Raw genomic sequence first — 72,089 nt, forward strand, 5'->3', positions numbered from 1 at the left:
ATTCTCTAGCTACCTATGGAGTCAATCAAATAGCTATGGTCTGTGAGCTTTGTGCAGGTTCTCATGCTACGGATCAGTGTTCTCTTGTTAACAAATCTTTTCAGTATGTGAACAATTATCAGCGACAACAGTAGCCTATGCCAGCTACTTATCATCCTAACAACAGAAGTCATCCAAATTTCAGCTGGAGTAATAATCAGAATGCTATTCAGCTACCATATCAGCAAGGTGTGAGTAAATAGTTCAATCCACCTGGATTCCAGCAACCACAGCAGTATTCTCAAAGGCAATCATATCCTCAACAGGGAGGTGCAGCTGCACCCACTAGTGCTGATTTTGAGGAACTTAAGCTGTTGTGCAAGAGTCAGGCGGTGTCGATCAAGACCTTGGAAAATCAAATCGGTCAAATAGCCAATGCAGTGCTCAATCGTCAACCTGGCACACTTCCCAGTGACACGGAAGTGCCAGGAAGGAAGGAAGCTAAAGAGCAAGTCAAGGCTATTACCTTAAGGTTTGGGAAAGTTGCTGATGCTGAAAAAGCAAAAGAAGAAGAAGCTGAAGTTGGAGATGAAGAAGCTAAGCAAAAGGAGAAAGCGGCGGAACCAAGGAAGACTACTGTTGAACACAATCTGCCTGAGGGTAATACAGGGGAGAAATAGCTATATCCTCCACCACCTTTCCCTAAGAGATTGCAACAACAAAAGCTGGATAAGCAGTTTGGTAAGTTTCTGGAGGTGTTCAAGAAAGTTCACATCAATATACCTTTAGCTGAGGCTCTAGAGCAAATGCCTAGTTATGCGAAGTTTATGAAGAGTATTCTTTCAAGGAAGGTGAAACTGGATGACCTTGAGACCGTTGCTCTAACGGAAGAATACAGTGTTGTGTTGCAACAAAAGTTACCTCTAAAGCTTAAAGATCCAGGTAGCTTCACCATTCCTTGTACCATTGGTAAGTTGTCTTTTGACAAGTGCCTTTGCGATTTGGAAGCAAGCATCAATCTGATGCCGTTGTCAATCTTTAAAAAGTTGGATTTGCCTGATCCAAAGCCCACCTACATGTCTCTACAATTGGTTGATCGTTCTATTACTTACCCAAGAAGCATAGTGGAGGATGTGCTAGTCAAGGTGGATAAGCTCTTCTTTCCTGCAAACTTTGTTATTCTGGATTTCGAGGAAGATAAGAAGATTCCCATAATCTTGGGAAGACCTTTCTTGGCTACTGGTCGTACCTTGATAGATGTGCAGAAAGGTGAACTTATAATGCGGGTGCAGGATTAGGATGTGACCTTCAATGTATTCAAAGCAATGAAATTCCTTACAGAAGATGAGGAGTGCTTAAAAGTGGATTTGATTGATTCTGCGGTTACTTCAGAACTCGATCATGCATTAGAAAAGGCCTTAGTGGGGGATTTTGACAGTGATGATGAGGATGGTAATGAGCAATTATAATATCTTAATGCTTCTCCTTGGAGGCGAAAGCTAGACATGCCGTTTGAATCTCTTGGTACATATGACCTCAAAAATGCTGAAGGAAAGCTTAAACCTTCAATTGAGGAAGCACCCACCTTGGAGCTTAAGCCATTGCCTGAACACTTGAGGTATGCTTTTTTAGGTGATGCATCTACTTTACCTGTTATTATTGCATCTGACCTTTCACATAGTGAGGAGGACAAACTCTTAAGGATTTTGAGAGAATTCAAATCGGCTATTGGATGGACCATAGCAGACATCAAGGGGATCAACCCTTCATATTGCATGCATAAGATTCTGCTAGAGGAGGGTAGTAAGCTAACTGTTGAGAAACAGCGCAGACTTAATCCTTTTATGAAAGAGGTAGTGAAGAAAGAAATTCTGAAGTGGCTGGATGCAGGAATCATTTATCCTATTTCTGACAGTTCTTGGGTGAGCCCCGTGCAATGTGTACCTAAGAAAGGAGGTATCACTGTGGTAGCAAATGACAAGAATGAGCTCAACCCCACTCGAACTGTCACACCCCCAACTTAAATAGCAAAATAATTATAGCTATTACATCATTTTAATGAGTATTACACAACCAAAATCCAAGATCTTACAGTTTAGGGTTTGGAACAGCCCAACACTACCAACTATTACATCTGATTACAAATACCGAGTCCTCACACAACTATTATTACTTATTCTACCTGAGCTCGAACATAAGCATCAGCATCACAGGTCTTACGGGCAGTCTGCTTGAATCTAACCATAGCTGCTAGCTGTAATATAAGGGTAAAGCAAGAAGTGAGCCAAAAGCTCAACAAGTGCTAATAGTACAACGCAAAACATAAATCGAGATATACCTTTAGGAATGACAATGGAAAGACATAATCAATGATAACGAGAGATAATACTTATGTGAGTTGGCATCATTTTGCTTGCATCAAAACAAATTTTTAAAAATCATTCTTAATCAAAATCATTTTATGACGCTACGGATTACAGCCGGTGATCAGCCGCGAAGTAATCCCGAACCTCGCTGGGTTCTAAAACATTATTGGGAATCCCTAGGCAACTTTTAAGCCTAATATAAGTGTGGAAAGGACTCGCGTCTCAGTCCAGATCCACCATTCAAGAAAACATTTGTCCCCCTTTGGGACTGAAAAATCCACCTTTTATTCATTTTGAAAACTGATGCCGATTTATGACAAAATCTCTTTTGACTGAAATCATTTTTTTATCAGGGGATTATAGGTCAACTTGAAACACTGGAAATATGACACTAAATCTCAGGGCCATGATCCACTAGACTTTACTATATTAGGGTAATCGAGAGATTTCCATAAACAAGAATTTTGACAAGGAAATTAAGCAAGGCTATTGGATAATATGAAAGAGTAATGCCAAACTAGGCTTAAAGCAATGGTTGTAGACAAGGTATAGGTATTAGAACATCAAGAAGATAAGCATCACTGGTTCCAATAGGATAGAGGTGTTAAAATATAAAGAAAGTGATCATCAGCTCAAGATATAACAGGGTATCAAGCTTTTAGGGTAAGGATAGGGTTATCAAACAATCATGAATGAATTTAAGAAATGATTGGCTTTTAGGTATCAAGATAAAGTTTCTATCGAGGTTATTTCAAGAGTTGAATCAAAGCATCAGGGTGCAATATCAAGATTTCTCAGGGATCAATAGCATGATAATCAAAAGGATCAATAAGGTATTATAACAAATCTCTATTTTATCATGGCATTAAACTATCATGAAAGACTTTTGAACTACTTGCAATACGTACTCGAGGGTTCATGGCATCTCTATGTAACTCAAAGATAAACAAAAGATACTCTTGATTTAAATATATCAAAATGACTCAGGATAATTGCATCGATATATATATGAACTGTTTACAGTAAATACGAAGGTCAAGTTGAATCACTTGCCTTGAGATAGACTGGTCTGGTCTGACTGGTAGGAGCAACAACTGGAGCTTCACTCGACTTTTATGGCAAGTTTTCCCTCGTCTCGAGATCCTACATAAATAATAATAATCCTCATTATAATATATTCTTTCCATCTTAACCTATTTACAACCCGAAATTAAACATGGATGGCACTTAGGCCTATACACACTTAATTCATATCCAACATTTATATTTTTAAATATACACAAGTAGCCACATAATCCCATATCGTATATTAATACCAAATAACATCACATACACCATAACGCCACACTAGGCTTGGATGATCTCGACTCACCACTTAAGTTACTTGGTCGCTAACTAAACGAAGTCTTCGAATTTGGGCTTCCTAACTCAATGCGCCTTTCCTAAATTATCCAAAACCTATTGACCCTCACTTGTGCCTTTTGCTCTACTGACCTTATACTATCTTACAACTATGGTGGTTGACCTAATACTCACTTCTAAGTGTCCTAAAACTATGTGATAAGTGAAAGTGCTCACTGGTGCAAATTTCAGAATGGTAACTAAGGTTTCTTGAGTGCATTAGACACTCTTAAACTACAAGTTTTTCTTCAAAATTTTTACACAAGACTCTCCTGACCTAAGGGCATCTCACAAGCTTGATGTGGCTCAAAGGCCTGGCTTGGGCCTTCTTGGGCCTAAGCTAAAAGTCCAAGGTACCCCTGTTTTTCTGGGCAGAAAATGCCCTGACTTGAATTAACTTGTGACACATGGTTCTAGCTCATATCCTATGAACTATGGTTGGAAAAACTTCTCTGACATACCCTCTAACTAAGGCCCAATTGGGCCTAATGAGGGCCTACCCATGACATGGCCAAATCTCCCTATTTCTAAGTTGCAACAAAACTGTCCCCTGCTGGACAGATTTTGTTATTCTACTTGTGCACCTAACCAAATGACATGCAAACCTCCAACCAACTCCTAAAACCTATTATATACTCCCCATACTAACTTCTGGTGGCTTGGGCCTCAAAGTGCACATCAATGACATGGTCAAAACTCACTCTAAACCTCAGGGTACTAAACTGATTTTTCTGCAGAAACTATAACTCTCATTTTCCAAGATTTTAACTTGACAAACCCAACTAACAACAACTAAATACTTAAACCAAGACCTATACTTGGTATTCTACTGAACTAACTCCCTTTTTCTTAAAATACCCTTGGTGAGATCATCCTTACCTAAGGTGCAACTATGGCAAAACAAAAGAGACTACTCTTAACAAATCGCAAATCTTCATGCCTTTGAAACAACAAGATATATATTTTTATAAAAGATAACCACAAATTATTACCATGCAACAAGAAGCATAAATCAATATTATCATATTATTCCTACTGAAATTAAGGCTCACTAACAAAATCTTTCCAAATAATCAAAATTTCACAACAAACTAAGAGAATTCCACATGCATGCATGCCTTCGGGTTTTTCAAACCAAAACAACATGATTTCCAAATAAATTTTTATCATAATTCAACATGCAAGCCTAACATGGATTACAACTAAATGATCAACTAGCATGCAAAAGGATTTTATCAAGACTTTACTACAAAATTCATGTTATCATCACAAAATACACAAAAATGTTAACAAGGCAACAAAACACCATCCATTCGGCTCCTATCAAGTCATGGCCGAATGGATTAGGGTAAAAACAGCATTCGCATAAGTGTAACACTCTTATGTCTAGCCATTCTTGACCCTATGATACTATAACTCATGGTGAAAGCCTTAGATTCACAAGAATCAAGGAGGTTCACTTTGAGTTTAACAAAAACATCACCATGCAAGGTCAAAACATAGGTTTTTCACTCTATACTTTTGAAATATATAAGAATAACATATAGGGAGTAAAATTACTTGAATATAAGATGATTGTTTGGGTGAAAGAATGAAGAAATGAAGGGGATGGAGGGCCTCGGCTATGGGATGGCCGAGAGGGAGGGTTGAGCCGAGAGGGAGGGAGGAGAAAAGGGGAGGGTGGAGTGAAAAATGGAGTGATCATCACTTTAGTTTTGTTTTTATGTCTTTGACTAGACTAAATGTGAGTGGATTTAGGAAATGACAAGAGTAACCCTCTAGCTAAAGTTAGGCAAGTTTGCATGCAAGGTCAAGGAGGTAATTTGGCTAGCAAAATGTGAGTTAGTGGGGTGGAGAATGTCTTCTTTGCCCTTTGGTTAAATAGAAGAGAGTTTGCATGCAAGGTTATTCATGTAATTTGATAATTATTAAGCAACTAATTTCCAAAGATTTATTTTTATATAATAAAGTACAAGTTCAAAAATTATAAAATTTATACCATAAAATAACTTGGATTTTTAGAGACTTTATAAAAATCATTTTCAAAATTTGTGTACAAAATGTCTTTTAAAAGAAAAATTTTTTTCCAAAGCTTAGAATATTCCTTATAAATCAAAAATAAAGAAATTAAATAAATTCTTGCTTTGAAAAATCATATACTACCCAAAGCAAATTTATAATGCATAAATTTTCACTCACACAAACGTACAAGCATTGAATATATTTTTATTTAACTTAATATTATTCACAAATAATATTACATAAAATGCCGGTCGTAACATCCTCTCCCCCTTAAGGGATTCTGTCCCCAGAATCTAAGAGAACAGATGAGGATACCGGGAACGCATATCAGACTCTAACTCCCAAGTCGACTCTTCGACCTTAGGGTTCCTCCAAAGTACTTTCACTAACTTTACTGATTTATTTCTAAGACTCTTTACTTGCCAGTCGAGTACTTTAACCGGTTGCTCCACAAATGACAGGTCTGCCTGAATTTCTACAGGTTCATATTCTATCACATGGCTAGCGTCAGGATTGTACTTCTTAAGCAACGACACATGGAACACATTATGCACATGCTGATACTGAGGTGGTAAGGCCAACTCGTAGGCCACCTTTCCTACTTGACTCAAAATCTCAAAAGGACCTACGTATCTAGGTGCTAACTTTCCTTTCTTGCCAAATCTTATCAACCCTTTCCTAGGTGACACTTTTAGCAACACAGCTTCGCCAATTTGGAATTGAACATCCTTACGCGCTGGATCCGCATACTTCCTCTGTCTATCTTGAGCAGCAAGCAACCTTTTCTGAATTAACTTGACTGAGTCATGCAACTGTTGTACCAATTCTGAGCCGAGAATTCTTCCTTCTCCTACTTCATCCCAACTTGTTGGTGATCTACATTTTCGCCCGTACAAAGCTTCATATGGTGGCATGCCGATACTGGAATGATAGCTGTTGTTATATGAAAATTTAATTAATGGCAGGTGGTCGTCCCAACTTCCAGCAAAATCGATTGCACAACTGCGCAACATGTCTTCAATTGTTTGAATTGTTCTTTCACTCTGGCCATCAGTCTGCGGGTGATACGCCGTGCTCATATTCAACTTCGTGCCAAGACATTCCTGGAATTGCTTCCAGAATCTTGAGTTAAATCGGGGATCTCTGTCTGAAACTATTGATACAGGTACTCCATGCCTTAATACGATTTCGTGCACATACAGATGAACCAACTTGTCCAGTGACGACTTCTCATTTATTGGAAGGAAATGCGCCGACTTCGTAAGACGATCAATTATAACCCATATTGCGTCATGTCCGGACTTTGTTCGTGGTAGTCCTACTATAAAGTCCATAGCGATATTTTCCCATTTCCATTCTGGAATCTTCAGGGGCTGAATTAATCCGCTTGGTCGTTGATGTTCTGCCTTTACTTTCTGACAGGTATAGCACTTCGCAACCCATTCTGCCACGTCTCTTTTCATATTTGGCCACCAAAAGTTCTTCTTTAAGTCTTGATACATCTTGGTGCTTCCCGGGTGGATTGAAAATTTCGAATGGTGGGCTTCATGGAGGATCTCATTCTTTAATTCAGATACATGGGGAATCCATATTCTGGATGAAAACCTTAGTATTCCTTGCTCATCCCTTTTAGTATTAATCTCTTCTCCAGATAACTGATTTTTCTCTTTTTCCATTACTTCCTCTTGATACTTCTTTATCTTTTCCAGTAGTGTTGGCTGAAAGGTCATTGCATGACAAACTTCTTTGACTTTCCCATAAGCACAAAGTTCCAATTCAAATTTTCCGATTTCTTCGGATAACTCTTTTGATGTTATCATTATATTCAATCTTTCCTTCCGACTCAGCGCATCGGCCACTACGTTCGCCTTTCCAGGATGGTAATTTATCGAACAGTCATAGTCCTTAATCAATTCCAGCCATCTCCTCTGCCTCATATTGAGCTCTTTCTGAGTAAAAATGTACTTTAAACTCTTGTGATCCGTGTAGATTTCACACTTTTCTCCATAGAGATAGTGTCTCCAAATCTTGAGTGCGAACACTATGGCGGCTAGTTCCAAGTCATGCGTCGGATACTTTAGCTCGTGCGGCTTCAACTGTCTTGACGCATATGCTATTACCTTACTGTGTTGCATCAACACACAACCCAAACCCTTATGTGAAGCGTCGCTGAATATTACAAAATTCCCTTGATCATCTGGAAGTACTAACACCGGAGCTGTTACCAACTTCTGTTTTAACTCTTGAAAGCTATTTTCACATTCTGCACTCCATTCAAACTTTTGATTCTTTCTGGTTAACTTGGTCAATGGTGTGGCGATCTTCGAGAAATCCTTGACGAATCTTCTATAGTATCCGGCCAATCCTAGAAAACTTCGCACTTCCGTAGGAGTCCTTGGCCTCTCCCAACTCATAACTACCTCAATCTTCGCCGGATCCACTTTAATTCCATCATTTCCAATAACATGCCCCAAAAATTGAACTTCCTTTAACCAAAACTCACATTTGGTAAACTTGGCATACAACTTCTCTTGTCGGAGTATCTCCAATGCTATCCAGAGGTGCTGCATATGTTCTTCTTCCGATTTAGAATAAATAAGGATGTCATCAATAAATACCACGACAAATTTATCCAAATACTTCTTAAATACTCGATTCATCAGATCCATGAATGCGGCCGGAGCGTTGGTCAATCCAAACGGCATTACTAGGAATTCATAATGCCCATATCTGGTCCTAAATGCGGTCTTGGGAATATCTTCTTCCTTGATCTTTAGTTGATGGTATCCCGATCTCAAGTCAATCTTCGAAAAACATTTTGCTCCCTTTAACTGATCAAAAAGGTCATCTATCCTTGGTAGCGGGTAGCGGTTCTTGATCGTTACTTTATTCAACTCCCGGTAATCTATGCATAGACGCATACTCCCATCTTTCTTCTTCACAAAGAGAACAGGTGCTCCCCATGGCGACGTACTTGGTCGTATCACTCCCTTATCCAATAATTCTTGTAGCTGGCTCGCCAACTCTTTCATTTCTGCTGGTGCCATCCTATACGGAGCCTTTGAAACTGGTTCCGTGCCTGGAGCAAGGTTGATCTCGAACTCAATTTGTCGATCTGGTGGTAAGCCTGGTAGTTCGTCGGGAAACACATCGGGGAACTCATTAACTACAGGAATATCTTCCATGCTGGGGCTGCCTCTCTCTGAATCCATTACATATGCTAGGAACGACTCACAGCCTTTTCTAAGTAACTTCTTAGCCTGAATAATTGTAAGAAATAGTTGCCCTTGCCTCTGCCTCTTAAATACTACCTTCTCTCCACTCTTCGTCTTTAAATACACTCTCTTGGTCTTACAATTTATCTGAGCGCTATTCTCTCCTAACCAATCCATTCCTAAAATTATATCAAACTCTCCCAGCTTGAAGAGTATCAAGTCGGCTGAGAACTTATATCCTGAAATATCAATCTCACATTTTGGACAAAATTGATTCACAGGAATCTTCTCTTGGTTCGCAATTACCACATTTACTATCTCACTCATAACCGTTTTATCACATTGGATCTTATCAACAAAAGATTCTGATATGAAAGATCTTGTGGCTCCCGAATCAATCAATACTTTGGCTTTGACATTATTGAGTAAAAGTGTACCTGCTATCACCTCAGAATTCTGAACAGCATCTTTCATCTTTAGATCAAATGTCCTTGCTGTTGCTTGCGGGGTTGGTGCGGGTGGTGGAGGTAATGCCAATACCTCAGCTGGCACGCTTGCACTGGTACTTGCCACGTTCATCAGAGCTCTGACTGGTCCTGTTGCCTTACACTCCCTAGCCATGTGTCCAGTCTTCCCACATTTGTAGCACGTAACTCCTGGCTTCGGCATCTTGCACTCATTTGCCAAATGTCCCTTCTGATTGCACCTATAACAGGTCATACTCAGCTTATTGCATACTCCGGGGTGCCTTCTTCCACAGTGCTTGCATTCTGGCCTCTGGAACCTGTTTTCTCCAACTTGCCCTTGGCTTGCCTGATTGTTCCCTTTTGATTCTTGCCTTTTGCCCAAATTTCTTTTCCTTTGAAAATTTCCGCCCTTCTGGAAACCAATCCTCTTTACATTCCGATCTTGCGAACTTCCAGCTTCAGACTTTTCTCCATAAAATGGAACCTTCCTCTTCTTGTTATCCCTCTCTTTCCTTGACTGCATCCCATTATTCTCAATCAGAGCAGCTTTCTGTACTATTCCCGCATAAGTCTCAAGTTCAAACATAGCCACCCTATCTCTGATCCAAGGCTCCAATCCTTGCTGAAATTTCTTTGCTTTTTCTTCCTCAGTGCTGGTATATTTTGTCACAAACCTTGACAACTCAGTGAACTTCTTCTCATACTCCAATACAGTCATGTTCCCTTGCTTCAACTCAAGAAATTTTAGCTCCATCTGATTCTGCATGTACTTAGGGTAATACTTGTCCAGAAATAACTTCTTAAATCTCTCCCAAGAAATCTGCTGAGTGACTTCCATAGCTTTTACTGATTCCCACCAATAAATGACTTCTCCCTTCAAGAAGTAAGTGGCATACAGCGTTTTCTGATCGTCCCCTAACTGTACCAACTCAAAAGCCCTTTCTATCTCCTTGATCCATGTGTTTGCTATCACTGGATCAGTGGTATCATGAAATACAGGTGGATTCACATTCTGAAAAGCCTTGAAAGTGACAATTTGTCTTGGTGGTACTGGTGGTTCAGGTGGTTGATATGGCTCACGGTTATCTTGGTTTTCAATCCGTTGTTGAAGAGTTAGTTGTTGTTGAGCTATAGCATTGGTTTGCTGTTGCAAGGTTTCCAGTAGTTGAAGAATATTTGGGTCTGTGGTGAAGGTGGTTGTTGGATTCTTCTTTTTGGGAGGCATGATCCTGAAATAAGAGTTGTGTTATAACAAATATGAATGATAAAATGATTCGAGGGTATCGCATGGCATTCTTGTTTACATATGGGGTCAAGTTTCCAGATATGATGACAAAACATAAAATAACAGTTGAGAGCAGATGGAACAATAGCACATAATTATTGAAATTTTAAAGGTCACAGTACATAGGATTGGGACATAGTCTGATTCTAGAAATAACAGGCTTATTTAAAGGAAAGACGGAAACAACTGGGGATTCCATAGAGTCTGATAGTACAACAACATGAAAGGTAAATGGAAAGAACTAAGGCTCCACTCCATCTGAACGGGGCTTGGTAGTCTTTTCCTCTCGAAGCGTCTTCACAATGCTCTGGAGCTCATCCGCCACCATCTGAATGACATACTGGCTGGTACGGTCCCGGTGTGCTGGCATCTCCTCAAGCTTAGTGTTAACGTACCGAACCAAGGTCTCAAGTCTCGCAATCATCTGCTCCTTGGGCTTCCCTTCGTAGTTTCGGCTGTCCGGATACACGTTCTTCAGTCGGTCTATCAGTCGGTCGTACTTGCCCTGAAGCATGTCGAACTCGCGCCTCAACTCAGCATACACGGAGAAAGCAATAGTGTCGTCCGACCCAGAGGATGACGAGGAATGCGCCCTTTGCTGACAACCAATAAGAGGAGTATTAATAATAATTTACTTTACCTACTCTCTCGCATAATATCTATAACCTACTCACAAGTCCTATAACCTATTTGGGCTGTTCAGGGACTCTAAACCGTAGCTCTGATACCAAAACCTGTCACACCCCCAACTTAAATAGCAAAATAATTATAGCTATTACATCATTTTAATGAGTATTACACAACCAAAATCCAAGATCTTACAGTTTAGGGTTTGGAACAGCCCAACACTACCAACTATTACATCTGATTACAAATACCGAGTCCTCACACAACTATTATTACTTATTCTACCTGAGCTCGAACATAAGCATCAGCATCACAGGTCTTACGGGCAGTCTGCTTGAATCTAACCATAGCTGCTAGCTGTAATATAAGGGTAAAGCAAGAAGTGAGCCAAAAGCTCAACAAGTGCTAATAGTACAACGCAAAACATAAATCGAGATATACCTTTAGGAATGACAATGGAAAGACATAATCAATGATAACGAGAGATAATACTTATGTGAGTTGGCATCATTTTGCTTGCATCAAAACAAATTTTTAAAAATCATTCTTAATCAAAATCATTTTATGACGCTACGGATTACAGCCGGTGATCAGCCGCGAAGTAATCCCGAACCTCGCTGGGTTCTAAAACATTATTGAGAATCCCTAGGCAACTTTTAAGCCTAATATAAGTGTGGAAAGGACTCGCGTCTCAGTCCAGATCCACCATTCAAGAAAACATTTGTCCCCCTTTGGGACTGAAAAATCCACCTTTTATTCATTTTGAAAACTGATGCCGATTTATGACAAAATCTCTTTTGACTGAAATCATTTTTTTATCAGGGGATTATAGGTCAACTTGAAACACTGGAAATATGACACTAAATCTCAGGGCCATGATCCACTAGACTTTACTATATTAGGGTAATCGAGAGATTTCCATAAACAAGAATTTTGACAAGGAAATTAAGCAAGGCTATTGGATAATATGAAAGAGTAATGCCAAACTAGGCTTAAAGCAATGGTTGTAGACAAGGTATAGGTATTAGAACATCAAGAAGATAAGCATCACTGGTTCCAATAGGATAGAGGTGTTAAAATATAAAGAAAGTGATCATCAGCTCAAGATATAACAGGGTATCAAGCTTTTAGGGTAAGGATAGGGTTATCAAACAATCATGAATGAATTTAAGAAATGATTGGCTTTTAGGTATCAAGATAAAGTTTCTATCGAGGTTATTTCAAGAGTTGAATCAAAGCATCAGGGTGCAATATCAAGATTTCTCAGGGATCAATAGCATGATAATCAAAAGGATCAATAAGGTATTATAACAAATCTCTATTTTATCATGGCATTAAACTATCATGAAAGACTTTTGAACTACTTGCAATACGTACTCGAGGGTTCATGGCATCTCTATGTAACTCAAAGATAAACAAAAGATACTCTTGATTTAAATATATCAAAATGACTCAGGATAATTGCATCGATATATATATGAACTGTTTACAGTAAATACGAAGGTCAAGTTGAATCACTTGCCTTGAGATAGACTGGTCTGGTCTGACTGGTAGGAGCAACAACTGGAGCTTCACTCGACTTTTATGGCAAGTTTTCCCTCATCTCGAGATCCTACATAAATAATAATAATCCTCATTATAATATATTCTTTCCATCTTAACCTATTTACAACCCGAAATTAAACATGGATGGCACTTAGGCCTATACACACTTAATTCATATCCAACATTTATATTTTTAAATATACACAAGTAGCCACATAATCCCATATCGTATATTAATACCAAATAACATCACATACACCATAACGCCACACTAGGCTTGGATGATCTCGACTCACCACTTAAGTTACTTGGTCGCTAACTAAACGAAGTCTTCGAATTTGGGCTTCCTAACTCAATGCGCCTTTCCTAAATTATCCAAAACCTATTGACCCTCACTTGTGCCTTTTGCTCTACTGACCTTATACTATCTTACAACTATGGTGGTTGACCTAATACTCACTTCTAAGTGTCCTAAAACTATGTGATAAGTGAAAGTGCTCACTGGTGCAAATTTCAGAATGGTAACTAAGGTTTCTTGAGTGCATTAGACACTCTTAAACTACAAGTTTTTCTTCAAAATTTTTACACAAGACTCTCCTGACCTAAGGGCATCTCACAAGCTTGATGTGGCTCAAAGGCCTGGCTTGGGCCTTCTTGGGCCTAAGCTAAAAGTCCAAGGTACCCCTGTTTTTCTGGGCAGAAAATGCCCTGACTTGAATTAACTTGTGACACATGGTTCTAGCTCATATCCTATGAACTATGGTTGGAAAAACTTCTCTGACATACCCTCTAACTAAGGCCCAATTGGGCCTAATGAGGGCCTACCCATGACATGGCCAAATCTCCCTATTTCTAAGTTGCAACAAAACTGTCCCCTGCTGGACAGATTTTGTTATTCTACTTGTGCACCTAACCAAATGACATGCAAACCTCCAACCAACTCCTAAAACCTATTATATACTCCCCATACTAACTTCTGGTGGCTTGGGCCTCAAAGTGCACATCAATGACATGGTCAAAACTCACTCTAAACCTCAGGGTACTAAACTGATTTTTCTGCAGAAACTATAACTCTCATTTTCCAAGATTTTAACTTGACAAACCCAACTAACAACAACTAAATACTTAAACCAAGACCTATACTTGGTATTCTACTGAACTAACTCCCTTTTTCTTAAAATACCCTTGGTGAGATCATCCTTACCTAAGGTGCAACTATGGCAAAACAAAAGAGACTACTCTTAACAAATCGCAAATCTTCATGCCTTTGAAACAACAAGATATATATTTTTATAAAAGATAACCACAAATTATTACCATGCAACAAGAAGCATAAATCAATATTATCATATTATTCCTACTGAAATTAAGGCTCACTAACAAAATCTTTCCAAATAATCAAAATTTCACAACAAACTAAGAGAATTCCACATGCATGCATGCCTTCGGGTTTTTCAAACCAAAACAACATGATTTCCAAATAAATTTTTATCATAATTCAACATGCAAGCCTAACATGGATTACAACTAAATGATCAACTAGCATGCAAAAGGATTTTATCAAGACTTTACTACAAAATTCATGTTATCATCACAAAATACACAAAAATGTTAACAAGGCAACAAAACACCATCCATTCGGCTCCTATCAAGTCATGGCCGAATGGATTAGGGTAAAAACAGCATTCGCATAAGTGTAACACTCTTATGTCTAGCCATTCTTGACCCTATGATACTATAACTCATGGTGAAAGCCTTAGATTCACAAGAATCAAGGAGGTTCACTTTGAGTTTAACAAAAACATCACCATGCAAGGTCAAAACATAGGTTTTTCACTCTATACTTTTGAAATATATAAGAATAACATATAGGGAGTAAAATTACTTGAATATAAGATGATTGTTTGGGTGAAAGAATGAAGAAATGAAGGGGATGGAGGGCCTCGGCTATGGGATGGCCGAGAGGGAGGGTTGAGCCGAGAGGGAGGGAGGAGAAAAGGGGAGGGTGGAGTGAAAAATGGAGTGATCATCACTTTAGTTTTGTTTTTATGTCTTTGACTAGACTAAATGTGAGTGGATTTAGGAAATGACAAGAGTAACCCTCTAGCTAAAGTTAGGCAAGTTTGCATGCAAGGTCAAGGAGGTAATTTGGCTAGCAAAATGTGAGTTAGTGGGGTGGAGAATGTCTTCTTTGCCCTTTGGTTAAATAGAAGAGAGTTTGCATGCAAGGTTATTCATGTAATTTGATAATTATTAAGCAACTAATTTCCAAAGATTTATTTTTATATAATAAAGTACAAGTTCAAAAATTATAAAATTTATACCATAAAATAACTTGGATTTTTAGAGACTTTATAAAAATCATTTTCAAAATTTGTGTACAAAATGTCTTTTAAAAGAAAAATTTTTTTCCAAAGCTTAGAATATTCCTTATAAATCAAAAATAAAGAAATTAAATAAATTCTTGCTTTGAAAAATCATATACTACCCAAAGCAAATTTATAATGCATAAATTTTCACTCACACAAACGTACAAGCATTGAATATATTTTTATTTAACTTAATATTATTCACAAATAATATTACATAAAATGCCGGTCGTAACACGAACAGTCACAGGATGGAGATTATGTATGGATTACAGGAAGTTAAATAAGGCCACAAGGAAGGATCACTTCCTGCTTCCGTTTATTGATCAGATGCTTGATAGGTTGGCTGGTCATGAGTATTATTGTCTTCTGGATGGCTACTCAGGATATAATCAGATTTGTATTACACCAGAGGATCAAGAAAAGACTACCTTCACTTGTCCATTTGGCACGTTTGCTTTTCACAGAGTTTCGTTTGGGTTATGTGGCGCACCGACCACTTTTCAGAGATGTATGATGGCTATATTCTCTGACATGATTGGGAATAATGTCGAGGTGTTCATGGACGACTTCTCCGTCTTTGGACATTCGTATGATGAATGTTTGAATAATCTTCATGCCGTGCTCAAAAGGTGTGTGGAAACTAATTTGGTGCTCAATTGGGAAAAATGTCATTTTATGGTGCGTGAAGGAATTATTCTTGGGAAAAAGGTCTCTAGCAAGGGTCTTGAGGTGGATAAAGCCAAGGTGGGAGTCATTGAAAATCTTCCACCACCTATTTCTGTGAAAGGAATCCGTAGTTTTCTTGGTCATGCGGGTTTTTATCGGCGTTTCATCAAGGACTTTTCGAAGATATCTAAACCGCTGTGCAACTTGCTTGAGAAGGATGTGCCTTTCAAATTTGATGATGAATGTTTGACGACATTCGAAACTCTTAATAAGAGTTTGATCACTACACCAGTTATTACAGCACCTGATTGGACAGAGCCTTTTGAGATGATATGTGATGCGAGTGATTATGCGATGGGCGCAGTTCTTGGGCAGTGCAAGAATAATCTCTTTCACGTGGTCTACTATGCTAGCAAGACCTTAAATGGGTCCCAAACGAACTACACCACTACTGAGAAAGAGCTCTTAGCTGTAGTCTTTGGTTTCGAAAAATTTCGATCTTATTTGCTGGGGACAAAGGTGACAGTATTCACTGATCATGCGGCCATATGCTATTTGGTTTCCAAAAAGGATTCGAAGCCGAGACTCATTCGTTGGGTGCTCTTACTGCATGAATTTGAGTTAGAGATCAAGGATCGAAAAGGTACTGAGAATCAAGTAGCTGACCATCTCTCTAGATTGGAGAATCTCGAGTCTACTTCACATGATAAGACATTGATCAAAGAATCTTTTCCGGATGAGTAGTTGTTCGCAGTTCAGGAGAAAGAGCCATGGTTCGCAGATATTGTGAATTATCTTGTCAGCAATATAATGCCTCCTAATTTGACTACAACTCAAAAGAAGAAGTTTCTGCATGAGGTGAAGTGGTACATGTGGGATGAACCGTATTTGTTTAGACAGGGAGCTGACCAGATCATCAGGAGATGTATCCCATTCTGTGAGACGGAGGGGATATTACGAGACTACCACTCCACAGTTTATGGTGGACACTATGGTGGTGAGAAGACGGCAGCCCGTATCCTGTAAGCGGGTTTTTTTTTGCCTACTTTGTTTAAGGATGCTCATCAGTTTGTTTTAAGATGTGATCGTTGCCAAAGAGTGGGAAATTTGACGAGAAAGGATGAGATGCCGTTAAATGTGATGCTTGAAGTCGAGGTCTTTGATGTTTGGGGAATCGATTTCATGGGGCCTTTTGTCTCATCCTGCAACAATCAGTACATCTTGCTGGCAGTCGATTATGTCTCAAAATGTGTAGAAGTCAAAGCTCTACCGACAAATGATGCAAATGCAGTGTTGAATTTTCTTCAGAAGCAGATTTTCACAAGGTTTGGAACGCCTGGAGTAATCATAAGTGATGAAGGGTCGCATTTCTGCAACCGTAAGTTCATTTCTATGATGCAGCGTTATAACGTGAATCATCGAGTTGCTACTGCCTATCATCCGCAAACAAATGGTCAAGCCGAAGTGTCTAACAGAGAGATCAAGCGCATTTTAGAGAAGGTTGTTTGTCCGTCAAGGAAGGATTAGTCTTTAAAGCTCGATGAAGCTGTTTGGGCTTACAGAACAGCATACAAAACTCCACTTGGTATGTCCCCGTTTCAAATGGTGTATGGAAAGGGATGTCATTTACCTGCGGAGCTTGAGCATAAGGCCTATTGGGTGTTGAAAAAGTTGAACCTGGATCTAGATGCAGCTGGAAAGAAGCGAATGCTTCAGCGTAATGAACTTGATAAATTTCGACTCCAATCGTATGAGAACAACAAAATGTACAAGGAAAAGGTGAAAAGGTGGCACGATAGGAAGCTACACCCTAAGTTATTCGTGGCGGGATAACAAGTTCTCTTATTCAACTCTCGTCTCCGACTTTTTCCTGGGAAGTTGAAATCAAGGTGGTCTGGACCTTTTATTGTCAAAACTGTGTTTCCACATGGAGCGGTGAAGATTTTTGAGAATGATCTGGACCAAGCATTCAAGGTTAATGGTCAGTGGTTGAAGCACTACTATGGGGACACGGAAAACCGGGAAGTGGTTAGTGTCGTTTTATTGTCAACTTAAGGAAGGTACGCAACTTCCAACTAATGACGAAAAAGAAGCGCTTCATGGGAGGCAACCCATGATTTGTTGTTACAGGAACCCTTATAAGTTAATAACCTATCCAAAACCACAAAAAAATCAGAAAAACCGGGCCATAATTTTTTTTTTCCAGTAGCCTCCTGAGCGCCCGCTCAGCAAGCTGAGCGCCCGTTCAGCTTTGCTGAGCGACTGCTCAGCGGTCGGCTGGGACAAATTTGTTTTTTTAGTCAATAAAAAGCCAAAAAATCAGAAAAATAAAAAAACAAAATATAAACCATAAACCCACGACCTATTTCCCATTATCCCATGATTCTAACCCTTAAACCCACTCCTAATCAAATTCAACCCTAATCCATACCCTATATATACATACACCCATCCCATATATCTCCCATACACTTTCTATACTTCAACTCTCTCCCAAACACAAAAACATAATTCTCAAGCACTTTAATTCAGATTCGATGGCACCCAAGAGAGCAAGGACTATTGATAGCAGCAACACTGTCCCTACTGCTGATTCTTCGAGAGGTACTGCTGCGAGGCCTCGTTTGAATGATAGGGATATGGAGGAGGAGTACACTAGGCTTCTGGGGAAGCCGATTCTGAAGGAGAGGGGATTTTTACCATCAGGGAGGGAGGTGAGTTGTTGCCTATGATTGCTGAGAAGGGGTGGATAGCTTTTTGTGAGTCACCTGAAGCAGTGCCGATGAGCGTGGTTCGCGAGTTCTATGCGAATGCGAAGGCCGAGAAGATTGGGTTTTCTGTGGTCCGGGGGATGACGGTTGATTATCACCCAGCGGCGATTCGCCGTGTGATTGGGCAGAGATAGAGGAAGCCCACGGAGGAGAACTGGAACGAGAAGACTGCTGAGGATTTTGACTTGGATTTGATTTGTGCTACTCTCTGTAGGTCGGGCACAGTATGGACTTTCAAGACTGGAACTAATGAGTATCGTCACTTTCCGGCGATTGTGATGAATAGGTATGCCCGTGCATGGAATGCGTTTATTTGTGCTAATATTCTGCCTTCTTCGCATGCACATGAGGTCATAGTTGAGAGAGCACAGTTGTTGTGGGGAGTTTTGAATGAGGAGTACTATGTGGACCTTGGTGAGTTCATCTACCAAGGAATTCTGAAGTTTTTGAGGGGAGCTAAGTACATGAACATCCCCTATGCATCCACGGTTACTAAGCTTTGCCGAGCGGTGGGAGTTTAGTGGCCGTCTCATGAGCAATTGCAGTTGTCGGCCGCTCCTATTGATTCCGGGACTCTGAATGCGATGCAGGAGTGGACCGGTGGTGAGCTCGAGGAGCTTGGGCTGGGTTATCGTCTTCCAGGAGGGCGTCCAGCACGAGGTGCTACCATGGCGAGGCCGAGGCGTGATGAGGCTGGTTCTTCTAGAGCTCAGGAGGGTGCTGGGATGGCTGATGCCCAGTATAGGAGGCTGTCATAGAAGATGGATTCTATGTACGAGACGCAGAGCAGGTTTGCTCAGGAGCTCACCCTTGCGCTATGGACCACTTTTAGAGGCCTTGGAGCTAACATCCTGTGGCTAGTTTTTGTTGAGGACTCTGCATATCCGCCTCATGATACACCACCCACTGAGGGTGATGATGATGATGACTCCGAGTAGGTATACCCTGTGTTCCTTTCTACTACCTTCACTGGGGACAGTGAAGATTTTAAGTTTGGGGGTGGTATTTAAGGAATATTTTGTGTGTGTGTCATATAGTTGCATATTCATGATAGTTTAGTTCATATAATTGCATAATTTTTGCCATATAGGTTTTTTTATTTATAGTTTTATTTGTTTATCATGTCATGTAGCTCATGCATATGTCATGATCCCTATTGCGATCATTTGTCGACTGATTTGTGATATTGATGTGAGTGTAGTGATATCATTAAAGTGATGTTGAGTCATGTAGGTTGATATGCATGCTAGAAACACTTGTATTTTCACTAAGTCTTAGAGAATGCTTAAGGACTAGATTGTTGTTATGGTCTGATTATTTTTGAGGTTAATCTATTTATTATGCTTAGAATTTTATAATAGGTTCTTAGTGATAAAAGGCATGAAAAGAAAAAAAATGGAGTAAAAAATGGAATTCGTTGCTAATTGTGGCTAGGCGTCAAATGGCTAGTAGCCGGCTCGTATGTTTATGCGAGTAGTCTAGGGTTGAGCAAGATGGAGCGAAACGCACTTGCTCAGAAATTTAGAAAAAAAAAGAAAAAAAAAGAGAAAAAAAAAGAGAAAGATAAAGAGTTAATGCATAATTGATCACGAGTGGGCTCTTTGGTATTCGAGTTATTAAGTTCTTAGGGGACTTTGTGCCTAGTGACCTAAGGCTTTTAGAGTCTGGAATCCGCTAACTTAACGCTCACTACATGGATACCATTGTATATGTCTTTTGTGGACCTCACTCATTGCACGGTCAAATAAGCATTATTGTTATGAATAAAAAGAATGATTCCGTAATAAGCTCCAGGATTCTTGTAGTGTTATAAGTCACTTTGTGCCTAGAATTTTTATTCTTTGTATAATCATGTGATTGCCTTGATGATAGTTGAGTCATAATAATTGATCTAGTTCCGAAGTATATCTGTTAAGCATCTCCACACACCACGTTTCTGGCTGTATGTTAGTTGCATGATTTGATTGATCTTTAGTCGCCTAATTGCATTTGTTGAGATGTTGTAAGTTGGTTGGTTTTGTCATAGTAAGGGGGATCGCTGCATTTCATATAAATTGCATTCATGCATGTTTTTATTTTGTTTTTTAGTCTGTGACGCTTGAGGACAAGCATCGATTTAAGTTTGGGGGTGTGATAAGTGGCATTTTATACCACCTATAACGTCTTATAATAGCTTAAATTGGTGTCTTGAAATCAAGTATTTTGTGTATTTGATGTGTTTTTCTAGTGTCTGTGCATTTCAGGGTATTAGTTGCATTTCGGGGGAGAATTCATCAATAATCAGCCTTGGCATGTGTCTAGCATTGCAAGAGGGAAGAGAGGAGCAGATTACAGTGAAGAAACGGAGCAAAATCAGACCATTTTCCAGTAGGGGTTTGAGCGCTCACTCAGCTATGCTGAGCCGCCGCGCAGGAAGCTGAGCGTCTGCTCGAGCGGCCGTGTAGGGTCGAAAATTCAGAATATTTATTTTAGACTCCTAGTTCTGTTTGGATTTCAACTTTTATGTAATCTGGGTTTTATGGGACTCCTATATAAGTAGATTTCAGAGGTGTTTCACGTGTGTTGGATCGTTGTATTAATCAAAGAGCGAAGGAGATAAGGAAGAAGATCGTTTTAGCACACCGCAATGAAGAGGAAGCATATTTTCTTGTGATTCTTTATTTCATTGTAACGTTGGATGCTAGTTTTCTTTGCTTTGAACCTATTAACTCTTGTGATGTACTCTGGTTTAATATAATTAGTTTAGTTATATTTCTTTTGTGTTTATTTATAATGTTTTCATATGAACACATGATGACGATAAGTGCTAACATGGGCTAATCGTGATCATGGGGTCATAACAGATTTGCTATAGAATTCTTTAGTTAGTTGTTTAATACCTTAGTGTGTGATGATTGTATGATATCTAGTATTGGTTGTGCGTATTCGTCTTATGTGCGTCGTGAACATATAAGATAGGGTGTTAATCTCTTGTGAAGCGATGGTGAATCTTGAGATTTAGAACTTGCCATGCTAGCATAGGTTCATGTACAAGTATGCATGATTAGTGGGTGACTCTAACCGTTTTATTCGCCCTGTGTTATCAAAAGGAATAACTTGTTCTTAAATTATTATGTTGTTAATTTCTGTAGACATATAGGTACTCAACATAATTGATGCCTATTCAACTTCTATCTTAATTGTGGATGTTTGGTAGAATGGTATTAGTACAATAAAAGTTGGCTTTTATCAGTTTCGTGTTATTCGATTAATATCATCGCTGTTGCATGCTAAGGGTAATAACAATGACTATTGGAGGAAGTAGTAATGAAGTTGTAATCTCATGAGTGTTTTAATACTGTTAATTCTAAGTGTTAATTAATTGTTTAATTCTAGTAGTCAATTGTAGTTAATAATTAGTTAATCAATTCTAAGTGTTATTGTCTTAACATTGAGAAGTAATCATACATTGGTGAGTGAGTTTAATTGAACATAATTAGTCTGAGTCTTCGTGGGAATGAACTAGAAAGTATTCTATAATACTTGTGAACGTGTATACTTGCGTGAATATTAGCGCGTGATTTCGCCCTAACAGCTGCTGGCACCAGACTTGCCCTCCAATGGATCCACATTAAGGGATTTAGATTGTACTCATTCCAATTACCAGACCCAAAGAGCCCGGTATTGTTATTTATTGTCACTACCTCCCCATGTCAGGATTGGGTAATTTGCGCACCTGCTGCCTTCCTTAGATGTGGTAGCCTTTTCTCAGGCTCCCTCTCCGGAATCGATCCCTAATTCTCCGTCACCCATCACCACCGTAGTAGGCCACTATCCTACCATTGAAAGTTGATAGGGCAGAAATTTGAATGATGCGTCGCCGGCATGAGGGGCGTGCGATCCATCGAGTTATCATGAATCATTGAAGCGACGAGCAGAGCCCGCGTCAACCTTTTATCTAATAAATGCATCCCTTCCAGAAGTCGGGGTTTGTTGCACGTATTAGCTCTAAAATTACTACGGTTCTCCGAGTAGCAGGTACCATCAAATAAACTATAACTGATTTAATGAGCCATTCGCAGTTTCACAATCTGAATTAGTTAATGCATGGCTTAATCTTTGAGACAAGCATATGACTACTGGCAGGATCAACCAAGGTAGCATTCCTCTTTGTTGGCGGCTTCGCATGAGCAAAGGACAAATACCATCCTTTAGTCAATGCAGGGCACGATAGGCTTCCGTAAGGGACAATAATTTCAGGAATAAAAGGGGAAAATACCCCAAGCCGAACATGTTTCCACATACAAGACTTCGAGCGACACATGGGTATCTGGTGCCTGCTAGCTTAAATTGAAAAGCAATGACACACATCCAGGTGAGCTTCGAGGTCTACCTCACATCAAATTTAGACCGAGATAAAGGTGTGACTGTGAGACTTGAGAAATCCGTCAAAATAGGTATGCTGCACAAGGGGCCAGGCCAACCCAAGGCTAAATATTTAGCACTCGGGAAAAATTGAACATGTTTGAACAAGCGATTATCGCTACCAAGGCAGGGAACCAACCGACCGGAACAAACCAACCACCACTCATGCGCTACACGTACAACATGCCTCCAACACCCATTAGGTACACGCCCAAAAAGACCCAAAGTCTAGAAAGGACTTGACCATAACAAATGAAGGAAACATGAACCACTAAGCACGTATCACAAAATAAACCATTCACTTCCAAGAACTAAGGTCGCCTGCTCCGAACAGACAAAGAGATAGCACTCAGCAAAGTTTACGACCCTTTCAACTGTACTATTTAGCCACCGGTAGCTGAAGGTCACCGAGAAGCTTCAAGCTTGGCATACTGAGGCCCAAATAGTTGTATCATAAATCTCGCCCCACTTAACCAGCCATGTTTGTTCAGAATCGATAAGAACTAGCTATTTTGGAAAATGAAGGAAGCACGCTTGGTTTCACTGTCCGGCTATCCACGGGAAAGGCCACCTCATTCTCTGTATAGGGAAACCATGACCAAGGAACACGTTAAGCTTTAGGCTTCCCCAACATCGGCCTACAATGAATAAATTCCAAGAACTAGGGAATCCTGTTTTGAACAAACAAAGAGATATCAGTCAGAAAAGTTCACGATCCTTTCAACTGCACTATTCAGCCACCGGTAGCCGAAGGTCACCGAGAAGCTTCAAGCTTGGCATACTGAGGCCCAAACAGTTGCATCATAATACTAGCCCCGCCTAACCAGCCATATTTATTCAGAATCGAGAATAATCTAGTTATTCTGGAAAATGAAGCAAGCATGCTTGGTTTCACCGTCCGGCTACACGTGTGCAAAGGCCACCGCCCTATCTAGGGACATTTTATATCGGGCCAACTCGAGGGACAAATCCATGGGGGCCTTTACTATCGCTTCGTGGAATCCTGAGAAGCGACTCCAAATGGCGCCGAGCACCAATGTCTCTTGTCGGCGACAAAGGCTTCAGCTGGCCCGCTCGGTGCTGGGTCAGATCTAAAAGTTTCCCACGACACCCTTGAGGCAACCTGAATCACCACAACAAAGTGGCTGATCAGGAGCCCCGAGGAAGCCCCAAGCACGCACCGACGCCCCCAGTAGCCGCAGTGGGCACGCGCCCAGTAGAAGGCAAGTCCCCCTCCCTATATATGATATTTAAGCAATTTCCCAAGTTCCAGCAGTTTTGACCTAGGTGTTCGAGAAATCACAATGCCCTTTTTTGAAGTTCCGCTCATTTATTTTTATGCTCTTATAACCAAATGAAAGTTTATAAATCCTAGTACTCCAAATAATATTTTCAGATATTTTCAGATATTTTTAATATTTTATTTTGATTTTATAAATCTTTTTTCTGAATTAATTCGGGAAGGGATTTGAGATACCAAAACCCATTATTCTTTTATAATTCCACTTAGAAATGATAGCTAATTAAGATTAGTATTTTTCATGATTTTTCAGATTTTTTGATTTTCAACATATATTTTTAAATTTTTATTAGTAATTTAAGGGAAAAATTAATTAGAAAATTAAAAAAATATCTTTTCCTTTGATTATATTTCAAAAAATGTGACTTAGTTCCTAATATATATTGATAAAAATACATTTAAAAATTATTTCTTTTTTAATATCTAAGCTTTATTCATTTTTCATTATTAAAGAATGAATAATTTTTTGAATTTTTAGAGGACCATGATACCTAGCGTTCTACATAGTGCTCTTTTTTGCTACAAGTTGGTCATGACTATATCATTATTTCATCCTACTTTGATTAGTTATATTTTGATTGGATATTTGATTACTCCAGCACGCCGTGTAAAACAAAAGCATGCCTCGAACTAACGCTGACACAATCTCTAGTGACAAATGACTATTCAGTGACATGTTTTGCCAAATCTTAAGCCAAACATTGAACACGTGTTTTCTCACCGGAGTAATCGGTTATCAGTCGCCGCAAGGGCAATCGTGCAAATGCCAAGGAAACCTTACGCCCCAAGGCACCGGATGCCCTGTTGTACAACACTTATCCTACCTACACAATTCCTAAAACCCCCAAGGCCTCGTTGTCTTGGACCCAAGTCAACTATCCTATCTACGAAATACCTATTACCCCCAAAGCCCCATTTCATTTTTCCCAGTTCCGCTTTCTCTTTGTTTGTAATCGGTCTCCGGCGCTCCGATTTGGAATCGGTCCCCGGTCCCCACTCTCTTTTTGAATGGCCTCCGGTCGCTCCTCATTTGCTCGGACAGGTTGAAGCCCATTTTACTGTTCCCACTTCTCTTTTTTTGGAATTGGTCGCTCCCCATTTGTTCGGACGGGCTGACGCCCATTTTACCCTTCCCACCTCTCTTTGTGCGGAATCGGTCATCGGTCTCTCACTTTTGGAATCGGTCGTCGGTCGCCCTAGGCACCGAATCCAAGGCCCAAGGCCCTAAGACCCCAATACCCAAAGGAACCTAAGGCATATACGTCACATAAGCACTATGCACCGCAGCGTACGTATAACGCGCGCGTGCCTATGTCTGCGCGCGTGTGTTTTAAAGAGAATTTGCTCCATTGTTGCCGTTTGGGCTTGGGGTCTCGTTCCAGGCGATGAGGCCCCGTTTGGGCGCCTGAGGTCTCTTTAAAACATAAGTGTGCGCGGTGCATATTGGGCGGGGCGTAGTGCGTATGTGTTATCATGTAGGTTCCTTTTGGCTCTGGGGCATTGGGTCCTTTAGGGTATTAGGGGCATTCGAGCCCTTTGGGGCATTTCGGGTATTGAGGCCTTTGGGGTATTTGGGGCACTGGGGCATTTCAGGCACTGGGGCCTTTGGGCCATTTGGGGCCTTTAGCGATTGATTCGAACCGGTTGTCGGTCGACGGGAATCACCCCGAAGGGGGCCCCACCGCTTAATGGGAGACCCGAGGGCCCCCTTTGGGGGGCTCCGTCAGGCGACCATGGACTAGAGGGGCGCGGGGGGCACCCCTATATATGACATTTAAGAAATTTCCCAAGTTCCGGGAGTTTTAACCAAGGTGTTCGAGCAATCACAATGCCCTTTTTCGGAGTTCCGCTCATCCGTTTTTCACGCTTCCACCACCAAACTGAAGCTCTTAATTTTTAGTATTCCAAATTTATTTTTATTTTCTAAATCTTTTTTGCTGATTTATCTTGGGAGCCGATTTGAGGTGCCAAAACACATTTGTTTTGGGCGATGCCACATGGAAATGATAATATATAAGTAGTAAGATTTTTGGATGATTTTTCCCTTGCAGTCCGAACGGGAATCGCCTTTCCTTATATGATCTTTATCAGCCTCACACCCATTTGGTGCCCATCAGCTCAAAGCCCACATGGTAGGGAGTCACCCCAGCCCTACATAAGATTTGTGTTTTTTCTAAGTTGGAATATAATAAACTTAAGTGATGGAGGAGGCACGATGCAGATTTTTCTAAATTTTTTCGTGGTTCATAGCCCGTGGAAATCTACATCAGAAAATGAGCCTCTGCTCTACATGACGTAGGTTTGGGGAGGGACAAATCTAAGCGACGAAGGGCTGAATCTCAGAGGATAGTGGCAGCAAGGCCACTCTGCCTCTTACACTACCCTTTCATGTATTTAAGTCGTCTACAAAGGATTCTACCTGCCGCTCGGTGGGAATTGAACTTTATAGCGGCCAACGTGGTACATCCACCATGATGGCTACGCCAACGACACGTGCCTTTGGGGGCACAAGGCCCCTACTACTGGTCGGCAAACAAGCGGCGAGCACATGCATCGCTTGTAGCCCGGATTCCGACTTAGAGGCATTCAGTCATAATCCAGCGCACGGTAGCTTCGCACCACTGGCTTTTCAACCAAATGCGATGACCAACAATCTGAATCAATGGTTCCTCTCGTACTAGGTTGAATTACTATTACGACACTGTCATCAGTAGGGTAAAACTAAACTGTCTCACGACAGTCTAAACCCAGCTCATGTTCCCTATTAGTGGGTGAACAATCTAACACTTGGTGAATTCTGCTTCACAATGATAGGAAGACCCATAATCGAAGGATCAAAAAGCAACGTCGCTATGAACGCTTGGGTTCCACAAACCAGTTATCCCTGTGGTAACTTTTCTGACACCTCTAGCTTCAAATTCCGAAGGTCTAAAGGATCGTTAAGCCACCCTTTCACGGTTTGTATTCAGTACTGGAAATCAGAATCAAACGAGCTTTTACTTTTCTGTTCCATACGAGATTTATGTTCTCGTTAAGCTCATCTTAGGACACCTGCGTTATCTTTTAACAGATGTGCCACCCCAGCCAAACTCCCCACCTAACAATGTCTTCCTCCCGAATCGGCCCGCGAGCGAGCCTTTGGTCTAAAAAGAGGGCAATGCCCTGCTTCTGATTCATGGAATAAGTAAAATAATGTTAAAAGTAGTGGTATTTCACTTTCATCATTTCCGACTCCCAGTTATCCTACACCTCTCAAGTCATTTCACAAAGTCGGACTAGAGTCAAGCTCAATAGGGTCTTCTTTCCCCGCTGATTCTGCCAAGCCCGTTCCCTTGGATGTGGTTTCGCTGGATAGTAGACAGGGACAGTGGGAATCTCATTAATCTATTCATGTGCGTCACTGATTAGATGACGAAACATTTGGCTACCTTAAGAGAGTCATAGTTACTCCCGCCCTTTACCTGCGCTTGGTTGAATTTCTTCACTTTGACATTAAGAGCACTGGGCATAAATCATATTGCATTAGCATCCGTAGGGACCATCGCAATGCTTTGTTTTAATTAAATAGTCGGATTCCCCTTGTCCGTACCAGTTCTGAGTAGACTATTTGACGCCCGGGGAAGGCCCTTGAAGGAGTCGTTCCCAGTCCGTCACCCGGCCCGTACGTAACAACCCGCTCTTGCCGCGTGAGCAGCTCAAGCAGTCCACTGGCAGCCGATGGGTTCGGGACTAGGATCCCCGTGCCCATCCCTCAGAGCCAATCCTTTTCCTGAAGTTACGGATCTATTTTGTCGACATCCCTTGCCTACATTGTTCCATTGACCAGAGGTTGTTCACCTTGGAGACTTGATGCGGTTATGAGTACGACTGAACGTGAGAAGCACTTGGTCCTCCGAATTTTTAAGGGCCGTCAGGGGTGCACCAGACACCGTGCAACATGCGGTGCTCTACCAGCCGCTGGACCCTACCTCCGGCCAAGCCATTTCCAGGGTGGGCAGGCTGTTAAACAGAAAAGATAACTCTTACCGAGGCCCCTGCCAACGTCTCCGGACTCCCTAACGTTGCCGTTAGCCGCCACATCCTGGCTCAGGAATTTTAACCCAATTCCCTTTTGAAGTTCACACGAAACGCGCTATCTGACGGGCTTCCCCCGTCTCTTAGGATCGACTAACCCATGTGCAAGTGTCGTTCACATGGAACCTTTCCCCTCTTGGGCCGTCAAAGTTCTCCTTTGAATATTTGTTACTACCACCAAGATCCGCACCAACGGCCTCTCCGCCCGGGCTTGCGCCCAAGGTTTCGCAGCGAACGCAGCACCCTCTGTTGAGTGTCATTTATGACACTTTATAATGCTCTAATAAGCTTTGAATTGATGCATTTGTACTCAAGTTGTTAAGTGTTTTAACATTTTTCTAGTGTTTTCGCATTTCAGGCATTAATCTATGAATCAGGCGAATGAGCATTATTTTGGTGCTAATTTGGTGTCAAAGTGGTGTTGGAATAAAAGCTCGTGGAAAGCTGGCTCGAAGCAACAAGGAAAAAGATAAAATCTGAGATTTTCCCAAAAGGACGGCCCGCCCACGCTTTGATAGTGTGCGGTCGCGCCAGTATTCCAGAAAGGCAGTGCGCCGCGCTATGATAGTACACGGCCACGCTGGTGCGAAAAATATGAATCCTGATTCTAATTCGATTCTAAGTGGGGAGACTTCCAGATTGTAGAGGGCTGCTGAATGTTTTCATGGAAGAGACGTACCAGAGCGCAAGGAGAACCGTAAGAAGACCGTTTTTAGCATGATTCAACGAAGACGAAGAAGATCTTGTTTTTACTTGTGAATCTTTGTTTTAAGTTGTATTTGGATGCTAATTTTCTTACTTGTGATCCTTACTCTTGTTTTGTACTTGGTTTTATTTATTCTTTATAAATACTATATTTGTTATACCATGCTTTCATCGAAACCCACGTTGATGATGACTCCGATCATGGGATAATCGTTATCGTGGGGTTTTAACGGATTTATTTATGAATTTATTTAGTTAAATTGTTTCGATGCCTTAGTATGTGGTGATTGATTGATAGCCTAATAATGGTTGTGCGTATTCGTCTTATGAGCGTCGCGAACTTATAAGATAGCGTGTTAATTCTTAATGAAGCGATAGTAAATTTTAGGATTTAGTACTTTCCATGCTAGCATAGGTTCATGTATTGTTATGCATGATTTGTTGGTAATTTTAATCATCTTACTTGCCCTGTGTAATCAAGATAGATAACTTGTCATCCTCAGACGAATGGTCATGCTAAGGTATCTAACAGAGAGATCAAGCGCATTTTAGAGAAAGTCGTATGTCCATCGAGGAAAGATTGGTCTTTGAAGCTTGATGAAGTTGTTTGGGCTTATAGAACAGCATATAAAACTCCATTGGGAATGTTGCCATTTCAGTTGGTCTAGGGTAAAGGATGTCATTTGCCTGTGGAGCTTGAGCATAAAGCATACTGGGCTTTGAAGAAGTTAAATCTGGACTTGCATGCGGCTGGAAAGAAGAGGATGCTTCAATTGAATGAAATCGACGAGTTTCAACTTCAAGCTTATGAGAATAATAAAATGTATAAGGAGAAAGTCAAGAGGTGGCATGATCGGGGTTTAGTGTTTAAATCATATGTGCCGGGGCAACAAGTTCTTTTGTTCAACTCTCGTCTCTATGTTTTTCTTGGAAAGTTGAAGTCAAGATGGTGAGGGCCATTTATTATCAAAATTGTGTTTTCACATGGAGCAATGGAAATTTTTGAGAATAATCCGGGCCAGGCATTCAATGTAAATGGTCAGAGGTTGAAGCATTACTATGGTGACACGACAAATCGTGAGGTGGTTAGTACCGTTCTATTGTCCGTTTGAGCTCAAGGTTCTACGTCGAGCTAGCGACGTAAAAGAAGCGCTTCTTGGGAGGTAACCCAAGTTTGTTGTACATTAGTAAGTAGAGGAACCAAGAAGAAAAGAGAAAATCATAAAAAATTCAGAAAAAGAAAAAAATTCAGGGCTCACTTCCGAAGCTTGGCATGCCCGTGCTGATTTCACAGAAACATGGTGCGCCCGCACTGTTACAGCGCACGGCCGTGCCAATTTGGCAGAAGTAGCCCGCGCTGTCTCAGCACGGCCGCGCTGTCTCAGCACGGCCGCGCCGTGTCCTGACTCAAAAAAAAAATAAAACAACAGTTTTAAGAGAAAATCGGGATTTTTAGTCAAAAATCAAATCCAAACCGATTTTTACTCTCCCACATCCCATAATTCCCTCTCCAAATCAAACCCATTACTCCCATTATTCCCATAATCAAATCCCACCTCTATTCCATTTATAATTCTCTTTTCACCACTTATATATACATACACCTCATACACAAACTTCTCCACCAATTCACAAATTCTCAAACACAAATTCTCTCTTAAACACAACTCTTATTCTCTGTACTCACTTCCAATGGCACCCAAGAGACAAAGAACACAAGTCGACAACAACACCACCGATTCATCAAGTGTGGGTGGTGTAAGGCCAAGGTTCTCTACTCCCGAGGCTGAAGCGGAGTATACTAGGCTTCTTTCAAAGCCAATCATCAAAGAACGAGGTTTTCTGCCATCAGGGATGGATGGTCAGCTGTTGGAGATGATTCTTGTGATGGACTGGGTTCCTATTTACGAGGCACCCGATGTTGTGCCCATGAGTGTTGTTTGTGAGTTCTATGCGATTGCCAAGGCCGAGAAGAATGCCTTCACGGTGGTTCGAGGGAGGACGGTGGAGTATAGTGCAGAGGCTATCATAACTTTGATTGAGCAGCCTGCGAGGAAGCCCGGGCAGGACACCTGGAACGATAAAACTCTAGAGGACTTTGATCAGGATCTTATTGTTGCTACTATGTGTCAGTCCAATACTCACTAGAAGATCAAGAGGGGCACGACCGGGTATTCTAGGTTCTTGGCTTCTAGAATGAACAGGTTTGCCCATGCATGGAATGCTTTTATATGTGCTAACATCATGCCATCTTCGCATGTGCATGAGATTACTGTGGAGCGTGCACGGTTGTTTTGGGGCATTCTTCAGGGCGATTATATAGATTTGGAAATGGTGATTTATCAGGGGATTCTGAAGTTCTTGAGGGGGAGTACTACGGGGTCTATTTCATATGCGTCCGTGGTGACGAAGCTGTGCGTGACAGTTGGTGTTCATTGGCCCGCACACGAGCAGTTGCAGATCCCGAGTGCTCCTATTGACAACACTACTTTGGCTACGATGCAAGAATGAGATGGAGGCAATCCCGATCTAAAGGGGCTTGGTTATACTTTTGACCACCTACCTAGTGGGAGGCCAGCGGCTGGGGCCACTGAGGCGAGGAGGACTTCATGGAGATCTCAGCTAGGAGGTGAGGCAGGGCCATCGCAGCAGGCGCAGGAGGAAGAAGAAGGAGCTGATATGGGAGCTGACATGAGCACGACACAGTACAGGCGTCTGGCACGGGGGATGGAGGTTGTTTATAACTAAGAATTAAACTAACAATTATAAATAAGAGAATAAGATTGATTAAATTAATATATATGACAAACATGGGATTCTAACTTCATTAAATACTTCATTCAATAGCCTTATTGTTCTCAATCTTAGCATGCAATGGTAATGACACTAATCAGACAACACGAAACTGATAAACGCCAACTTTCGTTGTACAAGTACCATACTACTAGACATCCACAAAAGAGATAGAAGATGAATAGACACCAATTATATTGAGACCCTATATGTCTATAGAATTTGACAACATAACGGTTTAAGAACAAGTTATCTATCTTGATTACACAGGGTAAGTAAGATGATTAAAATTACCTACGAATCATGCATAACAATACATGAACCTATGCTAGCATGGAAAGTTCTAAATCCTTAAATTCAATGTCATTTATTAAGAATTAACACGCTATCTTATAAGTCCGTGACGCTCATAAGATGAATACGCACAACTAATACTAGGCTATCAATCAATCACCACCTACTAAGGTATCAAAACAATTTAACTAAAGAAATCCATAAATAAATCTGCTAGAACCCCACGATAACGATTAACCCATGATCGGACTCATCATCAACGTGGATTCCGATGAAAGTATGGTATAACAAACGTAGTCTTTATTACAAATAAATAAAACCAAGTACAAAACAAGAGTAAGGTTCACAAGTAAGAAAAGTAGCATCCAAATACAACTTAAAACAAAGATTCATAAGTAAAAACAAGATCTTCTTCGTCTTCATTGAATCGTGCTAAAAACGGTCTTCTTACGGCTCTCCTTGCGCTCTGGTACGTCTCTTCCATGAAAACATTCTTATTTGAATATATATAGCAGCCCTTTGCAATCTGGAAGTTTAAATAGCAGCCCTTTGCAATCTGGAAGTCTCCCCACTTAGAATCGAATTAGAATCAGGATATATATTTTTCGCACCGGCGTGGGCGCGCGCTCTCACAGCGCGGGCGCGCTGGATTTCTGGAATCCCTTTGATCATTTACCTTGAATGCTTGGCCCGAATCACTTTCAAAAATTTCCACCGCTTCATGTGGAAACCCAGTTTTTATTATGAAGGGCCCTGACCACCTTGACTTCAACTTTCCTAGGAAAAGACGGAGAGGAGAGTTGAACAAAAGAACTTGTTGCCCCAGCACAAATGATTTGAGCACTAGACCCCGATCATGCCACCTCTTGACTTTCTCCTTGTACATTTTGTTATTCTCATAAGCTTGAAGTCGAAACTCATCGAGTTCATTCAATTGAAGCATCCTCTTCTATCCAGCTGCATCCAAGTCAAGATTCAATTTCTTAAAAGCCCAATATGCCTTATGCTCGAGCTCCACAGGAAAATGACACCCTTACCATAAACCAACTAAAACGGCGACATTCCCAATGGAGTCTTATATGTTGTTCTATACGCCCAAACAGCTTCATCCAGCTTCAAAGACCAATCTTTTCTCGATGGACACATAACTTTCCCTAAAATGTGATTGATCTCTCTGTTAGACACCTAAGCTTGACCATTTATCTGAGGATGATAAACCGTACCAATGCGATGATTTACATTATACCTTTGCATCATAGCAGTGAATTTGTGATTGCAAAAATGCGACCCCTCATCACTGATTATGACTCTTGGAGTTCCAAACCTTGTGAAAATCTGTTTGTGAAGAAAATTAAGCACCACTTTCGCATCGTTCATTGGCAACGCCTTAACTTCAACCCATTTTGACACATAATCAACCGCCAACAAGATGTACTGATTGTTACAAGATGAGACAAATGCCCCATTAAGTCAATTCCCCAAACATCGAAGCCCTGAACCTCGAGAAGCACATCAAGAGGCATCTCATCCCTCTTAGTCATATTACACACATGTTGACATCGATCACATTTCAAAACAAACTGGTAAAAATCTTTAAATAAGGTTGGCCAAAAGAAACCTGCTTGCAGAATACACGTTGTTGTCTTTTCTCCACCATAATGTCCTCCATAAGCCGTTGAGTGGAAATCTCGCAAGATCTCCCCCCCCCTTCGCTGTAAGGAATACACCTCCTGATGATTTGGTCAGCTCCTTGTCAAAAAAGAAACTGCTCATCCAACATATACCACTTCTCTTCATGTAGAAACTTCTTCCTTTGAGCATAAGATAAGTCGGGAGGCATGATATTACTCACAAGGTAGTTCACAATGTCTACAAACCACGGTTCTTCTTCTTGCACTCCAAACAGCTGCTCGTCAGGAAAAGATTCATTTATCAATGTCTTATCCAATAAAGTAACATTAGGGTTCTCTAAACGCGAGAGATGATCAGCGACTAAATTTTCAGTCCCCTTTCTGTTCTTGATCTCTAGTTCAAATTCTTGAAGCAAAAGAACCAATCTAATCAATCTAGGCTTCGAGTCCTTCTTTGAGATGAGATAACGAATTGCAGTGTGATCAGTGAAAACTGTCACCTTAGTCCCTAGTAGATAAGATCGAAATTTCTCAAAACCATAGACAATAGCCAAAAGTTCTTTCTCCATAGTTGTATAATTCAGTTGAGCACCATTTAGGGTCTTGCTAGCATAGTAGACCACATGAAATATGTTGTTCTTTCTCTGCCCAAGAACTGCTCCCACTGCATATTCACTTACATCGCACATCATCTCAAAAGGTTCATTCCAATCAGGTGCAGTTATTACCGGTGCCGTGATTAAACTCTTTTTCAATGTCTCAAAAGCTGCAAGGCACTCGTCATCAAACTTGAAAGGGACATCTTTCTCTAGCAAACTGCACAATGGCTTCGAAATCTTGGAGAAGTCTTTAATGAAAAGCCTATAAAAACCCGCATGGCCGAGAAAACTACGAATTCCCTTAACAGAATTAGGTGGAGGAAGATTTTCAATGACCCCCACATTGGCTTTGTCCACCTCAAGACCCTTAATAGAAACCTTGTGCCCGAGAATAATGCCATGTCGCACCATAAAGTGACATTTCTCCCAATTGAGAACCAGATTGGTCTCAACACAGCTCTTGAGAACGTGTCCCACAACACACCTCTTGAGCGTGTCCCAGATTTTGCAAGGATTCATCAAAAGAATCTCCAAATACAGAGAAATTGTCCATGAACACCTCCACATTCTGGCCAATCATATTGGAAAATATGGCCATCATACATCTCTGAAATGTGGCTGGTGCACCACACAGAACAAAAGAAACTCGTCTGAAGGCAAAAGTACCAAATGGACAAGTGAAGGTAGTCTTCTCCTGATCTTCAGGAGTGATACAAATCTGATTGTAACCCGAATAGCCATCCAGAAGACAATAGTACTTGTGACTAACCAATCTATCAAGCATCTGGTTAATGGGGGCAAATGGAAGTGATCCTTCCTAGTGGCCTTGTTCAGCTTCCTGTAGTTCATACAAACTCTCCACCCCGTGACTGCTCTTGTAGGAATAAGCTCATTCTTCTCATTTGCTACCACAGCAATTCCACATTTCTTTGGTACAAATTGAACTGGGCTCACCCATGAACTGTGTCAAAAATAGGATAGACGATCCCTGCATCAAGCCACTTAAGAATTTCCTTCTTCACTACTTCCTTCATGATCGGATTAAGTCTTCTTTGCTGCTCGACCGTGGGCTTTCTACCTTCCTCTAGCAGAATTTTATGCATGCAATAAGAAGGGCTGATTCCCTTGATATCTGTTATAGTCCAACCAATTGCTGATTTGAACTCTCTCAGAATCCTCAGAAGCTTTTCCTCGTCACTACCTGAAAGGTCAGATGAAATAATAACAGGAAAAGTAGATGCATCACCTAAAAATGCATACCTCAAATGCTCAGGTAAAGGCTTAAGCTCAAGAGTGGGAGCTTCCTCAATAGATGGCTTGTGGCGTTTATGAGCTTTGTTCAATTCCTCCATTCCAAGAGATTCAAAAGGCATATCAATCTTCCTCTTCCAGGGAGAAGCATTCAAATATTGTAATTGTTCTTCACCTTCTACATCTTCACTAACTGAATTCCCCAATAAGGCTTTTTTTAAGGCATCGGACCTTAACAATTGATCAAGTTCTGAAGTAACCACAGAATCGACCAACTCCACCTTTAAGCACTCCTCATTTTCCGTAGGAAATTTCATAGCATTGAACACATTAAAAGTTGTATCCTGATCCAGCACTCGCATTGTGAGCTCACCCTTCTGCATATCTATCAAGGTTCGACCATTCGCCAAGAAAGGTCTTCCCAAAATTATGGGAATCTTCTTATCGTTCTCGAAATCAAGAATGATGAAGTCTTGACAAGACATCCTCCATAATACCTCGCGGATATGTTATAGAAAGGTCGGCCAATTGCAACATCATATAAGTCGGTTTTGGATCATGTTACAACCGGCATTTTTGTGTAATATTAATTGTAAATTTGGTTTAATTATAAAGCCGAATGCCAATATATGCAACTATTGTATGCTTGTGTGAATGAGAATTCTGCGTCTTAAATTTTCGTTATGTGGTATATGAATTTTCAAAGCAAAAGTTTATTTATTTCTTTCATTTTTTGATTTATAAGGAATATTTTTAAACCTTGAATAAATATCTTTTTAAAAGTTATTTGTTCACAAAATTCAAAAGTAGTTTTATAAAATTTCTAAAAATCCAAGTTATTTTATGGTATAAATTTTATAAATTTTGAACTTGTATTATATTTAATAAAAATAAATCTTTATAAATGTTAATTGTCATAATTAGCAAATTATATCGTTGTCCTTATATGCAAATCCTTTCTATTCATTCCAAAAGGGCTAAAGAGACAATTACCACCCCACTAACTCTTATATTTCTAGCCAAATTCCTTCTTTACCCTTGCATGCAAAATGATCCAAGTATAAGTGGAAGGATAGTCATGTCAATTCCTATTCCCACTCACATTTGTCAAAATAAAAACCATAAAAACAAGCAAAAGCCATGATCATTTCACACTCCACTCACCACCACACTCTTTCTTCCCTCCATCCTCTCTCTCACTCTCGGCCTCCTCTCCCCTCACTCTCGGGTTTTGCCGAGATCAACCCCCCTCCCCATTTTCTTTCTTTCTTAATCAAGTTTCCACCTTTTACGCAAATAAATGTTACTTCCCATACCATGATCACTTATATTTCAAAGAGTTTTGAGTAGAAAGTTTAAGTTTTATGGTTGCATGTTAAGGTTTTAGTTGAAACTCAAAGTACAACCTTGATTCTTGTGAGTTTAAGGTTATTTTTTTGAGAGAACTACAAGGAATGGTGAAGTGCCAAGTCTTGAGAAGGAAACTCTTGATGTTAAATGGCCATTCCCTTCCATTTCATTCGGCCATGACCATAGGGGAGCCGAATGAATGGTCCTTGAGACCATTCTTGTTGGTTTGTTAAATTTTTGCATGTTTATGTAATAATGGCTTGAATTTTGTAGTAAAAAATTGATGAAACTCCTTGCATGCTTGGTGATCATCTAGATATAGCTCATGCTAGGCTTGCATGTAAATTTCTTGGTAAAATATATTTAGAAAACATGTTGTTTGGCTTGCAAAACTTGAAGACATGCATGCATGTGGATTTCTCTTAGAATGTTATAAGATTTTGATCATTTGGAAAGATTTTTATTAGTATGATTTAATTTCAGTAGGAATAATGTGTTAATATTGATTAATGCTTCTTGATGCATGGTAATAATTTGTGTATATCTTTTATAAAAATGCATAACTTGTTCTTTCAAAAACTTGATGATTTGTGAGTTGTAAAATGTGGTTTCTTTTGTTTTGCCATAATTGCACCTTAGGTAAGGATGATCTCCACCAAAATTATTTTGAGTATAAGGGATTTAGTTCAGTAAATCACCATGTTTAAGTCTTGGTTTGGGTATTGGGTTGTTGGTGGTTGAGTTTGTCAAGTCAAAACCTTGGAGAAAGGAGAGTTATAAATTCTGCAGAAAATCAGTTTAGTACCCTGAGGTTTAGAGTGAGTTTTGACCATGTCATTGATGTGCACATTGAGTCCCAAGCCACCAGAAGTTAGTATTGGGAGTATATAAAAGGTTTTAGGTGTTGGTTGCAGGTTTGCATGTCATTTGGTTAGGTGCACAAGTAGAATAACAAAATCTGTCCAGCAGGGGACAGTTTTGTTGCAACTTAGAAATAGGGAGATTTCACCATGTCATGGGTAGGCCCTCATTAGGCCCTGTTGGGCCTTAGTTAGAGGGAGTGCCAGAGAAGTTTTTTCAACCATATTTCATAGGATATGAGTTAGAACCATGTGTCACAAGTTAATTCAAGTCAGGGCGTTTTCTGCCCAGAAAAACAGGGGAACCATGGACATTTAGCTTAGGCCCAAGAAGGCCCAAGCCAGGCCCTTGAGCCACATCAAGTTTGGGAGATGCCCTTAGCTCAGGAGAGTCTTGTGTAAAAGTTTTGAAGGAAAAATTGTAGTTTAAGAGTGTCTAATGCACTCAAGAAACCATAGTTGTCATTCTGAAATTTGCACCAGTGAGCACTTTCACTTATCACATAGTTTTAGAACACTTAGGAGTGAGATTTAGGTTGACCACCATAGTTGTAAGATAGTATAAGGTCAGTAGAGGAAAAGGCACAAGTGAGGGTCAATAGGTTTTGGATATTTTAGTAAAGGCACATCGAGTTAGGAAGCCAAAATTAGAAGACTTTGTCTAGTTTAGAGACCAAGTGACTTAAGTTGTGAGTCGAGATCATCCAAGCCTAGTGTTGCATTATGGTGTATATGGTGTTATTTGGTATTAATATATGATATGTGATTATGTGGCTATGTGTGTGCAATTATAAATGAAAGGTGAATATAAATTAAGTACATATAGGCCTAAGTGTCATCCGTGTTTAAATTCGGGTTGTAAATAGGTTAAGTTGGTGAGAATATATTATAATGAGGATTATAATTATTTATGTAGGATCTCGAGACGAGGGAAAACTTTCCATAAAAGTCGAGTGAAGCTCCAGTTGCTCCTACCTGTCAGACCAGACCAGCCTTTCTCAAGGCAAGTGATTCAACTTGTCCTTCATATTTACTGCTAATAGTTCATACATTGCTGCAACTATCCTGTGTCATTGATATATTAAATCAAGCGTATATAATGTTTATCTTTGAATTATATAGTGATGCCATGATAAAAGAAAGGGTAGTTATAACTCTTGGTTGATTCTCTTGATTAACATGCTGATGATTCCTAAGTATTAATATCTCATCCTGATACTTGAACCCCTATAGAACCTTACCTTGAACCCTGATAGTCAGATACTTATCAAAGTGATTCCTCATTGATTGATATCCCTCTTTCTTATCCCGAAGCTTGACAATTCTGATATATCTTGAGTTAAAGATCATTTGTGCATACCTTAACACCCTTAGTATTCATGAAGCTTATCTTCTTGATGATCCAGCACCTGAACCTTGATGAGAAACCATTGCTTAAAGCCCAATTTGGCATTACCCTTTTATAATATTCAATAGCCTCACTAAATCCCCTTGTCTAATCTTTGATATATGAAAACCATTTAGTTACTTTAATAGAGTATAGTTTTGTGAATCATGGCCCTGAGATTTTGTACCATATAATCCCTTGATAAAAAAAATGTTTACTGTAAAAGAGATTTTGTTATAAATCGGCATCAGTTTTTGAAATAAATAAAATGTGGGTTTTCAGTCCCAAAGGGGGATAAATGTTTTCTTTGAATAGTGGATCTGGACTGAGACGCGAGTCCTTTCCACACTTATATTAGGCTTAAAAGTTGCCTAGGGATTCCCATTAATGTTTTAGAACCCAGCGTGGTTCGGGATTACTTCGCGGCTGATCACCGGCTGTAATCCATAGCGTCATAAAATGATTTTGATTAAGATATGATTTTGAAATTGTTTTGATACAAATGGAATGATGCCATCACCCAAAGTTTTATCTCTCGTTATCACTGGTTATGTCTTCCCATTGACATTCTTTAATATATATCTCGATTTATGTTTTGTATCATATTGTTTAGCACTTGTTGAGCATTTGGCTCACTCCTTGCTTTACCCTGATATTACAGCTAGCAGCTATGGTTAGATTCAAGCAGACTGCCCGTAAGACCTGTGATGCTGATGCTTTTGTTCGAGCTCAGGTAGAATAAGTGATAGTAGTTTGTGTGAGGACTCTGTATTTAAAATCAGTTGTGATAGATGGTAGTGTTGGGCTGTTCAAAACCCTAAACTGTAAGATCTTGGTTTTGGGTATGTTTATTTAATTATTAAATGTTGTAATAGCTATATTTAATCTGCTGTTTAAGTTGGGGTGTGACAGGTTTTGGTATCAGAGCTACGGTTTAGAGTCCTTGGACAGCCCAAATAGGTTAAAGGGTTTATGTGTAGGTTATCGATAATATGCGAGAGAGTGGGTTAAGTAAGTTTATTATTAATACTCCACTTATTGGTTGTCAGCAAAGGGCGCATTCCTCGTCATCCTCTAGGTCGGACGACACTATTGCTTTCACGGTGTATGCTGAGTTGAGGCGCGAGTTCGACATGCTTCAGGGCAAGTACGATCGACTGATAGACCGACTGAAGAACGTGTACCCGGACAGCCGGAATTATGAAGGGAAGCCCAAGGAGCAGATGACTGCGAGACTTGAGACCTTGGTTCAGTACGTCAACACTAAGCTTGAGGAGATGCCAGCGCACCGGGACCGTACCAGCCAGTATGTCATTCAGATGGTGGCGGATCAGCTCCAGAGCATTGTGAAGACGCTTCGAGAGGAAAAGACTACCAAGCCCCGTTCAGATGGAATGAAAACTTAGTTCTTTCCATTTACCTTTCATGTTGTTGTACTATCAGACTCCGTAGAATTTCCCAGTTGTTTCCATTATTTCCTTTAAATAAGCCTGTTGTTCCTAGAATCAGACTTTGTTCTAATCCTATGTATGGTGACCTTTAAATTTCAATAATCATGCTCTATTGTTCCATTTGCTCTCAACTGTTATTATACGCTTTTATATGCATCATCATATCTGCTTAATTTGAAACCTGACCTCACATATAAATAAGAATGCCATGCGATACCCTCGAATTATTTTATTATTCATATCTGTTTTGACATAACTCTTATTTCAGGATCATGCCTCCCAAAAAGAAGAACCCAACCACCACATTCACCACAGACCCAAATGTTCTTCGACTACTGGAAACTTTGTAACACCAAACCAATGCTATAGCCCAACAACAACTAACTCTTCAACACCGAATTGAAAACTAAGATAACTGTGAACCACACCAACCACCTGAACCACCAGTACCACCTAGACAAATTGTCACTTTCAAGGCTTTTCAGAATATGAATCCACCTGCATTTCATGATACCACTGATCCAGTAATAGCTAACACATGGATCAAGGAGATGGAAAGGGCTTTGGAGTTGGTACAGTTAGGAGACGATCAGAAGACGCCGTATGCTACTTACTTCTTGAAGGGCGAAGTCATATATTGGTGGGAATCAGTAAAAGCTATGGAAGTCACTCAGCAGGTTTCTTGGGAGAGATTTAAGAAGTTATTTTTGGACAAATATTACCCTAAGTACATGCAAAATCAGATGGAGCTTAAATTTTTGGAGCTGAAGTAAGGGAATATGATTGTATTAGAGTATGAGAAGAACTTCACCGAGTTGTCAAGGTTTGTGACAAAGTATACCAGCACCGAGGAGGAAAAAGCAAAGAAATTTCAGCAAGGATTGGAGCCTTAGATCAGAGATAGAGTGGCTATGTTTGAGCTTGAAACTTATGCAGGAGTAGTTCAGAAAGCTATTTTGATTGAGAATGATGGGATGCAGTCAAGGAAGGAGAGGGATAACAAGAAGAGGAAGGTTCCATTTTATGGAGAAAAGTCTGAAGCGGGAAGTTCACAAGATCGGAATGTAAAGAGGATCGGATTCCAGAAGGGCGGAAATTTTCAAAAGAAGGGAAATTTGGGTAAAAGGCAAGAATCAAAGGGGAGCAGGCAGGCAAGCCAAGGACAAGTTGGAGAAAACAGATTCCAGAGACCCGAATGCAAGCACTGTAGAAGAAGGCACCCCGGAGTGTGTAATAAGTTGAGCATGACATGCTATAGGTGCAATCAGAAAGGACATTTGGCAAATGAGTGCAAGATGCCGAAGCCAGGAGTTCCGTGCTATAAGTGTGGGAAAACTGGACACATAGCAAGGGAGTGCAAGGCAACCGGACCAGTCAAAGCTCTGATGAATGTGGCAAGTACCAATGCGAGCGTGCCAGTTGAGGTATTGGCATTACCTCCACCACCTACACCAACCCCGCAAGCAACAACAAGGACATTTGTTCTGAAGATGAAGGATGTTGTTCAGAATTCAGAGGTGATAGCAGGTACACTTTTACTCAATAATGTCAAAGCTAAAGTATTAATTGATTCGGGAGCAACAAGATCTTTCATATCAGAATCTTTTGTTGATAAGCTTCAATGTGATAAAATGATTATGAGCGAGGTAGTAAATGTGGTAATTGCGAACCTAGAGAAGATTCATTTGAATCAATTATGTCCGAATTGTGAGATTGATATTTCGGGGTATAAGTTCTCAGCCGACTTGATACTCTTCAAGTTGGGAGAGTTTGATATAATTTTAGGCATGGATTAGTTAGGAGAAAATAACGCTCAGATTAATTGTAGGACCAAGAAAGTGTATTTAAAGGCGAAGAGTGGAGAGAAGGTAGTATTTAAGGGGCAGAGGCAAAAGCAACTATTTATTACAATTGTTCAGGCTAAGAAGCTACTTAGAAAAGGTTGTGAGTCGTTCCTAGCTTATGTAGTGGATTCAGAAAAGGGCAACCCCAATATAGAAGATATCCCTGTAGTTAACGAGTTCCCAGATGTGTTTCCCGACGAACTACCAGGCTTACCACTAGATCGACAAATCGAGTTCGAGATCAACCTTGCTCCAGGCACGGAACCAGTTTCAAAGGCCCCATATAGGATGGCACCAACAGAAATGAAAGAGTTGGCGAGCCAGCTACAAGAATTGTTAGATAAAAGAGTGATACGGCCAAGTACGTCCCCATGGGTAGCACCGGTTCTGTTTATCAAGAAGAAAGATGGGAGTATGCGACTATGCATAGATTATCGGGAGTTGAATAAGGTAACGATCAAGAACCGCTACCCGCTACCAAGAATAGATGACCTTTTTGATCAGCTGAAAGGAGCAAAGTGATTTTCAAAGATTGACTTGAGATCGGGATACCATCAATTAAAGATCAAAGAAAAAGATATTCCCCTAGACAGCATTTAGGACCAGATATGGGCATTATGAATTCCTAGTAATGCCGTTTGGATTGACCAACGCCCCGGCCGCATTTATGGATTTGATGAATCGAGTATTAAGAAGTATTTGGACAAGTTTGTCGTGGTGTTCATTGATGACATCCTTATTTATTCTAAGTCGGAAGAAGAACATAAACAACACCTCTGGATAGCATTGGAAATACTTCGTCAAGAGAAGTTGTATGCCAAGTTTACCAAATGTGAGTTTTGGTTAAAGGAAGTTCAATTTTTGGGGCACGTCATTGGAAATAAAGGAGTTAAAGTGGATCCGGCAAAGATTGAGGTAGTTATGAGTTGGGAGAGGCCAAAGACTCCTACGGAAGTGCGAAGTTTTCTAGGGTTGGCAGGATACTATAGAAGGTTCGTCAAGGATTTTTCGAAAATCGCCACGCCATTGACCAAGTTAACCAGAAAGAATCAAAAGTTTGAATGGAGTGCAGAATGTGAGGATAACTTTCAAGAGTTGAAACAGAGATTGGTAACAGCTCCGGTGTTAGTACTTCCAGATGATCAAGGAAACTTTGTAATATTCAGCGATACTTCATATAAGGGTTTGGGTTGTGTGTTAATGCAACACAGTAAGGTGATCACATATGCGCCAAGACAGTTGAAACCGCGTGAGTTGAAGTACCCGACGCATGACTTGGAACTAACTGCCATAGTGTTCACACTTAAGATCTGGAGACATTACCTTTACGGAGAAAAATGTGAAATCTACACGGATCACAAGAGTTTAAAGTACATTTTCACTCAGAAGGAGCTCAATATAAGGCAGAGGAGATGGCTGGAATTGATCAAGGACTATGACTGTTCGATAAATTACCATCCTGGAAAGGCGAATGTTGTGGCCAATGCTCTAAGTAGGAAGGAGAGACTGAATATGATGACAACCTCAAAGGAATTATCTGAAGACATCAAGAGATTTGAACTGGAACTTTGTGATTGTGGAAAAGTTGAAGAAGTTTGTCGCGCAATGACTTTTCAGCCAACACTAATGGAAAAGATAAAGAAATGTCAAGAAGAAGTAATGGAGAAAGAGAAGAATCAGTTATCTGGAGAGGAGATTAATACTTAAAAGGATGAGCAAGGGATACTAAGGTTTTCTTCAAGAATATGGATTCCTCATGTACCTGAAATAAAGAATGAGATCCTACATAAAGCCCACAATTCGAAATTTTCAATCCACCCGGGAAGTACCAAGATGTATCGGGACTTAAAGAAAAACTTTTGGTGGCCAAATATGAAGCGAGACGTAGCAGAATGGATTGCGAAGGGTTATAATTGTCAGAAAGTGAAGGCAGAACATCAACGACGAAGCGGATTAATTCAGCCCCTAAAGATTCCAGAATGGAAATGGGAAAATATCGCTATGGACTTTATAGTAGGACTACCGCGAACGAAATCCGGGCATGACGCTATATGGGTTATAGTTGACCGTCTTACAAAGTCAGTGCATTTCCTTCCAATTAACGAGAAGTCGTCATTAGAAAAATTGGTTCATCTGTATGTGCGTGAAATCGTACTAAGGCATGGAGTACCTGTATCAATAGTTTCAGACAGAGATCCCCGATTTAACTCATGATTTTGGAAGCAATTTCAGGAATGTCTTGGAACGAAGTTGAATATGAGCATGGCGTACCACCCGCAGACTGATGGACAAAGTGAAGGGACAATTCAAACAATCAAAGACATGTTACGCAGTTGTGGAATCGATTTTGCAGGAAGTTGGGATGAGCACTTGCCGTTGATTGAATTCTCTTACAACAATAGCTATCATTCCAGTATCGGCATGCCACCATACGAAGCTTTGTACGGGCGAATATATAGATCACCAACAAGTTGGGATGAAGTAGGAGAAGGAAGGATTCTTGGCTCGGAATTGGTACAATAATTGCATGACTCAGTCAAGTTAATTCAGAAAAGGCTACTTACTGCTCAAGATAGACAGAGGAAGTATGCGGATCCGGCACGTAAGGATGTTCAATTCCAAATTGGCGAAGCTGTTTTGTTGAAGGTGTCACCTAGAAAAGGGTTGTCTAGATTTGGCAAGAAAGGGAAGTTAGCACCTAGATACATAGGTCCTTTTGAAATTTTGAGTCAAGTAGGGAAGGTGGCCTACGAGTTGGCCTTACCACCTCAGTATCAGCACGTGCATAATGTGTTCCATGTGTCATTACTTAAGAAGTACAATCCTGACGCTAGCCATGTAATAGAATATGAACCAGTAGAAATTCAGGCAGACCTGTCATTTATGGAGCAACCGGTCAAAATACTCGACTGGCAAGAGAAGAGTCTTAGAAATAAGTCAGTAAAGTTAGTAAAAGTACTTTGGAGGAATCCTAAGGTCGAAAAATCGACTTGGGAGTTAGAGTCTGATATGCGTTCCCGGTATCCTCATCCGTTCTCTTAGATTCTGGGGACAGAATCCCTTAAGGGGGAGAGGATGTTACAACCAGCATTTTCGTGTAATATTAATTGTAAATTTGGTGTAATTATAAAGCCGAATGCCAATATATGCAACTATTGTATGCTTGTGTGAATGAGAATTCTGCGTCTTAAATTTTCGTTATGTGGTATATGAATTTTCAAAGCAAAAGTTTATTTATTTCTTTCATTTTTTGATTTATAAGGAATATTTTTAAACCTTGAATAAATATCTTTTTAAAAGTTATTTTTTCACAAAATTCAAAAGCAGTTTTATAAAATTTCTAAAAATCCAAGTTAATTTATGGTATAAGTTTTATAAATTTTGAACTTGTATTTTATTTTATAAAAATAATTTTTTTATAAATGTTAATTGTCATAATTAGCAGATTACATAGTTGTCCTTGCATGCAAATCCTTTCTATTCAATCCAAAAGGGCTAAAGAGACAATTACCACCCCACTAACTCTTATATTTCTAGCCAAATTCCTTCTTTACCCTTGCATGCAAAATGATCGAAGTATAAGTGGAAGGATAGTCATGTCAGTTCCTATTCCCACTCACATTTGTCAAAACAAAAACCATAAAAACAAGCAAAAGCCATGATCATTTCACACTCCACTCACCACCACACTCTTTCTTCCCTCCTTCCTCTCTCTCACTCTCGGCCTCCTCCCCCCTCACTCTCGGGTTTTGCCGAGATCAACCCCCTCCTCATTTTCTTTCTTTCTCAATCAAGTTTCCACCTTTTACACAAGTAAATGTTACTTCACATACCATGATCACTTATATTTCAAAGAGTTTTGAGTAGAAAGTTTAAGTTTTATGGTTGCATGTTAAGGTTTTAGTTGAAACTCAAAGTACAACCTTGATTCTTGTGAGTTTAAGGTTGTTTTTTTGAGAGGAGTACAAGGAATGGTGAAGTTCCAAGTCTTGAGAAGGAAACTCTTGATGTTAAATGGCCATTCCCTTCCATTTCATTCGGCCACGACCATAGGGGAGCCGAATGAATGGTCCTTGAGACCATTCTTGTTGCTTTGTTCAATTTTTGCATGTTTATGTGATAATAGCTTGAATTTTGTAGTAAAAATTTGATGAAACTCCTTGCATGCTAGGTGATCATCTAGATATAGCTCATTCTAGGCTTGTATGTAAATTTCTTGGTAAAACATATTTAGAAAACATGTTATTTGGCTTGTAAAACTCGAAGACATGCATGCATGTGGATTTCTCTTAGAATGTTATAAGATTTTGATCATTTGGAAAGATTTTTATTAGTAAGATTTAATTTCATTAGGAATAATGTGTTAATATTGATTAATGCTTCTTGATGCATGGTAATAATTTGTGTATATCTTTTATAAAAATGCATAACTTGTTCTTTCAAAAACTTGATGATTTGTGAGTTGTGAAATATGGTTTCTTTTGTTTTGCCATAATTGCACCTTAGGTAAGGATGATCTCCACCAAAATTATTTTGAGTATAAGGGATTTAGTTCAGTAAATCACCATGTTTAAGTCTTGGTTTGGGTATTGGGTTGTTGGTGGTTGAGTTTGTCAAGTCAAAACCTTGGAGAAAGGAGAGTTATAATTTCTGCAGAAAATCAGTTTAGTACCCTGAGGTTTAGAGTGAGTTTTGACCATGTCATTGATGTGCACTTTGAGGCCCAAGGCACCAGAAGTTAGTATTGGGAGTATATAAAAGGTTTTAGGTGTTGGTTGAAGGTTTGCATGTCATTTGGTTAGGTGCACAAGTAGAATAAAAAATCTGTCCAGCAGGGGACAGTTTTGTTGCAACTTAGAAATAGGGTGATTTGACCATGTCATGGGTAGGCCCTCATTAGGCCCTGTTGGGCCTTAGTTAGAGGGAGTGTCAGAGAAGTTTTTCCAACCATAGTTCATAGGATATGAGTTAGAACCATGTGTCACAAGTTAATTCAAGTCAGGGCGTTTTCTGCCCAGAAAAATAGGGGAACCATGGACTTTTAGCTTAGGCCCAAGAAGGCCCAAGCCAGGCCCTTGAGCCACATCAAGTTTTGGAGATGCCCTTAGGTCAGGAGAGTCTTGTGTAAAAGTTTTGAAGGAAAACTTGTAGTTTAAGAGTGTCTAATGCACTCAAGAAACCATAGTTGTTATTCTGAAATTTGCACTAGTGAGCACTTTCACTTATCACATAGTTTTAGAACACTTAGGAGTGAGATTTATGTTGACCACCATAGTTGTAAGATAGTATAAAGTCAGTAGAGAAAAAGGCACAAGTGAGGGTCAATAGATTTTGGATAGTTTAGTAAAGGCACATCGAGTTAGGAAGCCAAAATTAGAAGACTTTGTCTAGTTTAGCGACCAAGTGACTTAAGTTGTGAGTCGAGATCATCCAAGCCTAGTGTTGCATTATGGTGTATATGGTGTTATTTGGTATTAATATATGATATGTGATTATGTGGCTATGTGTGTGCAATTATAAATTAAAGGTGACTATAAATTAAGTGCATATAGGCCTAAGTGCCATCCGTGTTTAAATTCGGGTTGTAAATAGGTTAAGTTGGTGAGAATATATTATAATGAGGATTATTATTATATATGTAGGATCTCGAGACGAGGGAAAACTTGCCATAAAAGTCGAGTGAAGCTCCAGTTGCTCCTACCAGTCAGACCAGACCAGCCTTTCTCAAGGCAAGTGATTCAACTTGTCCTTCATATTTACTGCTAATAGTTCATACATTGCTGCAACTATCCTGTGTCATTGATATATTAAATCAAGCATATATAATGTTTATCTTTGAATTATATAGTGATGCCATGATAAAAGAAAGGGTAGTTATAACTCTTGGTTGATTCTCTTGATTAGCATGATGATGATTCCTAAGTATTGATATCTCATCCTGATACTTGAACCCCTATAGAACCTTACCTTGAACCCTGATAGTCAGATACTTATCAAAGTGATTCCTCATTGATTGATACCCCTCTTTCTTATCCTGAAGCTTGACAATTCTGATATATCCTGAGTTAAAGATCATATCTGCATACCTTAACACCCTTAGTATTCATGAAGCTTATCTTCTTGATGATCCAGCACCTGAACCTTGATGCGAAACCATTGCTTAAAGCCCAATTTGGCATTACCCTTTTATAATATCTAATAGCCTCACTAAATCCCCTTGTCTAATCTTTGATATATTAAAACCATTCAGTTACTTTAATAGAGTATAGTTTTATGAATCATGGCCCTGAGATTTAGTACCATATAATCCCTTGATAAAAAAAATGTTTACTGTAAAAGAGATTTTGTTATAAATCGGCATCATTTTTTGAAAAAAATAAAATGTGGGTTTTCAGTCCCAAAGGGGGATAAATGTTTTCTTTGAATAGTGGATCTGGACTGAGACGCGAGTCTTTTCCACACTTATATTAGGCTTAAAAGTTGCCTAGGGATTCCCATTAATGTTTTAGAATCCAGCGAGGTTCGGGATTACTTCGCGGCTGATCACCGGCTGTAATCCGTAGCGTCATAAAATGATTTTGATTAAGATATGATTTTGAAATTGTTTTGATACAAACGGAATGATGCCATCACCCAAAGTTTTATCTCTCGTTATCACTGGTTATGTCTTCCCATTGACATTCTTTAATATATATCTCGATTTATGTTTTGTATCGTATTGTTTAGCACTTGTTGAGCATTTGGTTCACTCCTTGCTTTACCCTGATATTACAGCTAGCAGCTATGGTTAGATTCAAGCAGACTGCCCGTAAGACCTGTGATGCTGATGCTTTTGTTCGAGCTCAGGTAGAATAAGTGATAGTAGTTTGTGTGAGGACTCGGTATTTAAAATCAGTTGTGATAGATGGTAGTGTTGGGCTGTTCCAAACCCTAAACTGTAAGATCTTGGTTTTGGGTATGTTTATTTAATTATTAAATGTTGTAATAGTTATATTTAATCTGCTATTTAAGTTGGGGTGTGCGCTGAAGTTGGGCCTGAGGTGTTGTTGCCGCTGTGGGTGCTGCAGGCGCTGGGGGCACTGGGGGTACTGCAAGCATAGACTGAGTGGCCTGTGGGGCTCGTGTAGCATCTTGGCCATGACCCTTTCTCTTTTTTTGATTTACTGGTGACTTAGCCACCTCTATGCCAACATTAGATTCTGCTACAACCCAAGTCTCCTCAACAGCAACTATCACACTTTGCACTACTTGATTAACCTCCTTGTTAACCAAGATACTAGTATCTATTACCTGATCAAATTCCTCTAGTTCATCAACATCTTTCGTGTTGTTCTCATGTGGCTGAACATCTTCCAAAGGCTGATCACCATCAAGAACCTAATCACATCCCAGAAATTCCCCAAATACCACAAGATTCACATATGTCTCAACCTATGTAGTTCCTGTTTCTTTACCATCTGCAACTATGACAGTGGCTCCTGAATTCTTTACATTATCTTGCTTATCTGATTTTTTGAATTTTGCAGCACCTTGAGTGACTCCACCAGGCCTAGGCCTTGGAGTTGGTTTAACTGTATTTGGGTTATGATCACACTTTGAGAAGGAGTGCCCAAATACTTTGCAGTGACTACATGAGTACGGTAATTGAGGGTAGTAAATGAATACTTTAACAAGTTCTTCTTCACCCATATCATCCTGGACTAGTACCCAAATAAAATCTGGCCTTGGGCTTGAATATGACAACATGACCTGAACTAAAGCATACATTATGGGTTCAAACTTTGTAGTGACTTCATCAAACTTGAGGGGGATTCCCACAGCCTTTGCAATGTATGTAAGACCATCTGTGGACGAATAAGAGTGTGGAACTTCTTCTAATTTAATCCAGCAGGGGACTGACTCAATAACATTCTTTTTGAACTTGTTAGCTTTTATCCAAGGTAGGAAATACAGGGTCTTTTCACCTATTTGAACATAATTTAGGTTAAGGATTTCATTCTTTTCTTTCTCAGAATGAAACTTAAAAGTAAAGTACCCTTTTGAGATGTAAAAAACTCTTGAAAGGCCATGGTTTTTCCAGAATTTGAATGCCTAATCACGAACAAACTTAAAATCAAAGCTACCTCCTATGAAATGACCAATAATTCTAGTGTTCCAATTTCTCCTAGCATTTGAAAGAAAATCCTTAGGAAGTTGAAGTGTAGCCGAGCCATCCTCATTAAAAATGATTTTAGCATTAGAACTACTCGTAGGTTCTATGGAAGGGATTCTTTTTATAACAATTAAACTCCAAATATTCTTATTTTTATCATTAACATCAGGCAATAGTTCTGTATGAACATTAGACTCAACCACATTGTTTTTAGGCACATACACAGTTAATATACCATTTTGAACCGAAAATTTATCTTGTAAATCTTCCAAGACTGGAGTTGTGGTATTAGTGTTACCTTTGTGCATTGTGGAACTGGAGGATTTAGACTTAGTTGAACCCTTCTGAGAAGCTGCGTTGCTAGGTCCAAAGTCATTTCTAGTGGAGCCACCATCAAGAATGAGTCTTGTTTCATCATGGATCCTCTGACCTGTAGTAGGGGACCAGTCACTATTTCTAGCAGCTTCAGCCATGAAAACAAGGTGGTCTACTGCTGGAAGAGCATGCAAAGGAGGTGCCACATAATTATGTCCTATAAAGTTTGAGAACTCATCCGAGTTCATACTGCTAGAATGTTCTAAACTCCAGGAGCCCATGGATCTTGAAAGAATTTATGCAAGATTGATGTTGGAATGAAGCTGAGAATTAGGAGAGAGGGGAAATGTAGACCGTGTATAATGTGTTTGAAGAATGGAGGTGTAATGAAGCAACGAAGAAGAGAAAAGATTGATGAAAGAGAGTGGAGAACTGCTGGGTAAAAGCAATAACTAGATATTAGATCTGAACAAAAGCTAGGTGGGAAAGTTAAATTCTAGAGAGAATGAGGAGCTTCTCACTCTAGGAAAAAACATTTCCGTCAACAACACCTACGAGCTTTTTTTTTGCTAAAATGCTTTTATAGATAGAAAGAGAATATACAAGGGATCAACCCTATGATCTATGACAAGCCATATAAAGCACTATCTATAACCAATCTAAAAAAGATTGGATATAGAAAGCAAACTAAACTGCAAGGCTACTAAACTACTAAACTTTTACAAGAGATCTATTACAAAAGATTAAAAACAGAAATGTCCAGGTCTGGTCTAGAACATACAATAGAGTTATACCAAACAGAAGAAGCAAGCCTTGCTTTAATATCCACAGCAATACCTTGAAGAAGCTTGTATGGGCCAAAGACACCCTTCCCATGGGCTCTTGAATTTCTCTCCCTCCAAATGTGATAGCAAAAATATGTGCAAAACACAGGGCCAAAGTTCATTTAGGTTTATCTTCCAGCCGAGTGACGCTCACCAAAAACTGCACCCAAGTACCACTACTGATCAAGATGCCAATGAATGAGAATAACTTGTATAGAACCCATTTAAAATATGAGCAATGCAGAAAAATATGACTAGTTGTTTCCCTCCCTAAAATGCATAGGAAGCATTGCTGAGTAGTAGGTATTCCAAACCTGTGAAGTCTGCTTAAGGTTGCCAAACGGTCCCAGCAAGAGAGCCATTAATGGTGTGCATATCTCTGAGTGCGAAGCTTATGCCACACTACATTATGCCAGACAACAGTGGTTCCTTGATTGCGAATAGAGTTCCAAATATGCCAAGTTTTGACCTTAGCACAATCAAAACCATCCCAAAGAATGTGATCCCTTCCTCGGGTGTGAATTTGAGGAAGGTGGTGCCTTTCTAACCATGTCACAAGCATAGGGTCCCTGTGATGGGTTCTTTGTTTTATGTTAGGCAAGCACCAAGTTCCTGAGTGAATGATAGACTCCACAGTAGCATTGAAAGATAGTAAGCATTGGGAGATAATAGGGGAGGAAGCAGACTATGCTAAACAACAATGATGCCACCAAGCTTCAAACCACAAAGAAATTTAGGTTCCATCAACAATATAGTATGATATGAACTGCAAAGTTGTGCTCGATAATCTTAAAACCTTTTTCCAAATCAAAGAGCAGTCTGTGGGGATTTCAATAGTCCAAAAGTACTTACGCTTCAAGACCGTTTTATTTAGCCAGCCACTCCACAGGTTCCCTGATTTTGTGACCACTCGAACAAGGTGGTGGATGATTTGAGCTTTGTTCCACTGGACCATGTTTTTAAAACCCAAACCACGCTCATCCTTAGGCAAACATATAGAGTCCCAGGCTACCTTTGCACCCCCCTTCTGCTTGAAATTACCCTTTCAGAGAAATTTTGTCAACATGGACTGAATATTATAATTCACTGCTGTTGGAAGTAAGAAATGATTTCCCAAAAATATTGAATTGCATGAATGATAGAGTTAATTAAAAGATCCCTTCCTACCAGAGAAAGAAGCAAATTAGCCCATGAAGTAAGTTTCCTAGTATTCTTGTCAATGAGAGGTAAACAATCATTGATGCACAGTTCGGAGGAGATCAAAGGCACCCCAAAAATTTGACAGGAAGCTCTCCTCTTGGGATAACAAACCTTTCATCAAACCATTGACAAAATTCAGTGTCACAATTGCTAAGGAACCTAGTGCTTTTGTGAACGCTTGGATTCAAACCACTCCAAGTTGAAAAAACTGCCAAGTTGTTCATTATTTGTAACACAGAATCTTTGGACCAATTAGCAAAAAATAAGACATCATCCGCAAAGAAGAGGTATGTAATGCCTAATTCCTTGCACCTCCAATGAAATTTATAGCCCACAGGGACCTTAGAAAGCATGCTCGAAAGAACATTCATACACAGAGCAAAAATATATAGTGACATGGGGTCACCCTGGAGAATTCCAACAACTCCCTTATAGAAACCATGGACAACCCCATTCAATTTTACTGAGAACCTTGGAGTGCAAATGCAAGTCTTGATCCAAGCTATCATAATATTGGGAACCTTAATTTTGTGCAAGACGACAAGAATAAACTCCCATTTAAGGGTATCAAACGCCTTGTGCAAATCAATTTTCAAAGCACAGCGAGAAGCACCGGTCTCTCTATCATACCCTCGAAATAATTCTCGAGCTAGCAAAATATTATCCGATATAGAGCGCCCTGGTATAAACGCAAATTGAGCCATCTCAAAAATAGAAGGCAACACCTTTTTTAACCGTGAATCTATGTTTTGAGATGCACTTTTACATAATAGTGCACAAAGAGATTGGCCTAAAATCCTACATTCTGGTAGGGGTAGCTACCTTTGGAATAAGAGATTAGAATGTAAAGTTAGTCCCTGGAGGCAAAGTACTAGACTCAAAGAAGAATTTGACACCTTCACAGAAACAGGGGCCTGTAATATCCCATGTGGCCAAGAAAAATTCTACATTTACGCTATCCGGGCCCGGGGCCTTGTTGTGCTTCATAGATATAAGAGTCTGGAAAATGATCAAGTCAGTGACAGGTTCTGCCAAAGCATTTGCTTGTTCTCCATTCAAAGAAGCACATCATATAGTTGACAAATCAAGAACATAATTTGCATTTTGAGAGTCTGCATTGGCCATTAATTTATGAAAATATGAGACAACCACCTCAACACAATTTTGTTGACCATGTACCATTACACCCTCTTCATTTTGAAGATTCTGGACTTTGATGTGATTCCAGTTTGCCTTGCATTGTTGGTGAAAGAAAGCATTATTTTTATCACCTTCTCCCAACCATTTAACTCTGGATTTTTGAAGCAGAAAATGCTCCTCTTGGAGTAAATCTAGGTTGAGTTTATCAACTAGGATTTGTTCTTGAATGACCAAGTCCCTTCCATTGTCCGAGACCGTAGCAAGTTGAATGTCATTGAGCTGAGCTCTCAAAGTGTGCACAGTAAGATGGAGATCACCATGGCTTTTGTTAAGATCTCTAAGAGCAGTCTTAAAATTCCTTAATTTAAAGTTAAATTACACCAAAGGATTGCTAATGCAACTCCTAGTCCAAGCAATATTAACAACAAAAGAAAATCCTGGAATTTTCAATATAAAATTGAAAAACTGGAAAGGTTTACCAACACACTTGATAGGAATAGGCTCCTCATAGAAAATGGGATTATGATCCATAATCCCTCTAGATTTTACTTGGGCACACCCTTCAGTGAAATGTTGAAACCATAAAGCATTCCCTAGCATTCGATCAAGACGATTAAAGACTGGATTTTGGGGCCGTTTGTTAGTCCAGGTGAATGTGTCACCAACTGTTCTCACAGTCCCAAGCCCTGTATTAATAACACAGTCTTACAAAGGACCGTATATTCGGAGTCCAATGCTCCCTACCACCTGAAATCTCATTTAATCTAAAAACACAGTTAAAATCTCCTAACAAGCACCAAGGAGTAGAAGCATAATTGAGAGTACCAATGTAGTTCCAGAGGGGAACCCTGTCATATACATCATTAAAAGCATATATGAAGGAGACCAAGAAAGTGAGATTAGTTTCCAAAAAAGTTGCTAAACAAGAGATAACCTGAGCATTGCTAGAGTACAAAGTGACTGACCATACTCCAGGGTCCTAGCCAACCCAGACTCGTCCATTATGGTGATGCTCATAATTAAACAACCACATCCAATTTTTGTTAATCTTCTTTGAAACACCCAAAACATTAGGGGCCTTTACTTTAGTTTCTAAAACACCCATTAAGCTAATATTATTTGTAGAAATAAAATATTTGAGTTCCTTTTGATGGGGGTACTTGTTTAACCCCCTCACATTCTATGAGGCAAACATCATTGCAATCTTCTGAGACTTACTGGCCTAGTAGCCAGTTTGGGGATTTTCTTATATGCAGGACTCTTCCTATTAACAACTTTTGTAAACCCATATTCATCCACCAAATCAGAGTTTAAGGCTTTTAAAGCAATTACAAATGGATATTGTGATGGTGGAGCCACTGTGGGTGCTATAGGCGCTTTGGACGCTGCAGGTGTGTGGAAATTGCAGACGTTATGGGCGTTGTGGACTGTGTCGCTTGTATGGGCCTTGTAGCATCTTGACTATGCCCCCTTCTCCTTTTCTGATTTAAAGGTGATCTAGGAACCTCAATTCCAACCTCAATGCCAATAATGCCAACCCTAGTGGTAGTGGGTTCTACTACAACACTGGGCTCCCCAACAGGAACCTCCACATTCAGTTGTGCTAATATAGTCATCTGATTAACCAAGACACTCGTGTCAATCTACTGATCAAATTCCTCTAAATCATCTCCATTTTGAATTAATGCGTTGTTTTCATGTGTTTGAACATCCTCCAAAGTTTGATCACCATCAAGGACCAAATCACAACCCAAAAATTTCCCAAAAACCACCGGGTTTACAACTGTTATAGCCACAAAATTTTCTGTCTCCTTGCCAACCTCATTTGTGTCTTTATTTTCTGAATTCTTTTCCTTGTTTTGCTTGTCTATTTTAGTAACTTTAGCAGCCCCTTGATTGACTCCACTAGGTCTAGGCCTTGTAGTTGGTTTAACTGCGTTAGGGTTGTGAATGCATCATGAGAAAGAATGCCCAAATACTTTGTAATGACTGCATGAATAAGGCAACTGAGGGTAATAAATACTAACTTTGACAAGCTCTTCCTCACCAAGATCATCCTGAACCGGCACCCAAAAAATCTGGCTTTGGACTTGAGTATGACAACACAACCTGAACTGATGTATATTTTGTTGGCTCAAACTTTGCAGTTACCTCATCAAACTTTAGGGGGGTTCCCACAGCCTTTGCAATGTAAGTAAGACCCTCTCTGGACCAAAAAAAGTGAGGGACTTCTTCTAGTTTTATCCAACATGGGACTGATTCAATAACAATTTTCTTAAACTTGTTGGCTTCCATCCAGGGGAGCAAATACATGGTCTTGCCACCCATTTGTACCGAGTTTAAGTTAAGGATTTCATTTCTATCTTTATTAGAATTAAACTTGAAAGTAAAATATCCTTTTGAGTTGTAAAAATGTCACACCCCCAACTTAAATAGCAAAATAATTATAGCTATTACATCATTTTAATGAGTATTACACAACCAAAATCCAAGATCTTACAGTTTAGGGTTTGGAACAGCCCAACACTACCAACTATTACATCTGATTACAAATACCGAGTCCTCACACAACTATTATTACTTATTCTACCTGAGCTCGAACATAAACATCAGCATCACAGGTCTTACGGGCAGTCTGCTTGAATCTAACCATGGCTGCTAGCTGTAATATCAGGGTAAAGCAAGAAGTGAGCCAAAAGCTCAACAAGTGCTAATAGTACAACGCAAAACATAAATCGAGATATACCTTTAGGAATGACAATGGAAAGACATAATCAATGATAACGAGAGATAATACTTATGTGAGTTGGCATCATTTTGCTTACATCAAAACAAATTTTAAAAATCATTCTTAATCAAAATCATTTTATGACGCTACGGATTACAGCCGGTGATCAGCCGCGAAGTAATCCCGAACCTCGCTGGGTTCTAAAACATTATTGGGAATCCCTAGGCAACTTTTAAGCCTAATATAAGTGTGGAAAGGACTCGCGTCTCAGTCCAGATCCACCATTCAAGAAAACATTTGTCCCCCTTTGGGACTGAAAAATCCACCTTTTATTCATTTTGAAAACTGATGCCGATTTATGACAAAATCTCTTTTGACTGAAATCATTTTTTTATCAGGGGATCATAGGTCAACTTGAAACACTGGAAATATGACACTAAATCTCAGGGCCATGATCCACTAGACTTTACTATATTAGGGTAATCGAGAGATTTCCATAAACAAGAATTTTGACAAGGAAATTAAGCAAGGCTATTGGATAATATGAAAGAGTAATGCCAAACTAGGCTTAAAGCAATGGTTGTAGACAAGGTATAGGTATTAGAACATCAAGAAGATAAGCATCACTGGTTCCAATAGGATAGAGGTGTTAAAATATAAAGAAAGTGATCATCAGCTCAAGATATAACAGGGTATCAAGCTTTTAGGGTAAGGATAGGGTTATCAAACAATCATGAATGAATTTAAGAAATGATTGGCTTTTAGGTATCAAGATAAAGTTTCTATCGAGGTTATTTCAAGAGTTGAATCAAAGCATCAGGGTGCAATATCAAGATTTCTCAGGGATCAATAGCATGATAATCAAAAGGATCAATAAGGTATTATAACAAATCTCTATTTTATCATGGCATTAAACTATCATGAAAGACTTTTGAACTACTTGCAATACGTACTCGAGGGTTCATGGCATCTCTATGTAACTCAAAGATAAACAAAAGATACTCTTGATTTAAATATATCAAAATGACTCAGGATAATTGCATCGATATATATATGAACTGTTTACAGTAAATACGAAGGTCAAGTTGAATCACTTGCCTTGAGATAGACTGGTCTGGTCTGACTGGTAGGAGCAACAACTGGAGCTTCACTCGACTTTTATGGCAAGTTTTCCCTCGTCTCGAGATCCTACATAAATAATAATAATCCTCATTATAATATATTCTTTCCATCTTAACCTATTTACAACCCGAAATTAAACATGGATGGCACTTAGGCCTATACACACTTAATTCATATCCACCATTTATATTTTCAAATGTACACACGTAGCCACATAATCACATATCGTATATTAATACCAAATAACATCATATACACCATAATGCCACACTAGGCTTGGATGATCTCGACTCACCACTTAAGTTACTTGGTCGCTAACTAAACGAAGTCTTCGAATTTGGGCTTCCTAACTCAATGCGCCTTTCCTAAATTATCCAAAACCTATTGACCCTCACTTGTGCCTTTTGCTCTACTGACCTTATACTATCTTACAACTATGGTGGTTGACCTAATACTCACTTCTAAGTGTCCTAATACTATGTGATAAGTGAAAGTGCTCACTGGTGCAAATTTCAGAATGGTAACTAAGGTTTCTTGAGTGCATTAGACACTCTTAAACTACAAGTTTTTCTTCAAAATTTTTACACAAGACTCTCCTGACCTAAGGGCATCTCATAAGCTTGATGTGGCTCAAAGGCCTGGCTTGGGCCTTCTTGGGCCTAAGCTAAAAGTCCAAGGTACCCCTGTTTTTCTGGGCAGAAAATGCCCTGACTTGAATTAACTTGTGACACATGGTTCTAGCTCATATCCTATGAACTATGGTTGGAAAAACTTCTCTGACATACCCTCTAACTAAGGCCCAATTGGGCCTAATGAGGGCCTACCCATGACATGGCCAAATCTCCCTATTTCTAAGTTGCAACAAAACTGTCCCCTGCTGGACAGATTTTGTTATTCTACTTGTGCACCTAACCAAATGACATGCAAACCTCCAACCAACTCCTAAAACCTATTATATACTCCCCATACTAACTTCTGGTGGCTTGGGCCTCAAAGTGCACATCAATGACATGGTCAAAACTCACTCTAAACCTCAGGGTACTAAACTGATTTTTCTGCAGAAACTATAACTCTCATTTTCCAAGATTTTAACTTGACAAACCCAACTAACAACAACTAAATACTTAAACCAAGACCTATACTTGGTATTCTACTGAACTAACTCCCTTTTTCTTAAAATACCCTTGGTGAGATCATCCTTACCTAAGGTGCAACTATGGCAAAACAAAAGAGACTACTCTTAACAAATCGCAAATCTTCATGCCTTTGAAACAACAAGATATATATTTTTATAAAAGATAACCGCAAATTATTACCATGCAACAAGAAGCATAAATCAATATTATCATATTATTCCTACTGAAATTAAGGCTCACTAACAAAATCTTTCCAAATAATCAAAATTTCACAACAAACTAAGAGAATTCCACATGCATGCATGCCTTCGGGTTTTTCAAACCAAAACAACATGATTTCCAAATAAATTTTTATCATAATTCAACATGCAAGCCTAACATGGATTACAACTAAATGATCAACTAGCATGCAAAAGGATTTTATCAAGATTTTACTACAAAATTCATGTTATCATCACAAAATACACAAAAATGTTAACAAGGCAACAAAACACCATCCATTCGGCTCCTATCAAGTCATGGCCGAATGGATTAGGGTAAAAACAGCATTCGCATAAGTGTAACACTCTTATGTCTAGCCATTCTTGACCCTATGATACTATAACTCATGGTGAAAGCCTTAGATTCACAAGAATCAAGGAGGTTCACTTTGAGTTTAACAAAAACATCACCATGCAAGGTCAAAACATAGGTTTTTCACTCTATACTTTTGAAATATATAAGAATAACATATAGGGAGTAAAATTACTTGAATATAAGATGATTGTTTGGGTGAAAGAATGAAGAAATGAAGGGGATGGAGGGCCTCGGCTATGGGATGGCCGAGAGGGAGGGTTGAGCCGAGAGGGAGGGAGGAGAAAAGGGGAGGGTGGAGTGAAAATGGAGTGATCATCACTTTAGTTTTGTTTTTATGTCTTTGACTAGACTAAATGTGAGTGGATTTAGGAAATGACAAGAGTAACCCTCTAGCTAAAGTTAGGCAAGTTTGCATGCAAGGTCAAGGAGGTAATTTGGCTAGCAAAATGTGAGTTAGTGGGGTGGAGAATGTCTTCTTTGCCCTTTGGTTAAATAGAAGAGAGTTTGCATGCAAGGTTATTCATGTAATTTGATAATTATTAAGCAACTAATTTCCAAAGATTTATTTTTATATAATAAAGTACAAGTTCAAAAATTATAAAATTTATACCATAAAATAACTTGGATTTTTAGAGACTTTATAAAAATCATTTTCAAAATTTGTGTACAAAATGTCTTTTAAAAGAAAATTTTTCCAAAGCTTAGAATATTCCTTATAAATCAAAAATAAAGAAATTAAATAAATTCTTGCTTTGAAAAAATCATATACTACCCAAAGCAAATTTATAATGCATAAATTTTCACTCACACAAACGTACAAGCATTGAATATATTTTTATTTAACTTAATATTATTCACAAATAATATTACATAAAATGCCGGTCGTAACATCCTCTCCCCCTTAAGGGATTCTGTCCCCAGAATCTAAGAGAACAGATGAGGATACCGGGAACGCATATCAGACTCTAACTCCCAAGTCGACTCTTCGACCTTAGGGTTCCTCCAAAGTACTTTCACTAACTTTACTGATTTATTTCTAAGACTCTTTACTTGCCAGTCGAGTACTTTAACCGGTTGCTCCACAAATGACAGGTCTGCCTGAATTTCTACAGGTTCATATTCTATCACATGGCTAGCGTCAGGATTGTACTTCTTAAGCAACGACACATGGAACACATTATGCACATGCTGATACTGAGGTGGTAAGGCCAACTCGTAGGCCACCTTTCCTACTTGACTCAAAATCTCAAAAGGACCTACGTATCTAGGTGCTAACTTTCCTTTCTTGCCAAATCTTATCAACCCTTTCCTAGGTGACACTTTTAGCAACACAGCTTCGCCAATTTGGAATTGAACATCCTTACGCGCTGGATCCGCATACTTCCTCTGTCTATCTTGAGCAGCAAGCAACCTTTTCTGAATTAACTTGACTGAGTCATGCAAGTGTTGTACCAATTCTGAGCCGAGAATTCTTCCTTCTCCTACTTCATCCCAACTTGTTGGTGATCTACATTTTCGCCCGTACAAAGCTTCATATGGTGGCATGCCGATACTGGAATGATAGCTGTTGTTATATGAAAATTCAATTAATGGCAGGTGGTCGTCCCAACTTCCAGCAAAATCGATTGCACAACTGCGCAACATGTCTTCAATTGTTTGAATTGTTCTTTCACTCTGGCCATCAGTCTGCGGGTGATACGCCGTGCTCATATTCAACTTCGTGCCAAGACATTCCTGGAATTGCTTCCAGAATCTTGAGTTAAATCGGGGATCTCTGTCTGAAACTATTGATACAGGTACTCCATGCCTTAATACGATTTCGTGCACATACAGATGAACCAACTTGTCCAGTGACGACTTCTCATTTATTGGAAGGAAATGCGCCGACTTCGTAAGACGATCAATTATAACCCATATTGCGTCATGTCCGGACTTTGTTCGTGGTAGTCCTACTATAAAGTCCATAGCGATATTTTCCCATTTCCATTCTGGAATCTTCAGGGGCTGAATTAATCCGCTTGGTCGTTGATGTTCTGCCTTTACTTTCTGACAGGTATAGCACTTCGCAACCCATTCTGCCACGTCTCTTTTCATATTTGGCCACCAAAAGTTCTTCTTTAAGTCTTGATACATCTTGGTGCTTCCCGGGTGGATTGAAAATTTCGAATGGTGGGCTTCATGGAGGATCTCATTCTTTAATTCAGATACATGGGGAATCCATATTCTGGATGAAAACCTTAGTATTCCTTGCTCATCCCTTTTAGTATTAATCTCTTCTCCAGATAACTGATTTTTCTCTTTTTCCATTACTTCCTCTTGATACTTCTTTATCTTTTCCAGTAGTGTTGGCTGAAAGGTCATTGCATGACAAACTTCTTTGACTTTCCCATAAGCACAAAGTTCCAATTCAAATTTTCCGATTTCTTCAGATAACTCTTTTGATGTTATCATTGCATTCAATCTTTCCTTCCGACTCAGCGCATCGGCCACTACGTTCGCCTTTCCAGGATGGTAATTTATCGAACAGTCATAGTCCTTAATCAATTCCAGCCATCTCCTCTGCCTCATATTGAGCCCTTTCTGAGTAAAAATGTACTTTAAGCTCTTGTGATCCGTGTAGATTTCACACTTTTCTCCATAGAGATAGTGTCTCCAAATCTTGAGTGCGAACACTATGGCGGCTAGTTCCAAGTCATGCGTCGGATACTTTAACTCGTGCGGCTTCAACTGTCTTGACGCATATGCTATTACCTTACTGTGTTGCATCAACACACAACCCAAACCCTTATGTGAAGCGTCGCTGAATATTACAAAATTCCCTTGATCATCGGGAAGTACCAACACCGGAGCTGTTACCAACTTCTGTTTTAACTCTTGAAAGCTATTTTCACATTCTGCACCCCATTCAAACTTTTGATTCTTTCTGGTTAACTTGGTCAATGGTGTGGCGATCTTCGAGAAATCCTTGACGAATCTTCTATAGTATCCGGCCAATCCTAGAAAACTTCGCACTTCCGTAGGAGTCCTTGGCCTCTCCCAACTCATAACTGCCTCAATCTTCGCCGGATCCACTTTAATTCCATCATTTCCAATAACATGCCCCAAAAATTGAACTTCCTTTAACCAAAACTCACATTTGGTAAACTTGGCATACAACTTCTCTTGTCGGAGTATCTCCAATGCTATCCAGAGGTGCTGCATATGTTCTTCTTCCGATTTAGAATAAATAAGGATGTCATCAATAAATACCACGACAAATTTATCCAAATACTTCTTAAATACTCGATTCATCAGATCCATGAATGCGGCCGGAGCGTTGGTCAATCCAAACGGCATTACTAGGAATTCATAATGCCCATATCTGGTCCTAAATGCGGTCTTGGGAATATCTTCTTCCTTGATCTTTAATTGATGGTATCCCGATCTCAAGTCAATCTTCGAAAAACATTTTGCTCCCTTTAACTGATCAAAAAGGTCATCTATCCTTGGTAGCGGGTAGCGGTTCTTGATCGTTACTTTATTCAACTCCCGGTAATCTATGCATAGACGCATACTCCCATCTTTCTTCTTCACAAAGAGAACAGGTGCTCCCCATGGCGACGTACTTGGTCGTATCACTCCCTTATCCAATAATTCTTGTAGCTGGCTCGCCAACTCTTTCATTTCTGCTGGTGCCATCCTATACGGAGCCTTTGAAACTGGTTCCGTGCCTGGAGCAAGGTTGATCTCGAACTCAATTTGTCGATCTGGTGGTAAGCCTGGTAGTTCGTCGGGAAACACATCGGGGAACTCATTAACTACAGGAATATCTTCCATGCTGGGGCTGCCTCTCTCTGAATCCACTACATATGCTAGGAACGACTCACAACCTTTTCTAAGTAACTTCTTAGCCTGAATAATTGTAAGAAATAGTCGCTCTTGCCTCTGTCCCTTAAATACTACCTTCTCTCCACTCTTCGTCTTTAAATACACTCTCTTGGTCTTACAATTTATCTGAGCGCTATTCTCTCCTAACCAATCCATTCCTAAAATTATATCAAACTCTCCCAGCTTGAAGAGTATCGAGTCGGCTGAGAACTTATATCCCGAAATATCAATCTCACATTTTGGACAAAATTGATTCACAGGAATCTTCTCTTGGTTCGCAATTACCACATTTACTACCTCACTCATAACCGTTTTATCACATTGGATCTTATCAACAAAAGATTCTGATATGAAAGATCTTGTGGCTCCCGAATCAATCAATACTTTGGCTTTGACATTATTGAGTAAAAGTGTACCTGCTATCACCTCAGAATTCTGAACAGCATCTTTCATCTTTAGATCAAATGTCCTTGCTGTTGCTTGCGGGGTTGGTGCGGGTGGTGGAGGTAATGCCAATACCTCAGCTGGCACGCTTGCACTGGTACTTGCCACGTTCATCAGAGCTCTGACTGGTCCTGTTGCCTTACACTCCCTAGCCATGTGTCCAGTCTTCCCACATTTGTAGCACGTAACTCCTGGCTTCGGCATCTTGCACTCATTTGCCAAATGTCCCTTCTGATTGCACCTATAACAGGTCATACTCAGCTTATTGCATACTCCGGGGTGCCTTCTTCCACAGTGCTTGCATTCTGGCCTCTGGAACCTGTTTTCTCCAACTTGCCCTTGGCTTGCCTGATTGTTCCCTTTTGATTCTTGCCTTTTGCCCAAATTTCTTTTCCTTTGAAAATTTCCGCCCTTCTGGAAACCAATCCTCTTTACATTCCGATCTTGCGAACTTCCAGCTTCAGACTTTTCTCCATAAAATGGAACCTTCCTCTTCTTGTTATCCCTCTCTTTCCTTGACTGCATCCCATTATTCTCAATCAGAGCAGCTTTCTGTACTATTCCCGCATAAGTTTCAAGCTCAAACATAGCCACCCTATCTCTGATCCAAGGCTCCAATCCTTGCTGAAATTTCTTTGCTTTTTCCCCCTCAGTGCTGGTATACTTTGTCACAAACCTTGACAACTCAGTGAACTTCTTCTCATACTCCAATACAGTCATGTTCCCTTGCTTCAACTCAAGAAATTTTAGCTCCATCTGATTCTGCATGTACTTAGGGTAATACTTGTCCAGAAATAACTTTTTAAATCTCTCCCAAGAAACCTGCTGAGTGACTTCCATAGCTTTTACTGATTCCCACCAATAAATGACTTCTCCCTTCAAGAAGTAAGTGGCATACAGCGTTTTCTGATCGTCCCCTAACTGTACCAACTCAAAAGCCCTTTCCATCTCCTTGGTCCATGTGTTTGCTATCACTGGATCAGTGGTATCATGAAATACAGGTGGATTCACATTCTGAAAAGCTTTGAAAGTGACAATTTGTCTAGGTGGTACTGGTGGTTCAGGTGGTTGGTGTGGCTCACGGTTATCTTGGTTTTCAATTCGTTGTTGAAGAGTTAGTTGTTGTTGAGCTATAGCATTGGTTTGCTGTTGCAAGGTTTCCAGTAGTCGAAGAATATTTGGGTCTGTGGTGAAGGTGGTTGTTGGATTCTTCTTTTTGGGAGGCATGATCCTGAAATAAGAGTTGTGTTATAACAAATATGAATGATAAAATGATTCGAGGGTATCGCATGGCATTCTTGTTTACATATGGGGTCAAGTTTCCAGATATGATAACAAAACATAAAATAACAGTTGAGAGCAGATGGAACAATAGCACATAATTATTGAAATTTTAAAGGTCACAGTACATAGGATTGGGACATAGTCTGATTCTAGAAATAACAGGCTTATTTAAAGGAAAGACGGAAACAACTGGGGATTCCATAGAGTCTGATAGTACAACAACATGAAAGGTAAATGGAAAGAACTAAGGCTCCACTCCATCTGAACGGGGCTTGGTAGTCTTTTCCTCTCGAAGCGTCTTCACAATGCTCTGGAGCTCATCCGCCACCATCTGAATGACATACTGGCTGGTACGGTCCCGGTGTGCTGGCATCTCCTCAAGCTTAGTGTTGACATACCGAACCAAGGTCTCAAGTCTCGCAATCATCTGCTCCTTGGGCTTCCCTTCGTAGTTTCGGCTGTCCGGATACACGTTCTTCAGTCGGTCTATCAGTCGGTCGTACTTGCCCTGAAGCATGTCGAACTCGCGCCTCAACTCAGCATACACAGAGAAAGCAATAGTGTCGTCCGACCCAGAGGATGACGAGGAATGCGCCCTTTGCTGACAACCAATAAGAGGAGTATTAATAATAATTTACTTTACCTTCTCTCTCGCGTAATATCTATAACCTACACACAAATCCTATAACCTATTTGGGCTGTCCAGGGACTCTAAACCGTAGCTCTGATACCAAAACCTGTCACACACCCAACTTAAATAGCAAAATAATTATAGCTATTACATCATTTTAATGAGTATTACACAACCAAAATCCAAGATCTTACAGTTTAGGGTTTGGAACAGCCCAACACTACCAACTATTACATCTGATTACAAATACCGAGTCCTCACACAACTATTATTACTTATTCTACCTGAGCTCGAACATAAACATCAGCATCACAGGTCTTACGGGCAGTCTGCTTGAATCTAACCATGGCTGCTAGCTGTAATATCAGGGTAAAGCAAGAAGTGAGCCAAAAGCTCAACAAGTGCTAATAGTACAACGCAAAACATAAATCGAGATATACCTTTAGGAATGACAATGGAAAGACATAATCAATGATAACGAGAGATAATACTTATGTGAGTTGGCATCATTTTGCTTACATCAAAACAAATTTTAAAAATCATTCTTAATCAAAATCATTTTATGACGCTACGGATTACAGCCGGTGATCAGCCGCGAAGTAATCCCGAACCTCGCTGGGTTCTAAAACATTATTGGGAATCCCTAGGCAACTTTTAAGCCTAATATAAGTGTGGAAAGGACTCGCGTCTCAGTCCAGATCCACCATTCAAGAAAACATTTGTCCCCCTTTGGGACTGAAAAATCCACCTTTTATTCATTTTGAAAACTGATGCCGATTTATGACAAAATCTCTTTTGACTGAAATCATTTTTTTATCAGGGGATTATAGGTCAACTTGAAACACTGGAAATATGACACTAAATCTCAGGGCCATGATCCACTAGACTTTACTATATTAGGGTAATCGAGAGATTTCCATAAACAAGAATTTTGACAAGGAAATTAAGCAAGGCTATTGGATAATATGAAAGAGTAATGCCAAACTAGGCTTAAAGCAATGGTTGTAGACAAGGTATAGGTATTAGAACATCAAGAAGATAAGCATCACTGGTTCCAATAGGATAGAGGTGTTAAAATATAAAGAAAGTGATCATCAGCTCAAGATATAACAGGGTATCAAGCTTTTAGGGTAAGGATAGGGTTATCAAACAATCATGAATGAATTTAAGAAATGATTGGCTTTTAGGTATCAAGATAAAGTTTCTATCGAGGTTATTTCAAGAGTTGAATCAAAGCATCAGGGTGCAATATCAAGATTTCTCAGGGATCAATAGCATGATAATCAAAAGGATCAATAAGGTATTATAACAAATCTCTATTTTATCATGGCATTAAACTATCATGAAAGACTTTTGAACTACTTGCAATACGTACTCGAGGGTTCATGGCATCTCTATGTAACTCAAAGATAAACAAAAGATACTCTTGATTTAAATATATCAAAATGACTCAGGATAATTGCATCGATATATATATGAACTGTTTACAGTAAATACGAAGGTCAAGTTGAATCACTTGCCTTGAGATAGACTGGTCTGGTCTGACTGGTAGGAGCAACAACTGGAGCTTCACTCGACTTTTATGGCAAGTTTTCCCTCGTCTCGAGATCCTACATAAATAATAATAATCCTCATTATAATATATTCTTTCCATCTTAACCTATTTACAACCCGAAATTAAACATGGATGGCACTTAGGCCTATACACACTTAATTCATATCCACCATTTATATTTTCAAATGTACACACGTAGCCACATAATCACATATCGTATATTAATACCAAATAACATCATATACACCATAATGCCACACTAGGCTTGGATGATCTCGACTCACCACTTAAGTTACTTGGTCGCTAACTAAACGAAGTCTTCGAATTTGGGCTTCCTAACTCAATGCGCCTTTCCTAAATTATCCAAAACCTATTGACCCTCACTTGTGCCTTTTGCTCTACTGACCTTATACTATCTTACAACTATGGTGGTTGACCTAATACTCACTTCTAAGTGTCCTAATACTATGTGATAAGTGAAAGTGCTCACTGGTGCAAATTTCAGAATGGTAACTAAGGTTTCTTGAGTGCATTAGACACTCTTAAACTACAAGTTTTTCTTCAAAATTTTTACACAAGACTCTCCTGACCTAAGGGCATCTCATAAGCTTGATGTGGCTCAAAGGCCTGGCTTGGGCCTTCTTGGGCCTAAGCTAAAAGTCCAAGGTACCCCTGTTTTTCTGGGCAGAAAATGCCCTGACTTGAATTAACTTGTGACACATGGTTCTAGCTCATATCCTATGAACTATGGTTGGAAAAACTTCTCTGACATACCCTCTAACTAAGGCCCAATTGGGCCTAATGAGGGCCTACCCATGACATGGCCAAATCTCCCTATTTCTAAGTTGCAACAAAACTGTCCCCTGCTGGACAGATTTTGTTATTCTACTTGTGCACCTAACCAAATGACATGCAAACCTCCAACCAACTCCTAAAACCTATTATATACTCCCCATACTAACTTCTGGTGGCTTGGGCCTCAAAGTGCACATCAATGACATGGTCAAAACTCACTCTAAACCTCAGGGTACTAAACTGATTTTTCTGCAGAAACTATAACTCTCATTTTCCAAGATTTTAACTTGACAAACCCAACTAACAACAACTAAATACTTAAACCAAGACCTATACTTGGTATTCTACTGAACTAACTCCCTTTTTCTTAAAATACCCTTGGTGAGATCATCCTTACCTAAGGTGCAACTATGGCAAAACAAAAGAGACTACTCTTAACAAATCGCAAATCTTCATGCCTTTGAAACAACAAGATATATATTTTTATAAAAGATAACCGCAAATTATTACCATGCAACAAGAAGCATAAATCAATATTATCATATTATTCCTACTGAAATTAAGGCTCACTAACAAAATCTTTCCAAATAATCAAAATTTCACAACAAACTAAGAGAATTCCACATGCATGCATGCCTTCGGGTTTTTCAAACCAAAACAACATGATTTCCAAATAAATTTTTATCATAATTCAACATGCAAGCCTAACATGGATTACAACTAAATGATCAACTAGCATGCAAAAGGATTTTATCAAGATTTTACTACAAAATTCATGTTATCATCACAAAATACACAAAAATGTTAACAAGGCAACAAAACACCATCCATTCGGCTCCTATCAAGTCATGGCCGAATGGATTAGGGTAAAAACAGCATTCGCATAAGTGTAACACTCTTATGTCTAGCCATTCTTGACCCTATGATACTATAACTCATGGTGAAAGCCTTAGATTCACAAGAATCAAGGAGGTTCACTTTGAGTTTAACAAAAACATCACCATGCAAGGTCAAAACATAGGTTTTTCACTCTATACTTTTGAAATATATAAGAATAACATATAGGGAGTAAAATTACTTGAATATAAGATGATTGTTTGGGTGAAAGAATGAAGAAATGAAGGGGATGGAGGGCCTCGGCTATGGGATGGCCGAGAGGGAGGGTTGAGCCGAGAGGGAGGGAGGAGAAAAGGGGAGGGTGGAGTGAAAATGGAGTGATCATCACTTTAGTTTTGTTTTTATGTCTTTGACTAGACTAAATGTGAGTGGATTTAGGAAATGACAAGAGTAACCCTCTAGCTAAAGTTAGGCAAGTTTGCATGCAAGGTCAAGGAGGTAATTTGGCTAGCAAAATGTGAGTTAGTGGGGTGGAGAATGTCTTCTTTGCCCTTTGGTTAAATAGAAGAGAGTTTGCATGCAAGGTTATTCATGTAATTTGATAATTATTAAGCAACTAATTTCCAAAGATTTATTTTTATATAATAAAGTACAAGTTCAAAAATTATAAAATTTATACCATAAAATAACTTGGATTTTTAGAGACTTTATAAAAATCATTTTCAAAATTTGTGTACAAAATGTCTTTTAAAAGAAAATTTTTCCAAAGCTTAGAATATTCCTTATAAATCAAAAATAAAGAAATTAAATAAATTCTTGCTTTGAAAAAATCATATACTACCCAAAGCAAATTTATAATGCATAAATTTTCACTCACACAAACGTACAAGCATTGAATATATTTTTATTTAACTTAATATTATTCACAAATAATATTACATAAAATGCCGGTCGTAACAAAAAAACTCGACACAAACCATGATTTTTCCAAAATTTAAAAGCCTGATCACGAACAAATCTAAAATCGAAGCTACCTCCTATGAAATGACCAATAATTCTAATATTCCAGTTCTTCCTAGCATTCAACAGAAAATCCTTCGGAGGTTGTAACGTAGCTGAGCCATCCTTATTAAAAATGATTTTAGCATTAGAACTACTCGTGGTTTCAACGGAAGGGATTCTCTTAGTGACAATCGAGCTCCAAGTATTTTGTTTTTCTCATTTACATCAGGCAATGGTTCCGTAGGAAGACTAGAATCAACCACATTATCTTTTGGAACATAAACAATTAAAATACCATTTTCAACTGAAAATTTATCTTGAAAATCTTCGAAGACTGGAGTGGTGGTAGTATTGTTACCTTTAGTTGCTGTGGAACTCGAGGATTTAGATTTAGTAGAACTCCTTTGAGAAGCTGCATTGCTAGGCCCATAATCATTTCTAGTTGAGCCACCATCAAGAATGAGTCTAGTTTCATCATGAATCCTCTGTGCTGTAGTAGGTGACCAATCACTGTTTCTTGCAGCTTTAGCCATGAAAACATGGTGGTTAACTGCTGAAAGAGCAAGTAAAGGGGGAGCTACATTATTATGGCCAATAAAATTTGAGAACTCATCTGAGTTCATACTTCCAGAATGTTCTGAATTCCGGGAGCCCATGATTCTTGAAAGAAAATATTTAAGAGTGATGTTGAAATAAAGCTGTGATGTAGGGGAGGAAGAATATGGGATACGTGTATGAAAAGTATGAAGAATAGAAGAGAAATGAAGCAAGGAAGAAGAAGGATGTTTGATGAAAGAGAGTGAAGAACTGTTAGATAATAGCAGTTTCTGGGTATTAGATCCAGTTATAATCTAGGTGGGAAAATGGAATTCTAGAGAGAAGGAGGAGCTTCTCACTCTAGGAAATAATATTTCCGCGAACTACGAGCTTTTTTTTTGCTAAATTCTTTTAAATTTTTTTTAACTACGAGCTTTTTAACTGCAACAACTTAAATAAACGCTATTGGAGCTGAAATTACCGTGGCAAGTGGAACCAGACATGCCCTCTAATGGATCCTCGTTAAGGGAATTAGATTATACTCATTCCAATTACCAGACTCAAAGAGCCCGGTATTGTTATTTATTGTCACTACCTCCCCGTGTCAGGATTAGGTAATTTACGCATCTGCTGCCTTCCTTGGATGTGGTAGCCGTTTCTCAGGCTCCCTCTCCGGAATCGAACCCTAATTCTCCGTCGCCCGTCACCACCGTAATAGGCCAGTATCCTACCATTGAAAGTTGATAGGGAAGAAATTTAAATAATGCGTCGCCGACACGAGGGTCGTGCGATCCGTCGAGTTATCATGAATCATCGAAGCGACGAGCAGAGCCCGCATCGACCTTTTATCTAATAAATGCATCCCTTCCCGAAGTCGGGGTTTGTTGCACGTATTAGCTCTAGAATTACTCCGGTTATCCGAGTAGAAGATACCATCAAACAAACTATAACTGATTTAATGAGCCATTCGCAGTTTCACCGTCTGAATTAGTTCATACTTACACATGCATGGCTTAATCTTTGAGACAAGCATATTATTACTGGCAAGATCAACCAGGTAACATTCCTCTTTGCTGCCGGCTCCGCATGAGTAAAGGACGAATACCATCTTTTAGTCAATGCATCGCACGACAGGCTTCCGTAAAGGACAATAATTTCGGGCATAAAAGGGGCAAATACCTCAAGCCGAACATGTTTCCACATACAAGACTTCGAGTGACACATGGATATCCAGTGCCTGCTAGCTTAAATGGCAAAGCAAGGACAGACATACAGGTGAGCTTCG

General features: G+C 39.5%; 1 protein-coding gene and 1 pseudogene across 1 annotated transcript; one reads left to right on the forward strand and one right to left on the reverse strand.

Annotated features, from left to right (window-relative positions):
* Window positions 1-27,227: 27,227 nt before the first annotated feature.
* On the forward strand, window positions 27,228-27,869 carry LOC141689058 (uncharacterized; annotated as a pseudogene).
* Window positions 27,870-54,218: 26,349 nt separating this feature from the next.
* LOC141690451 (uncharacterized) lies at window positions 54,219-55,292 on the reverse strand. Its single transcript, XM_074495248.1, has 4 exons — window positions 55,225-55,292; window positions 55,038-55,138; window positions 54,778-54,976; window positions 54,219-54,648 (listed from the first exon to the last, which is right to left on the reverse strand). Exons 1-4 carry the CDS (start codon window positions 55,290-55,292, stop codon window positions 54,219-54,221), a joined length of 798 nt encoding a protein of 265 aa, XP_074351349.1.
* Between the last annotated feature and the right edge of the window lie 16,797 nt (window positions 55,293-72,089).

This window comes from Apium graveolens, chromosome 10 (genome assembly GCF_009905375.1).
Source record: "Apium graveolens cultivar Ventura chromosome 10, ASM990537v1, whole genome shotgun sequence".
Taxonomy (NCBI): Eukaryota; Viridiplantae; Streptophyta; class Magnoliopsida; order Apiales; family Apiaceae; genus Apium; species Apium graveolens.

Excerpts from the sequence above, each read along its gene's own strand:
- LOC141690451 (XM_074495248.1), bottom strand. The coding sequence starts at position 55,292 with ATGGACGAGTCTGGGTTGGCTAGGACCCTGGAGTATGGTCAGTCACTT. Across the intron at positions 54,977-55,037 it reads TAGATTAAATGAGATTTCAG|GGCTTGGGACTGTGAGAACA; the intron begins GTGGTAGGGAGC and ends TTATTAATACAG. Across the intron at positions 54,649-54,777 it reads GAGGAGCCTATTCCTATCAA|GAATTTTAAGACTGCTCTTA; the intron begins GTGTGTTGGTAA and ends CTTTAAATTAAG.